This window comes from Coregonus lavaretus, assembly GCF_964263955.1.
Source record: "Coregonus lavaretus genome assembly, chromosome: 2".
Taxonomy (NCBI): domain Eukaryota; kingdom Metazoa; phylum Chordata; class Actinopteri; order Salmoniformes; family Salmonidae; genus Coregonus; species Coregonus lavaretus.
The window spans coordinates 78,086,436-78,158,524 of NC_139989.1; the positions used below are offsets into that span (position 1 = coordinate 78,086,436).

The following is a 72,089-nucleotide window of genomic DNA, read 5'->3' on the forward strand; positions in this document are numbered from 1 at the left end:
GTTGATGATATTGTTATGTGTATTCATATAGTTGATGATATTGTTATGTGTATTAATATAGTTGATGATATTGTTATGATATTAATATAGTTGATGATATTGTTATGTGTATTAATATAGTTGATGATATTGTTATGTGTAATAATATAGTTGATGATATTGTTATGTGTATTAATATAGTTGATGATATTGTTAAGTGTATTAATATAGTTGATGATATTGTTATGTGTATTCATATAGTTGATGATATTGTTATGTGTATTCATATAGTTGATGATATTGTTATGTGTATTAATATAGTTGATGATATTGTTATGATATTAATATAGTTGATGATATTGTTATGTGTATTAATATAGTTGATGATATTGTAATGTGTATTAATATAGTTGATGATATGTTTTGTGGACAGTGTTATAATAGGCCTACTCTCCTTAAAATGTTTTGGATATAAATTAGATGCATGGGGTGAATTCGTTCTGTTTCCATCTGTGTGCCCCCGGGTGATCACTCCTACACTATCTAGAGTCTAAAAGGGTTCTTTGGCTGTCCCCATAGGAGAACCCTTTGTAGAACCCTTTTTGGTACTAGGTAGAACCCTTTTGGGTTCCATGAAGAATCCTTTCCACAGAGGGTTCTACATGGAAGCCAGAAGGGTTTTACCTGGAACCCAAAAGCGTTCTCCTATGGGGACAGCCAGAGGACCCTTTTGGAACTCTTTTTTCTAAGAGTGTACTGTATCATAGGTCTATAGACTTGTCTTCTCAAAACAGGCTTAAAACACAACAAGCAACAACATTTTCTCTTTCTAATCTACTGTTAACTCTTTTCACTCAGGAAGGCATGTTGTGTGAAAGAGAGACAAATAAATACTGTGGAAAGACTAACAACAACTTACACTTCCTCAAAACAGGTTGTGTGTGTTCATTAGTGCCCACCGTAGCAAAATGTTTGGCAAAATAAACCGTTTAGGTCACGTTGTACAGCGTTTGGAGTAAATTGTTTATGCAACATTTTAAAACTGTTGGCTGCTGTGTAAACTAATGAACACAACCCAGGTTGTAGCCTACAACTCGGCTGTTGATGTCTGCCTGATGCTGTAACCTGAACTTAGCCTGAGGGGTGGACTATGATGCAAGCTAGATATACTGGTTTTCTAAAGTTAGCTAGCTTCAGTTATCTTCACATTCCAGCTCAGGCCTCATCCATAGGAATGTACAGAGTGCCAGTCATCAGGAAGGTGCTCTCAGCAGAATGGAAAATATATAATGACTTGACAGTTGAATCATACAAAATGGCGCTAACTGGACGTGGGCTAGTCAAATTCAATCAGTGGAGGTTGCTGAGGGGAGGACGGCTCATATTAATGATACCATTCCACCTATTCCGCTCCAGCCATTACCACAAGCCCGTCCTCCCCAATTAAGGTGCCACCAACCTCCTGTGAATTCAATATATTAATATTCATTCATCATAGTTCTACATCTTACATTATTATTTTATTTTTGTATTTTTTTCATACTTTTTTAAATTTATTTTTATTCATACTGGCCCCCTGTGGGAAACGAACCCCCAACCCTGGCGTTGCAAGCGCCATGCTCTACCAACTGAGCTACACGGGGCATTCATCATAGTTCTACATTTCACATTTCGTATGATAAATGTAATTGTATCATAGTTCTACTATAGTGTAGCGATCTGTGCAACTTTCTGGCGTGAGTTTACTGTGAACACTGAGGCTGTACCCACTTTAAGTTACAGTTTTAACAGAGACCAAGTAGGCTATTTGATCATAATGTAAAAAAGGCCTCCAATAACATTTAACATGGAAATAGCTGTTCTATCATTCAGCCTACAGTAGCAGCCAATGTGTGGTGTTCAATGTAAGCCTACATTCCATGAGACATTCCAAAAAACATGCAGAGCTTGACATTAACCTGTTTATCTACTTGTCCTTCACACAAGGAGGAGGTGACTGAAAATGTTGTTGTGTTTGATGCAAGAAACCACTTTACTAAATAAAATGCATCATTATTCCCATGTACTATGATGCAATTCCAACCAAGTAACCCAATTGGCGCCAATGGCGTGATGCGTAGGTTGTTTGCCTTTTTACAAGTGCAACCTGGGTTCACTTCCCTGCCCCGCTGTTTGCTACATTGGTGTCAGAAGTAGTATTGTGTCTGTGAGGCCATCAGATTGCATGGCCCGGATGTGTGAGGGGTCTGACTAGTCGAAGCACAAGACTTGCTTTTATAGGGGGCAGTGTGAGACAGGTTACAATTCCCATCGCAGCAATAGGGTTAACCTAGTTTTGGCCAGCGACCTGGGTTCACTGCCCTGCCCCGCTGTTTGCTACAATATTAATATCACAGGCTACCCGACGTCCGTTGAACAAAGAGACACAACAATATGAGTGAAAGGATTTTAGGATAATATCAGTAAGTGTTGATTTAAAGTTGTCTTCTGGGTTCAGCCTTCTAGCTTCCTTTATCAATTGGGTGAAATATAACAAATGACATGGTCTCAAAGTTTGGAGATAACCAGTCCCAGTTTAAATCGCCCATGATTTCCATTTCATTATTTCCCCAGAGCAGCAAGGGAATCTAGAGACTCAACCTTTGCAGAATCAGAATCACCTTTATTCGCCAACACATTTGCACATACATATGTAGGATCTTAATTTGAGCCAGTTTGCTACAGCAGGAAAATATTCCTGCAGCAACAGGAAATGTGAATTATAATTAATGGACATTTTTGTAGCGGTTGATACATTTTTAGTAAGGGAAACTCAAGTCTGCCATTTCTAAGTGGAAATTACAAACTTCAGAAGCCTTTTAAAACCTCAAATACACTACAAGTTTTACATTTACTGCGTTGAGGGAAAGTTATTCTGCAGTGGGGGGTGATCAAATTAAGATCCTACATCTGTACACGTAATTCTACATGGTGATTTTTTACATTTTAGTCATTTAGCAGACGCTCTTATCCAGAGCGACTTACATACATTGCGAGTGCATACATGTTTTTTTTTTACACTGGAATCGAACCCACAACCCTGGCGTTGCAAATGCCATGCTCTACCAACTGAGCTACATCCCTGCCGGCCATTCCCATAATAATTAAAATGTCCTGTTGCTGCAGGATTATTTTCCTGCTGTAGCAAACTGGCTAAAATTAAGATCCTACATCTGTAGCAATACACCTCTCTTTGATGTACATGGCTATATCAGGATTGACTTTTGACCATTTGACATCTTTTATTTACTGTTGTTTAGGCTGGTTGAATGAGTTGCCTATAAAAGCTACTTCATCTGCAAGAGAACAGGCGGCTGCACCAGCGACTGTAAGAAGTTATGTGATTTCCTCATATGAACGTGAAAGTAAGTGTGTAGCCTACACAGTTACACAATGGCTGTTGAAACTGTGGCACATATTTCTCGGTAACATTAGAAGTCGGATAAATGTGTTGATATGTAGGAAAGACGGGCACACCTTGGTAAGGCTAAACTACAAACTATTATAAGGTTAGGTCGACTTCAGACATTCAATAGTCAGAGTAGGTTTGAGCTATGATCACTTATCATGCTGACAAACCTGATAGTCTCCGTTTGAAATGGTGTGTAAAATACCATGCCTAGGCTACAAGCTCTGTCCTGCTACTGTTAGGTCTATAACGTTATGGGAACTGATCTGAACAGGTTTAGGCTGGTCATCTAGGATATGTAGGCTATAGCTGAGGTATAGACCTCCATCTGTATCAGGACTAGGCTCCTGCTACTGTTACTGTTATAACGTTATGGGAACTGATCTGAACAGGTTTAGGCTGGTCATCTAGGATATGTAGGCTATAGCTGAGGTATAGACTTCCATCTGTATCAGGACTAGGCTCCTGCTACTGTTACTGTTATAACGTTATGGGAACTGATCTGAACAGGTTTAGGCTGGTCATCTAGGATATAGCTGAGGTCAGTGGTGATTTTAGCATGTCAATCTTGGTGGGGCAAAACATAAATAAAGGGGGATGCATGCCAGCAAAGCCACTCCACAACACAACACTAAACAATACATTCATTGCACTATAACGGTGACAAACGGTGCCCACAAACTGTTAGGGCCTACATAAAGCAGAGTCCCAACAGCAGAGTCCCAACAGCAGAGTCCCGACAGCAGAGTCCCGACAGCAGAGTCCCAACAGCAGAGCCCCGACAGCAGAGCCCCGACAGCAGAGTCCCGACAGCAGAGTCCCAACAGCAGAGTCCCAACAGCTGCTCTATCATTTCTCTTCATTATTTCTCTTCATATTTTAAAAGGATTAAAAAGGATGTGCCTGTAGATTGTCGACCTGATTCATGATGATGACTGCTGGCTAAGATTTTGAAAGTATGATGTTGACCTGATCAGTCCAATCAAAGCTACTGTAGATATAATGTGATTTGACGTCATTTTATCTGTTGGCCAATGACCTTCTTGGATGGGCACTTCTAATGTAACTCTATGGCAGCACCGAAGGGGCTTGAATTTTCTAGCTCTACCCTTAGACTTGGCAGTGACGTAGTGTCCCCATGAGTGACAGAACACTGAGCCAATCACGAAGCAGCGCTCAGTATTTTCTTCTGGCTTGCCCCACCACCACAGAAAGCACTGAGCTAGGCTGAAACACCTGCATTTTGGAGCTGCCTTACTCAAGAAAAAAGAGACCATGCTTGTATGCAGCTATATTAACTCAATGATATATGTATATATTTTATTTAAAAAAAATTGCAAACTGATATGTGACACGTATTAATGCCAAAATAACATGCAAAACAGGAAAGGCCACCTGCCCTGAATGACGGGTCGCCACTGGCTGAGGTATAGACCTTGATCTGCTTTACACAACAACAAAAAAACTGTTATACATTATAACCTAGCCTACTTTAAATAATATAACATTTCTTAATGGTTGCAAAAAACCTTTCTGTATAGATCACTGATCCCCCCCAGATCAATCAGGCCTGTTTTAGCCCTTCTGTCTACATTCTCAGATATGTTTAGAAAAGAACAGATTCAAAAATAATAAATGGCCGACTTTTAATGAATACAAATAAGTGTGTGACATGGCCATGGAGAAGAGATGTCACAACTACATATTCATGTGATTGCATTAAATCACCTGACTGTTTCGATATGTCTGTTAGTAAATGTTTTGTAAGAGATAATTAATCAATGATAACAATTCACATTCAAGAATTACTGTGTTAACTACAACCAACATGTTGGATCTCTGTTTAGGGGTCAGTGGTCTAAAATGAGTCTCTCTGGGGAGAGAGAGGAGGGGGGCCCTGCCTCTGAAATGAGTCTCTCTGGGGAACATGACACCAAAGCTAAGAGGTGAGATGACAATTTTGTTTAAGAATTATTAAGAGTTTATTTCCTAAATGCTATTTCCACAATTTTTCACATGTGTTTTTTAATCAGAAATGGTTGCTTATGGGTACCTTCAATATTACTGTTCTCAGATGTTTAATTAATAGATTTTAGATTTTTATTGCAAAATGCTATATATCCATTGTTTAGCTGAAATTGAATGTTCGTATCCGGTATATTTGACTGTATTATCTGGTTGTCTCACCTAGCTATCTTAAGATGAATGCACTTACTGTAAATCGCTCTGGGTAAGAGCATCTGCTAAACAGGTGGGGCTCTGCCCTGAATGACAGGTCACCACTGCTCCAAAGCAATTACATGTTGCACAGGAACCACTGACTCGCTGCATGTTTCTATTATCAAGACACCTGCTGGTACCTCTTAACTGGTTAGGACAGCTCATGAGGTGTCCTAAATATCTGCCAACTAGGTGGGACACTTATGAATAAAGAGGCTTCATGCATAGCTTTAATTTATACCCATAAGAGTAGGACTAAAACGGCTTTATTCTCAGTACTTATACGACACATTTTCTACTCTGAGACGCTTTTTGGATATGGGCCCAGATCTCAAAACATTGTTTTAAAAAACGAATCATTTTGTTTTACATAATAAAAAATGAATATTACTAATGTACCCGACTTTAAAGACTTGGTTTAGTTTATTGTGTGGCTCTGCTCATGTCCGCATTCTGGAACTGTCTGCGTCCCCGTACAGAACTGTCCGCGTCCACGTACGGTTTGGCGCCAAGCATATTGTCCAGTTACGCGCAGAGTGGACTGAGGTGATGTTGGGGAATAACGATGGAGTTCGATACAGTGTTGAGACACCGACGTTTATTGTTCAATTTGCTTTTTTGCGTAATGGTCAGTGACAGTATGAGTGTAGCCAGATCCTTTTCACTCGCTATTCTTGTTTAATTGTGTGGTTCACCAGATTCGTCATCATCCTCGAGGGACAGACGAACGACCTGCTAGCTAGCCAAGCTAGTCGGTACAGCTAGCTAAGCTAGCTACTCTACCAGCAGCATCCTAGTTATCCTAGCTACCACTACATCATCACCGGCTGCCTGCATTTCTTGTGGACCGATGGAGTTCCCTGGTTGTTTCTGTTAGAAATTGCATAATTCAAATCTGGTATTGGAATAAGAGAAAACATAATCAAGAGATATTCAATCCAAGCTAAATTTATTATATGCAAAATGTATGTATGATAAGTATGATGGTTCGTATACGGGCTCACTGAAATACCACGCAGGGCAGACAGAGAACTGATCCATTGTTACAGGCTGTTCTTTAAATACCCTGACAGTTTTAGTTCCCGCCCTCTGCTGGGCCTATCAAGGTAGAGACTGAGCGTGGTTTAGACTTGCCCAACCTATCGCTGGCGCTCAGGCTGGTCCCAGCCCCTTGGCGCTCCACTGTTGCACACTGTTGCCAGGCATAAGTTGTTATCATAACAATCTGTAGAGTCAGCTCCCATAGACACCGTTCCACTGTACCCTAGGTACCTACATTCAAGGACGGTTCACAGATCACAAAGAGGCAGTGTAGTCTAGTATTTGGAGACACAAGTTCTTATCTCATTCTACCCCCTAACGTTCCTCACATGAATCACAGCTTGTTATGTGAAACAATTTATATCAGTACAGTACAAACCTTCTATGTTTAATCACCAATGCATTCCTTCTAAGCTATTCATCACATCCAGCTATGAGAAAACAAATCCCCACATTTCTTCCACCTGTTAAATACCGTGGAGGGCTTCTCCCTCTCTCGTTGACGGATGCTGGCCTACGCTCCCTCTGTCCGGTTCTCCTCTCTTCACTAGATGGACGGTAACTTTAGTGTTTAACCCTTCTGTGTCCAAGGACTGAACTTCTGAATATAATTTTCGGGGCGCCTCAAGTGACATTTTTTACAACATTTATTTCTGATAAAATGAGTTCATTGCATCTGCCATGGAGCCCGGTTTCATAATATTACCTTCTGTTCCTGGTTATGAAGTAATCTCGAAAAAACAGGCCTTATTTTAGGTCATTTTTCACCCTACCAGCTCCTATTAGTTCTATTGAGCTCCGTGACACCGACTCGCCTTCAGAACGTTCTATTCCCAGCCCATTGTTCTGCATCACAATGCCAGCTTCACTATTGTTATCAATGAGACCTGCCTGCGTTAACCCTGTAGGTTTACCTCAGGTAACTTATTATTAACACGGTTACGGCTACTTGGTGAGCGTTAACCCTGTAGGTTTACCTCAGGTAACTTATTATTAACAAGGTTACGGCTACTTGGTGAGCGCACTCACTGTTCACCTGATTACACATTGTGGTGAACCGTACTCCCAGCGATGGCTGGCGGATAGCCATCAAACATTAAACATTTTCTGATCATGGTTAACCATATTTGTTTTAAGAAAAAAGCGTACAATCTAAACAAAACGCATGTCCCTGTCCTCTTTTCCAAGATGTGGCCGATTTAAACAGCCAGAAGACATTTTTAATCAAGAAATAACAATTTTTTCGACGACTTGTTGTTTCTATATGGCTGCTGGGTAATTTGATATGCATCGACATCTTTGTTTGTAGGCATCAAATTGAGCGAATGCTGCGCAGGTTCACTGAGTTGCAAACCAAATGGGTATAATGGGGTGATTGTTGTCTAATCGGGTGGTCTAGCTAATGGATTTGTAGATCAGACGCAGTTGCTACCTCAGATTATGAGCCTAGCCAGTGTCATGAATGAGTTATGTAGTACCCACATACGGCCACAAGGAGGAGCAAGAGTGCCATAAACCCATACTGTTTTTTGCCATATAAACCCTAAACCTAACAATCAATCAAATGTATTTATAAAGCCTTTTTTACATCAGCAGATGTCACAAAGTGCTATACAGAAACTCTTACCATATGTTTAACCTATTTTAGCCTTAACCATAACCCTAATTCTAGGGTAGGGTAGCCTAGAACACTTTTAGAAACTATTTTCGTAACAATATTATCTTAGTAAATACAATTATAGTGCTAAATAGCATTTTGATTACTTTGTTAATCAACACCTGTCAAGCGTTTTGCAGTTTTTTTGTTGTTATTAGTTATTTTATGATATTTATTATTGCAAGGCAGAACGCTTGATAAATAATACACATTTGTTTTATTTTTCAAATGTGGTTTGAACTGGGTGACCTAGTAACCTCTATGTGAAAGTCCAGCAATTGGCGTGGGACAGGTGGGGCAGGTTTGAGACTGATCTAAGGAATTAACAAGAAAAATACACTTTATTCTCAGCTGCCTCACCAATGTCTGTACATTAATTAATAACTTTTAATTGCTAAATATTTCCAATAGATGGCAGCATAAGACCACGAAGCATCAGTTATAGGCTACAAGCAGCAATATGATTGACATAAAATAGGATGCAACCAAAGACTATATGTCCCATGATTATCTAAAATGGTCACTCATTACTTTAGACCTGTGTTGCTTTTGGAAGAGCAATTAAATAGTGACTGTAGCAGGTGTTGAACACCGAGTAAATAATCACTAGTCAGATGCGCTAACCTCAACCCTAGTATACATGTATTTTTAAATATCTTATATTGCGATTAAACAACCTCGGAATAGATAAGACAAGAGTGCGTCTTCCAGCCCGCCAATAAATTACATCATGCAACCCTCCCGGTTAGCAAATGTACCTCAACATGCCCCTCGCTTGTGCTAGAAGGCAGAGTGCTCGCTGCTGGTTGATGAATCTGACAATGAATGTACTAGGAAAATACGTTTTTCTCGACCAGAGGTGACTAAATTAATGTTCAGGCTTAATAATAATAATAATAATATGCCATTTAGCAGACGCTTTTATCCAAAGCGACATACAGTCATGCGTGCATACATTTTTGTGTATGGGTGGTCCCGGGGATCGAACCCACTACCCTGGCGTTACAAGCGCCGTGCTCTACCAGCTGAGCTACAAATTATACTTCATTATAGTAATGAAGTATAATTTCAAAACATGAGCATAAAAACAGCTAATAATAAACATGAATCATCATTATATTATTTCACAGTATTCTGTTAAATGCTTTTTCAGTCGTTCCTCTTGCGTTAGCAGTGTGGAAAGGGACAGTAAAAAGCGTGTGCAGGAGTTTTCCTGTGAGGGGGAGTGGTGGTGTATCCAGGGAGAAAACTAAACTGAGCTTCTGAAATGTCATTCGTGGTCTTATGCTGCCATCTATTGGACTTATTTAGTAACTGCAGTAGTATTGAACAAAGTATATCCTTACTAAAGTAGTAATTACTCAGAATTTCAAAATATGACATTTTCTAGTTCATTTTACCACTTACAACCATAACATTACAATTTATAGCATAACAAACAATGAAACTGACATAAACCAAAAACACCATACATTTAGATTTTGCCGGTTTTCCTACCTACAAAGCATGTAGAGGTCTGTAATTTTTATCATAATACACTTCAACTGTGAGAGACGGAATCTAAAACAAAAATCCAGAAAATCACATTATATGATTTTTAAGTAAATAGTTTGCATTTTATTGCATGACATACGTTTTTGATACATCAGAAAAGCAGAACTTAATATTTGGTACAGAAACTTTTGTTTGCAATTACAGAGATCATACGTTTCCTGTAGGTCTTGACCAGGTTTGCACACACTGCAGCAGGGATTTTGGCACACTCCTCTATACAGACCTTCTCCAGATCCTTCAGGTTTCGGGGCTGTCGCTGGGCAATACGGACTTACAGCTCCCTCCAAAGATCTTCTATTGGGTTCAGGTCTGGAGACTGGCTAGGCCACTCCAGGACCTTGAGATGCTTCTTAAGGAGCCACTCCTTAGTTGCCCTGGCTGTGTGTTTCGGGTCGTTGTCATGCTGGAAGACCCAGCCACGACCCATCTTCAATGCTCTTACTGAAGGAAGGAGGTTGTTGGCCAAGATCTCATGATACATGGCCCCATCCATCCTCCCCTCAGTACGGTGCAGTCGTCCTGTCCCCTTTGCAGAAAAGCATCCCCAAAGAATGATGTTTCCACCTCCATGCTTCACGGTTGGGATGGTGTTCTTGGGGTTGTACTCATCCTTCTTCTTCCTCCAAACACGGCGAGTGGAGTTTAGACCAAAAAGCTATATTTTTGTCTCATCAGACCACATGACCATCTCCCATTCCTCCTCTGGATCATCCAGATGGTCATTGGCAGACTTCAGACGGGCCTGGACATGCGCTGGCTTGAGCAGGGGGACCTTGTGTGCACTGAAGGATTTTAATCCATGACGGCGTAGTGTGTTACTAATTGTTTTCTTTGAGACTGTGGTTCCAGCTCTCTTCAGGTCATTGACCAGGTCCTGCCGTGTAGTTCTGGGCTGATCCCTCACCTTCCTCATGATCATTGATGCCCCACGAGGTGAGATCTTGCATGGAGCCCCAGACCGAGGGTGATTGACCATCATCTTGATCTTCTTCCATTTTCTAATAATTGCGCCAAGAGTTGTTGCCTTCTCACCAAGCTGCTTGCCTATTGTCCTGTAGCCCATCCCAGCCTTGTGCAGGTCTACAATTTTATCCCTGATGTCCATACACAGCTCTCTGGTCTTGGCCATTGTGGAGAGGTTGGAGTCTGTTTGATTGAGTGTGTGGACAGATGTCTTTTATACAGGTAACGAGTTCAAACAGGTGCAGTTAATACAGGTAATGAGTGGAGAACAGGAGGGCTTCTTAAAGAAAAACTAACAGGTCTGTGAGAGCCGGAATTCTTACTGGTTGGAAGGTGATCAAATACTTATGTCATGCAATAAAATGCAAATGAATTACTTAAAAATCATACAATGTGATTTTCTGGATTTTTGTGTACCTATGATAAAAATTACAGACCTCTACATGCTTTGTAAGTAGGAAAACCTGCTAAATCGGCAGTGTATCAAATACTTGTTCTCCCCACTGTATATATATATATATATATATATATATATATATATATATATAGTTAACTAAATGTATGGTGTTTTTGGTTTATGTCAGTTTCATTGTTTGTTATGCTATAAATTGTTATGTTATTGTTACTATTTATTTAGATGGGTGTCATTATCTGCCAAAGTAACACCACTGTAGATAAAGAAGAGCTCTCCAGTAGGTGAACCAAAACATTCAAAGGCCATTTTCTCAAAAGTGAGGTTACAAGTTTATCATCTTTCAAAGCAGAATTACTTTCCCATTGTTCCTCAACTGTAGTGTATGATATACCTTTTTCTAGCTGAGTCTCTACTTTTATCCAATGTAAAAAACACAATTTCAAATGTTGCTACATTTGAATGTGTAAAACCTAGCAGTACTACTTATTTCTCTGAGAGTGAGGCAGATCTATTATTACTGTGTAAAATCTAGCATTACTACTTATTTATCTGAGAGTGAGGCAGATATATATATATATATATTATTACTGTGTAAAACCTAGCAGTACTACTTATTTCTCTGCGAGTGAGGCAGATATGTAGCATTTTGCAAAAAAACATGATTATTTGTCTCTCTGAAATGAAACCATCAAGGGATAGATTTTAAACAAATACATGGCTGTCATTGAATAACCCCATACCATGATTAGATAGTGAAAAAACACCAATCTCTTTCATAATTTCTTGAAACAATAAAAGCTAATTGACGAACATTTCTGAAAATGAATTTATATCGTTTTGGAATGAAACTCTTCTTATGTTTCCCCATCTGAGCTCAGAGTAGATGAGAGACGTAATGTTTGTCTCTGTTATGTTGAAGCCCAATCAAGCAGGAGAGACCAGCCTCCCCTGTACCCAGCTGTGTGTCCATGAAGAGTGACCGGTCTATTGAACAACCTATACGGTTTAGAGAGGGAGACTTTTCTAGTGAACAAAGGTAAGAAGAACTCATGGGTCATGGTCAGTGAGTTAAACAACACTGTCTCTAGTCATTTCTCCTCTCCCATTTTCCCATTTCTTTTTGTTGTTTACATAATCCATAGACTAATCCTTTTTTCCATTTTCATAGTCCTAAAACTGTGTGTGTGTGTGTGTGTGTGTGTGTGTGAGTGTGTGTGCACTCCCTTGATGAGGAGATGTAATCTCTATCCTGATTGCCTAGTCACTTTTACCCCTACCTACATGTACATATTACCTCAATTACCTCAACTTCCTGGTACCCCTGCACATTGACTCGGTACTCCTTATAGCCACATTATTGTTATTTTATTATGTTACTATTTCCTTTTTTTATTTAGCGAATTTTTGTTACTTTTTAACTCTGCATTGTTGGGAAAGGGCTCTTAAGTAAGCATTTCACGGTAAAGTGTACCACTGTTGTATTCGGCGCATGTGAGAAATACAATTTGATTTGATTTGAAGCAAATGCGCAGAAATACGTCATTGGGTCTAATGGTCGTCTTGTGCCGAACTGCACATGTGCAGGCCGTCAAGTCAAAGTCACTCCTTCGATATAAAGTTGTTTTTGACCAACATGAAAATGTGTCAGTTTGTTAAACTACTTAAGACAGAACATTTTCAAAATGAACAACTAAGGAAGTGATTTTTATCTCTCATTGACTTCTCAAACCCCAAACCCTGGCCTGGTCTGCTTCATATGCGTTCCCAGAATACATTTTGTACATCAGCAGTTGTCACAAAGTGCTTATATAGAAACCCAGTCTAAAACCCCAAAGAGCAAGCAATGCAGATGTAGAAGCCCGGTGGCTAGGAAAAACTCCCTAGAAAGGCAGGAACCTAGGAAGAAACCTAGAGAGGAACCAGGCTCTGAGGGGTGGCCAGTCCTCTTCTGGCTGTGCTGGGGGGAGATTATAAGAGGATATGGCCATTAAGTACAGATCGTTCTTCAAGATTTTCAAATGTGCATAGATGACCAGCAGGGTCAAATAATAACCACTGTGGTTATAGAGGGTGCAACACGTCAGCACATCAGGAGTAAATGTCATTTGGCTTTTCATAGCCGAGCATTCAGAGGTCGAGACAGCAGGTGTGGTAGGGAGAGAGAAGGAGAGGGAGAGAGAGAGAGGGTCGAAACAGCAGGTTCGGGACAAGGTCACACGTCAGGTGAACAGGTCAGAGTTCCATATCCGCAGGCAGACCAGCAGAAACTGGATCAGCAGCATGACAAGGTATCACGTCCGGTGGAGCATGTATCGATACTGATAGGATCGAAAGAAGGGGACCGCTGCTCTCGGATCAGTTTTCTCTATTAAAATCATTCCTTAACATTATAATTATTTCACAATACTGACCACGGATCAGCTTCTAGAAATATATTACTACCTACGGCTGCAAATATTGAGGTAGTTTATTCTAATGCTTACCCAATAAACATGCACTAAATCACAGATTCAGAAAGCCAAACAAACCCACCCGTAGAGAGCGCAGGTGCCAAGACCAGAGTAGGCGCGTAAACAAGATGGCGTATTGAATAGAAATCGGCACAAAACACCTCAAGATAAAAACATAATATTCAAAATCAGTAAGTTAGACTAAATATTAGCATTTCATATATTCGCAGTTAATATAATTCAATCTGGATAATAACAGAAATAAGATCATAAGGCTAGAGAAATATATCGACAAATATTACTACAACAAGCAACACCCAAACATGACTGAAGACAAGCGTGGAGAGCCGATCCCCAAAAGAAAACGCGACTCATCGACAGATACAGATGATATATGCTTTTCACCACTAGGTATGGTAAGTGTGGAAAGCGACCTGTTGAAGTCGATAAATGACAAATTGGGCATATTAGAACTGGTCAGTAAAGACGTAAAAGAGTTGAAAGCGAGTCTTCAAATGAGTGACGAAAAAGCTTTGGTAATGGAGAAAGAAACCAAAGAAATAAAAGTGACAGTCTCTAAAATGGAAACGGACGTTAGGGAATTAAAAAAGGAGAACAATCTTCTGAGAGAAGCCTTACTAGACATCCAAACTAGATCGATGAGGGAAAATCTAGTACTTACGGGTATTCAGGAAAAGGAGGGAGAAATAACAGAGAATATTATGAAGGACTTCCTGCATACAGCGCTACAAATCCCACTCGAGGCTGTCGATAAAATCCAACTCGAACGTGTACATCGTTTCGGAAAAAGAGGACAGAAATATGAGCGCCCAATCGTTGCCAAATTTGCTTTTTTTAAGGACAAAGCTATGGTGAAAAGCCTGGGAAAAAGACTTGCTGGCACGAAAATAGGCATGAATGATCAGTTCCCGAAGGAGATTGTAGAAAGGCGCAAAGTTCTGTATCCAATCTTCAAGGAAAACAGATTAAAAGGGAAACGTGTTGCACTAGTGGTGGATAAATTATATATTGACAACCAAATGTTCAGAGACACAAAGACTACTCCATGGCTATTCTAAAAGTTGTAAAAGTTGTAATGGAGGAGTCAAATATTGGAGCACCTGATACTAGCAATGATAGGGATTGTAATATTAAATAATATTTATAGTAAGTATAGTATTTTATAAATGGATAAAACGATATAACAAGCAGAATAATACATCTTTATATACAAATAATTAGAACATGGATTTTTTGGCGGGAGGTTGTTGTTTTGGCGGATGGTTGTTGTGGTTGGTCCTGTGTTCTCTCTGGCGTCCTTTCCCCCTTGCAGCAGATGTGGATGCGGGTGCGTTTGCACGCTCGGCCCATTTCTTCCGCAGTCAACCATGTGGTGTGCATTTTTGTGTTTGAAAAGGTACGGCGTTAAGTGAGTGAGAGGGGAAATGGTTGCATATCCCAGAGCCGACCGGGGGTCTATGAACAGGGGTAGTGAGAGAGAGAGCTTTCAATTTTGTGTAGATGAGGGATATACATTTTTAAATATAGTATACATCTAATCTAATTATTCATTGTCCTATCATGATGGAAAGATCCCTAACCCTATAACCTGGACACCCACCTGAGCGACCCATACACCAAAGAGAAGTTCCCATCTATTTTATGGACCTGCTGTGAATATGCAGCCTAAATAGAGAAATAAATGCGGTCAGAGACCTACTTGAGCAGCACCGCCCCCTCAAGATTCTGAGCCTGCCTGGCAGGGTTGGTCCTACAAAGCCAGAGCCCCCTGATGGGAGAGCATTATATACAAGGAAATTCTCAAAGCTGCTAATGAGAACCTTGACGACCTTTTACCTAGCCGGTGGGGATTCCGGTGGGGTACGCCCACCCAGGTAGTGGCAGTGCTGGCAACACTGGCTGCAGTAACCCATGGGGAGGGGGTCACACTCGGACAATCAGAGAGGGGGTTTATCATTGTGGCCCAGGTGGCACAAAATAATCAAAGGTCTGACCGCATGGAGATGCTTGGGAAAATGGTTACAACAGGGGATCAGAGTGTTTGTGTCTCAGGTGAAGAGGGTGGATCTGATCTCCATCACCTAGGACTTGACATAGATTAAGTAGATTAATCAAATCTCACATTGTTGTCAATTTCTGCTCAATTTGCATGCTTTCTCAATCAGCTTTAACTGTATGTGCACTCGTAGATCAAGTTATTTCTCGAGTTGGGCTCTGGGATATAACAGCCGTTGAGTATCGGATTTTATGGTGGATTGTGGAGGAGGGGGGTTGAGTGTGTTGGAGTATGTGAGTATGTGCGTGTGTGCTGGTCTGGCATCTGTTGTGGGGGGGGTGGGGATGTTGGGGGGGGGGTATGGGATGGACCGCGGGAATTATTTGCTAGGATAATAATTGCTTGTCAATGAATTAAATGTAATACAATGGCAATCCTGGTTATATGTTAGAATCCTATGCGTGAACTGCCGACATTATTACGCATATTAATTGATAATGATGGAAAATAGGATATGCATAATAAATAAATAAATAATAGACATATATATATAGAGGTGAAAGCATTGGAAATGCTTTTGGCGGTTAACCTGCTTCTGTTTTGTGGGTGGCACTGTGTGCTGTTTTCGATGGATGGGTCCTGGCCTCTCGGGGCCTTAGGGATACGGAGGGACGTGGGGGGGATGCTGATCACTGGGATGACGGCTCAACTTGGGATGGGGAGGGGCTTTAGCGGGGGAATTAGTGGAGAACAATTGAAGGGTTACTCCGTAGCAATGCAAATATCACGGTACAGCTATATGGACACTCAATCATTACGCTATTTTTTATTGGTAAATTTACAAACATATATAATGATAAATAGACTTGAAACTTGTATCTCATTATGGTGTATGGTGAAATAAGTATAGCCAGTTATAATTGTAATGGCTTAGCTGATAATAACAAAAGAAGAACAATATTTACATGGCTCAAAGAGAAGGAATATAATATCTATTGTATACAGGAAACTCATTCAACAATTCGAGATGAAGTAGCGTGGAAAAAAGAATGGGGGGGGGGGAGTATACTTCTCCCATGGGCAAAGAAATTCAAAAGGGGTGATGATATTAATTAATAGTAATTTCGATCCGAATGTGCAAATTGTCCAAATAGATACGCAAGGTAGATGGATTATTTTAAATATGGTATTGGACCATAAACAGATATGGCTCATTAACCTTTACGGACCAAATAATGATGATCCACAATTCTTTGACAATATATATAATAAATTATCAAGCCTGCAAGCAACTCAAGACAATATTATTATGGTGGGGGATTATAATACTGTTTTAAATAGCTCAATGGACCGAAAAGGAAATCACACCACAAACAATCACCCACATGCTCTTAAGGAAATTGTGAATGTCATGGATACATTAGAACTAGTAGATATATGGAGGCTTAAATATGCTGATCTAGTGAGATATACATGGCGGAGACTGAATCAAGCTAGTCGTCTTGACTTCTTTCTTATCTCATTCTTGTTGGCACCAAAAGTAAAAAAAGTGTTGATAGGGGACAGAATGCGGTCGGACCATCATATAATAGGCATATACATTACTCTGACTGAATTTCCACGTGGGCGAGGATATTGGAAATTTAATCAAAGCCTATTAGATGATAATTTATTTATAATTAGAACAAAGGAATTTATAACTGACTTTTTCCAACATAACATAGGTACAGCGAATCCCCTTATTGTATGGGACACCTTTAAATGTGCCTTTAGAGGCCATGCAATTCAGTACTCATCTCTAAAACAAAAGCAATTTAGGTCAAAAGAGTTTATACTAAGAAAGGAAATAGAAATCTAACAGAACAGATAGATGGCAATAAAAACTGTAACATAGAGGCTCAGAATAAATTAGAGGAAAAACAAAAAGAAATGGAGAAACTTATTCAAGAAAGATCAAGTGTAATATATTATAAAAATAAAGCAAACTGGATGGAATATGGGGAAAAATGCACAAAATTCTTTTTTAATCATCAACATAGGAATGCTACCAAAAAGAACTTAATGAAACTGGTTACAATTGACGGAGTCACCCATAATTCACCTAATGATATTTTGAAGGAAGAAACAAAGTATTTTAAGCATATGTTTTCTTTTCAGTCGCCTCCATCTCCTCTAACTGAAGCTAATTGTAGAGATTTTTTTCCTATTGATAATGTCAAATTAACAGCCACACAGAAAGACTCATGTGAAGGTGAAATTACAGAGGAGGAACTTCTGGATGCAATTAAAGACTTTAAGTCCGGGAAAACTCCAGGGTTGGATGGCATACCAATCGAGGTATACCAAACCTTTTTTGATATACTAAGAGGACCGTTATTAGCATGTTTTAACCACTCCTATGTAAATGGTAGATTATCTGACACTCAAGAAGAAGGTCTGATCTCATTATTACTGAAACAGGATACAAGTGGAAAATATAAAGATCCAGTCCATTTACAAAATTGGAGGCCCCTTACACTTCAGTGTTGTGATGCAAAAATCCTAGCAAAATGTATAGCGCATAGAATTAAAAAGGTATTGTCGGATATTATTCATTCTAATCAGACAGGTTTTTTACATGGAAGATACATTGGAGATAATATAAGGCAAGTATTGGAAACAATAGAACACTATGGAAAATATGGGAAACCAGGCCTGCTATTCATAGCAGACTTCGAAAAGGCATTTGATAAAGTTCGACTGGAATTTATATATAAATGCCTGGAGCATTTCAATTTTGGAGAATCTCTTATAAAATGGGTCAAAATCATGTATAGTAACCCTAGGTGTAAAATAGTAAATAATGGCTATTTCTCAGAAAGTTTCAAACTGTCAAGAGGAGTGAAACAAGGTTGTCCACTATCGGCATATCTATTTATTGTGGCCATCGAGATGTTAGCTATTAAAATCAGATCCAATAATAATATCAGAGGATTAGAAATACAGGGCTTAAAAACAAAGGTGTCATTGTACGCAGATGATTCATGTTTTCTTTTAGATCCACAACTAGAATCCCTCCACAGCCTCATAGAGGATCTAGATACATTTTCTAACCTCTCTGGATTAAAACCAAATTATGACAAATGTACTATATTACGTATTGGATCACTAAAAAATACAATTTTTACATTACCATGTAGTTTACCAATAAAATGGTCTGATGGTGATGTGGATATACTCGGAATACATATCCCAAAGGAAATAAATGATCTCACTTCAATAAATGTTAATAGAAAGTTAGCAAAAATAGATAAGATCTTACTACCATGGAAAGGAAAATACCTGACAATTTGTGGAAAAATCACCCTGATTAACTCTTTAGTATTATCCCAGTTTACCTATTTGCTTATGGTCTTGCCTACGCCTAGCAAACAGTTTTTTAAATTATATGAGAAAAAAATATTCAATTTTATTTGGAACGGCAAGCCAGACAAAATTAAAAGAGCATATTTATATAATGAATATGAATTCGGAGGACAGAAATTATTAAATATTAAAGCATTAGACCTATCACTAAAATCTTCAGTCATCCAAAAGTTATACTTAAATCCGAACTGGTTCTCAAGCAAATTAGTAAGATTGTCTCACCCACTGTTCAAGAAAGGCCTTTTTCCCTTTATTCAGATTACAACCTCTCACTTTCAGTTATTTGAAAAGGAAATAATCTCCCAAATGTCACTATTTCTAAAACAAGCCATAGAAAGTTGGTTGCAATTTCAATTTAATCCTCCAGAAACGACAGAACAAATAATGCAACAAATATTGTGGTTAAATTCAAATATACTAATTGACAAAAAACCTTTATTTTTTGACAGAATGTTTAAAAAAGGTATAATCTTCGTAAATGATATCATCGGTAGGACTGGTGGAGTTATGTCGCACATGCAGCTAACAAAAACATATGGAAATGTCTGCTCTACCCAAAATTACAACCAAATAATTGCAGCCTTACCGCAAAAGTGGAAGAGGAAAGTTGAAGGGGGAGAAAGTAAGGAACTTGTCTGTCGGCCTTGCATTAAAGAACATAATTGGTTAAGGAAAACTGTGATAAATAAAAAAGTATATCAGTTTCACTTAAGGACCAAAGGATTGACAGCAGTCCCATATACAGTGGGGGAAAAAAGTATTTAGTCAGCCACCAATTGTGCAAGTTCTCCCACTTAAAAAGATGAGAGAGGCCTGTAATTTTCATCATAGGTACACGTCAACTATGACAGACAAATTAAGAAAAAAAAATCCAGAAAATCACACTGTAGGATTTTTAATGAATTTATTTGCAAATTATGGTGGAAAATAAGTATTTGGTCACCTACAAACAAGCAAGATTTCTGGCTCTCACAGACCTGTAACTTCTTCTTTAAGAGGCTCCTCTGTCCTCCACTCGTTACCTGTATTAATAGCACCTGTTTGAACTTGTTATCAGTATAAAAGACACCTGTCCACAACCTCAAACAGTCACACTCCAAACTCCACTATGGCCAAGACCAAAGAGCTGTCAAAGGACACCAAAAACTAAATTGTAGACCTGCACCAGGCTGGGAAGAATGAATCTGCAATAGGTGAGCAGCTTGGTTTGAAGAAATCAACTGTGGGAGCAATTATTAGGAAATGGAAGACATACAAGTCCACTGATAATCTCCCTCGATCTGGGGCTCCACGCAAGATCTCACCCCGTGGGGTCAAAATTATCACAAGAACGGTGAGCAAAAATCCCAGAACCACACAGGGGGACCTAGTGAATGACCTGCAGAGAGCTGGGACCAAAGTAACAAAGCCTACCATCAGTAACACACTACGCCGCCAGGGACTCAAATCCTGCAGTTCCAGATGTGTCCCCCTGCTTAAGCCAGTACATGTCCAGGCCCGTCTGAAGTTTGCTAGAGTGCATTTGGATGATCCAGAAGAGGATTGGGAGAATGTCATATGGTCAGATGAAACCAAAATAGAACTTTTTGGTAAAAACTCAACTCGTCGTGTTTGGAGGACAAAGAATGCTGAGTTGCATCCAAAGAACACCATACCTACTGTGAAGCATGGGGGTGTAAACATCATGCTTTGGGGCTGTTTTTCTGCAAAGGGACCAGGACGACTGATCCGTGTAAAGGAAAGAATGAATGGGGCCATGTATCGTGAGATTTTGAGTGAAAACCTCCTTCCATCAGCAAGGGCATTGAAGATGAAACGTGGCTGGGTCTTTCAGCATGACAATGATCCCAAACACACTGCCCGGGCAACGAAGGAGTGGCTTCGTAAGAAGCATTTCAAGGTCCTGGAGTGGCCTAGCCAGTCTCCAGATCTCAACCCCATAGAAAATATTTGAGGGAGTTGAAAGTCCGTGTTGCCCAGCGACAGCCCCAAAACATCACTGCTCTAGAGGAGATCTGCATGGAGGAATGGGCCAAAATAGTGTGTGAAAACCTTGTGAAGACTTACAGAAAACGTTTGACCTGTGTCATTGCCAACAAAGGGTATATAACAAAGTATTGAGAAACTTTTGTTATTGACCAAATACTTATTTTCCACCATAATTTGCAAATAAATTCATAAAAAATCCTACAATGTGATTTTCTGGATTTTTTTTCCTCATTTTGTCTGTCATAGTTGACGTGTACCTATGATAAAAATTAAAGGCCTCTCTCATCTTTTTAAGTGGGAGAACTTGCACAATTGGTGGCTGACTAAATACTTTTTTTCCCCACTGTAGATTGCAAAATAGTTGGGAAGAGATCTTTGACGTACCGATCCCATGGCATAGTGTTTATGAACTGACGCGCAAAACGACACCGGATTCAAAAATTAGAATCTTTCAATTTAAATTATTATATAAAATTCTTGCTACCAATAGAATGTTATTTATATGGGGGATACAATCTTCCCAGCTCTGCAGATTTTGCTGTGAAGAGATAGAATCATTAGATCATTTGTTTTGGTTCTGTCCATTTGTAGCTTGTTTTTGGACACAGGTCCAGGAATGGCTAAAGGATTGCAATATTTACCTGGAACTAACCTTGCAGATAGCATTACTGGGTGATCTGAAAAGTCATAGTCAATCAATCAATAATATAATAATACTTTTAGCAAAAATGTTTATTTTTAATTCACAATCTGTAGAAGCAATGAGAATAGAAAGGTTCAGAACTTTTGTAAAACATCACAGTATGGTTGAAATATATATGGCAAATAGAAATCCTATATGGATGGTGTTAAGAGATAGATGGGAGGTATTGAATAGAGTTGAAGGATGGGACTAATAACAAATAACAACAAATAATAACAAAGATAGCTAATAATGTAAGCATACTGTGTCCATAATAAGTATATAGGTTGTATGTTGGGAGCTTTTGGGAAAGAGCACAGTTAGAAGAAGTTCAGGAGCAAAAAAAATAATAAATATATATGTATATATATATATATATATATATATATATATATATATATATATATATATATATATATATATATATATATATATATATGTGTGTGTATATATATATATATATATATATGTGTGTATATATATATATATATATATATATATATATATATATATATAGATATAGATATAGAATTATTGTAAAATTAACTCTGTCCAGAAGGTGTAGATAGTAAGTATAGACCGGAAGTAGAGGCCTGGGCGTTGTTGTTCACTAATTTACTCCAAGTAGGGAAAGGATGGTGGGGTTGAAAAGTAAAAAGGGGAATATATATATAAAAAATAAAAAAAACATGGGGGATTGGAAGTGATGCAGACAATTACATTGATAGAAGATACAATCTATCTGCAATATTAAGCTGATCCATCCCCCCCCCCAAAAAATAAAAAAATAAATAAAAAAATAAAATCACAGATTCGGCACATCATTGGGCACATGTTAGGCTACACATCATGAAATATATTGAGACAAATTACAGACAGTAGCCTACAAGTAGCAAAATATAACTAAATATATTGAACATTGAATATATTTCAATATGATTGAAATAGGCCTATAGCCTACTGTTTATATTGTAATGCAGTCATCTCGGATTTCATTTGAACCAAATTTGTGTACTTCCCTTGTTTGAATCAATTGCAAAGACATTTGCAACTTTGTATTTGTAGTCAACTTTGTTCTGAATTTATCTGCGGTCACAAAGAGACGGATAAACCATGTGATTCTTTGTTTAGCGGAGATCTTCTGTGTATAAAGTGACGCGGGAGGGCAAAAATGCATCTACCGACGCACTTGGCTGTTCTACAAGTGGTCTGAGGCAGGTGTTAGAATATGAGCATTTTCAAGTGCAACGTTACTAACGATGGTTTTGGGAAACAGCTCAGAGATTTTACAATGCTCCTACGAAGGATCTATCAATAAACTAGATCGATTCTAATGATGAACTTAGCCTTAAGATGCTTTTGTGAGACCCTGGATAAGAACATCTGCTAAATGACGAAAATGTAAATATTTTACGTACAGATCTCATATTACTGTATTGAATTTTGTACATTTGTACATTTGTACAGATGTTTATTAAAAATGTAGTTATTTGTTACATTTGACTGTGTAAAACCTAGCAGTACTACTTATTTCTCTGAGAGTGAGGCAGATAAATATTATTACTGAGTAAAACCTAGTAGTACTACTTATTTCTCTGAGAGTGAGACAGATATATAGCATTTGGCAAAGAAAACTACATTATTTGTCTCTCTGAAATAAACCATCAAGCGATTTTAAACAATGAGAGAAATAATGTTTGTCTCTGTTGTGTTGAAGTCCAATCAAGCAGGAGAGACCAGCCTCCCCTGTACCCAGCTGTGTGTCCATGAAGAGTGACCGGTCTATTGAACAACCTATACGGTTTAGAGAGGGAGACTTTTCTACTGAACAAAGGTAAGAAGAACTCATGGGTCATGGTCAGTGAGTTAAACAACACTGTCTCTAGTCATTTCTCCTCTCCCATTTTACCACTTCCTTTTGTTGTTTTCATAATCCATAGGCTAATCTTTTTTTCAATTTTCATAGTCCTAAAACAATATTAAACTAACACAACATTCCCTCCCTGTGTGTGAGTGTGTGAGTGTGTGTGTGTGAGTGTGTGTGTGTGTGTGTGTGTGTGTGTGTGTGTGTGTGTGTGTGTGTGTGTGTGTGAGTGTGTGTGCACTCAATGGATGAGGAGATGTAATCTCTATCCTGATTGCCTAGTCACTTTTACCCCTACCTACATGTACATATTACCTCAATTACCTCAACTTCCTGGTACCCCTGCACATTGACTCGGTACTCCTTATAGCTATATTATTGTTATTTTATTATGTTACTATTTCCTTTTTTTATTTAGCGAATTTTTGTTACTTTTTAACTATGCGTTGTTGGGAAAGGGCTCTTAAGTAAGCATTTCACGGTAAAGTGTACCACTGTTGTATTCGGCGCATTTGAGAAATACAATTTGATTTGATTTGAAGCAAATGCGCAGAAATACGTCATTGGGTCTAATGGTCGTCTTGTGCCGAACTGCACATGTGCAGGCCGTCAAATCAAAGTCACTCCTTCGATATAAAGTTTTTTTTGACCAACATGAAAATGTGTCAGTTTGTTAAACTACTTAAGACAGAACATTTTCAAAATGAACAACTAAGGAAGTCATTTTTACCTCTCATTGACTTCTCAAACCCCAAACCCTGGCCTGGTTTGCTTCATATGCGTTCCCAGAATATATTTTGTACATCAGCAGTTGTCACCAAGTGCTTATATAGAAACCCAGTCTAAAACCCCAAAGAGCAAGCAATGCAGATGCAGAAGCACGGTGGCTAGGAAAAACTCCCTAGAAAGGCAGGAACCTAGGAAGAAACCTAGAGAGGAACCAGGCTCTGAGGGGTGGCCAGTCCTCTTATGGCTGCGCTGGGAGGAGATTATAAGAGGATATGGCCATTATGTACAGATCGTTCTTCAAGATTTTCAAATGTGCATAGATGACCAGCAGGGTCAAATAATAATCACTGTGGTTATAGAGGGTGCAACACGTCAGCACCTCAGGAGTAAATGTCATTTGGCTTTTCATAGCCGAGCATTCAGAGGTCGAGACAGCAGGTGTGGTAGGGAGAGAAGGAGAGGGAGAGAGAGAGAGGGTCGAAACAGCAGGTTCGGGACAAGGTCACACGTCAGGTGAACAGGTCAGAGTTCCATATCCGCAGGCAGACCAGCAGAAACTGGATCAGTCACGTCCGGTGGAGCATGTATCGATACTGATAGGATCGAAAGAAGGGGACCGCTGCTCTCGGATCAGTTTTCTCCATTAAAATCATTCCTTAACATTATAATTATTTCACAATGCTGACCGCGGATCAGCTTCTAGAAAGATATTACTACCTACGGCTGCAAATATTGAGGTAGTTTATTCTAATGCTTACCCAATAAAAATGCACTAAATCACAGATTTGGCACATCATTGGGCACATGTTAGGCTACACATCATGAAATATGTTGAGACAAATTACAGACCGTAGTCTACAAGTAGCAAAATAAAACTAAATATATTGAACATTGAATATATTTCAATATGATTGAAATAGGACTATAGCCTACTGTTTATATTGTAATGTAGTCATCTCGGTTTTCATTTGAACCAAATTTGTGTACTTCCCTTGTTTGAATCAATTGCAAAGACACTTGCAAATTTGTATTTGTAGTCAACTTTGTTCTGAATTTATCGGTGGTCAAAAAGAGATGGATAAACCATGTGATTTTATGTTTAGCGGAGATCTTCTGTGTATAAAGTGACGCGAGAGGGCAAAAAAGCATCTAACGACGCACTTGGCTGTTCTACAAGTGGTCTGAGGCAGGTGTTAGAATATGAGCACTTTCAAGTGCAACGTTAATAACGATGGTTTTGGGAAACAGCTCAGAGATTTTACAATGCTCCTACGAAGGATCTATCAATAAACTAGATAGATTCTAATGATGAACTTAGCCTTAAGATGCTTTTGTGAGACCCTGGATAAGAACATCTGCTAAATGACGAAAGTGTAAATGTTTTACATACAGATCTCATATTACTGTATTGAATTTTGTACATTTGTACAGATGTTTATTAAAAATGTAGTTATTTGTTACATTTGACTGTGTAAAACCTAGCAGTACTACTTATTTCTCTGAGAGTGAGGCAGATATATTATTACTGTGTAAAACCTCGTAGTACTACTTATTTCTCTGAGAGTGAGACAGATATATAGCATGTTGTATACATCTGGCCCTTCATTGGACACTGTGTTAACAAACCTCCAAACGAGCTTCAATGCCATACAACACTCCTTCAGTAGCCTCCAACTGCTCTTAAACACTAGTAAAACTAAATGCATGCTCTTCAACCGAACGCTGCTTGCACCCGCCCACCCGACTAGAATCACTACTCTTGACGGGTCTGACCTAGAGTATGTGGACAACTACAAATATCTAGGTGTCTGGTTAGACTGTAAACTCTCCTTCCAGACTCACATTAAGAATCTCCAATCCAAAGTTAAATCTAGAATCGGTTTCCTATTTCGCAAAAAAGCCTCCTTCACTCATGCACTCATAGACTACAGACCGTAGTCTACAAGTAGCAAAATAAAACTAAATATATTGAACATTGAATATATTTCAATATGATTGAAATAGGACTATAGCCTACTGTTTATATTGTAATGTAGTCATCTCGGTTTTCATTTGAACCAAATTTGTGTACTTCCCTTGTTTGAATCAATTGCAAAGACACTTGCAAATTTGTATTTGTAGTCAACTTTGTTTTGAATTTATCGGTGGTCAAAAAGAGATGGATAAACCATGTGATTTTATGTTTAGCGGAGATCTTCTGTGTATAAAGTGACACGAGAGGGCAAAAAAGCATCTAACGACGCACTTGGCTGTTCTACAAGTGGTCTGAGGCAGGTGTTAGAATATGAGCACTTTCAAGTGCAACGTTAATAACGATGGTTTTGGGAAACAGCTCAGAGATTTTACAATGCTCCTACGAAGGATCTATCAATAAACTAGATAGATTCTAATGATGAACTTACCCTTAAGATGCTTTTGTGAGACCCTGGATAAGAACATCTGCTAAATGACGAAAATGTAAATGTTTTACGTACAGATTTCATATTACTGTATTGAATTTTGTACATTTGTACAGATGTTTATTCAAAATGTAGTTATTTGTTACATTTGACTGTGTAAAACCTAGCAGTACTACTTATTTCTCTGAGAGTGAGGCAGATATATATGTTATTACTGTGTAAAACCTAGTAGCACTACTTATTTCTCTGAGAGTGAGACAGATACATAGCATTTGGCAAAGAAAACTACATTATTTGTCTCTCTGAAATAAACCATCAAGCGATTTTAAACAATGAGAGAAATAATGTTTGTCTCTGTTGTGTTGAAGTCCAATCAAGCAGGAGAGACCAACCTCCCCTGTACCCAGCTGTGTGTCCATGAAGAGTGACCAGTCTATGGATCAACCTATGAAGTTTAGAGATGGAGACTTTTCCACTGAACAAAGGTAAGAAGAACTCATGGGTCATGGTCAGTGAGTTAAACAACACTGTCTCTAGTCATTTCTCCTCTCCCATTTTACCACTTCTTTTTGTTGTTTTCATAATCCATAGGCTAATCCTTTTTTCCATTTTCATAGTCCTAAAACAATATTAAACTAACACAACATTCCCTCCCTGTGTGTGAGTGTGTGAGTGTGTGTGTGTGAGTGAGTGAGTGAGTGTGTGTGTGTGTGTGTGTGTGTGTGTGTGTGTGTGTGTGTGTGTGTGTGTGAGTGTGTGTGCACTCCCTGGATGAGGAGATGTAATCTCTATCCTGATTGCCTAGTCACTTTTACCCCTACCTACATGTACATAATACCTCAATTACCTCAACTTCCTGGTACCCTGCACATTGACTCGGTACTCCTTATAGCCACATTATTGTTATTTTATTATGTTACTATTTCCTTTTTTTATTTAGCGAATTTTTGTTACTTTTTAACTCTGCATTGTTGGGAAAGGGCTCTTAAGTAAGCATTTCACGGTAAAGTGTACCACTGTTGTATTCGGCGCATGTGAGAAATACAATTTGATTTGATTTGAAGCTCATGCGCAGAAATACGTCATTGGGTCTAATGGTCGTCTTGTGCCGAACTGCACATGTGCAGGCCGTCAAATCAAAGTCACTCCTTCGATATAAAGTTGTTTTTGACCAACATGAAAATGTGTCAGTTTGTTAAACTACTTAAGACAGAACATTTTCAAAATGAACAACTAAGGAAGTGATTTTTATCTCTCATTGACTTCTCAAACCCCAAACCCTGGCCTGGTCTGCTTCATATAAGTTCCCAGAAGAATTTTTTTACATCAGCAGTTGTCACCAAGTGCTTATATAGAAACCCAGTCTAAAACCCCAAAGAGCAAGCAATGCAGATGCAGAAGCACGGTGGCTAGGAAAAACTCCCTAGAAAGGCAGGAACCTAGGAAGAAACCTAGAGAGGAACCAGGCTCTGAGGGGTGGCCAGTCCTCTTCTGGCTGTGCTGGGGGGAGATTATAACAGTACATGGCCATTAAGTACAGATCGTTCTTCAAGATTTTCAAATGTTCATAGATGACCAGCAGGGTCAAATAATAATCACTGTGGTTATAGAGGGTGCAACACGTTAGCATCTCAGGAGCAGTGGCGGCTCCTGAAAAGATTCTCAGGGGGGGCAATTTTTCTGATGATTTAGGTGACCTACACACATTTTAAAAAAGATATGTCCAGCAACAACATGAAGACAGGGGCAGCATATAAGTCAATACCAGAAGCATTTATTGACTGATCTCAAAAGTGTTGGCTTACAAAAGCAAATAAGTTATCACAGTAAAAATAATCAAGGGTGTTCTTTCACATTCCTCAACACTGCTTAAACAATATGCATTTCCATAAAACACCTCATCTAATTGTGCCACAAAGTTGACAAATCCAAGAAAAATACCAGGGTTGGTGGAGACCTCAGTTTCATCTTTGCCTCGCAAAGCTAACTCAAACACTCTGCAAAACTTCACACACTGGAATAGCCGGCTGAGGATGTGGCGGTTCTTGCTAACCTCATCGTTGTGGCGGCAGACAGCTAGCCTGTATCCCTCATCCAGTTGAGTGGCAATGTTCACTCTCCCCAAAGCAGACAATCTCAAACAGCTATCCATGTGGGTCTTTGACAGCTCATGTTTCTTAATCTTTTCTGAAAGATGGTGCATGTCCGTTACACCAGTCGCTGTCCAAGCGGTGCTGTCTGCCGTGCCGCCTTCAGGGTGAAAGAGTAAGCAGGGGTAGCAGAAGACTGCATTAGCTACATCGCAGCCTGCTAGCCAGGTTTTTCGTTCGTACCAATTTTTGGAAAATCCTGGGGTGTAGGACTTTCCCCCTTTAGTAGAAACCTGTTGAATTATTAAATTTGGTCTGGGAGGTCCTAATTGTTTCGTTGCCAATTTATCTTGATTTGTTCACCGACAAAAAGGAACTTCTTTCAAAGAGACAATCGAGTTGCACTGAACGCTAGCCATCTTGACAGTAGTACGTGAATTGATTGACGCTGCTACCCGCTCTTTTCTTAGTTACGTTCATGGTTATGTTACGTATGACGAAAGCGCGTAAGTGCAAGCCCTCCCGGAACCCATAGAGATTGTATTGAAAGCTCTGATATTTGAAAAAAAAAAGATTTTACATGAGAGTCTAAGAGAGACTTCTGGGGCGATTTTCAACCTGACTGAAATCGCCCCAAAAGGGGCGGGGCCATTTGAAGCACGACTTTAGCCTGATTGGACATTTAGTGGCAGATCAGACGTCTAGATTAGAACACTGATAACTACTGTTGCCGTGATATAATTGATTAGAAAAAAAATCCTTTCCTTTTCCCGTTTGGCAGTGCGTCGCCCATATCGCCCTAATGAACACACCGCCCCTGCTCAGGAGTAAATGTCATTTGGCTTTTCATAGCCGAGCATTCAGAGGTCGAGACAGCAGGTGTGGTAGAGAGAGAGAAGGAGAGGGAGAGAGAGAGAGGGTCAAAACAGCAGGTTCGGGACAAGGTCACACGTCCGGTGAACAGGTCAGAGTTCCATATCCGCAGGCAGACCAGCAGAAACTGGATCAGTCACGTCCGGTGGAGCATGTATCGATACTGATAGGATCGAAAGAAGGGGACCGCTGCTCTCGGATCAGTTTTCTCCATTAAAATCATTCCTTAACATTATAATTATTTCACAATACTGACCACGGAACAGCTTCTAGAAAGATATTACTACCTACGGCTGCAAATATTGAGGTAGTTTATTCTAATGCTTACACAATAAAAATTCACCTAATCACAGATTTGGCACATCATTGCGCACATGTTAGGCTACACATCATGAAATATATTGAGACAAGTTACAGTTTAGCCTATAAGTAGAAAAATAGAACTCAATTGATTGAACAGGAAATGTATTTCAATATGATTGAAATAGGCCTATAGCCTTTTTTAATGCAGTCATCTCGGTTTTCATTTGAAGCATCATTTTATAAATCGCTTGTTTGTATCAATTGCAAAGACATTTGGAACTTTGTATTAGTAGTCAACTTTGTTCTGAATTTATTGGCATCACAGAGAAACGGATAAACCATGTGATTCTATGCTTAGGGGAGATCTTCTGTGTTTAAAGTGATGCAGGAGGACAAAAAAAGTTTCTAATGATTCACATAGTCTTTCTACGAGTGGTCTGAGGCAGGCGTTAGAGTATGAGCGTTTTCAAGTGCAACGTCAATAACAATGTTTTTTTTTTAACCAGCTCAGAGATTTTACAATGTTCCCACGAATGTTCTATCAATAAACTTAGCCTTAAGATGCTTTTGTGAGACTGGGCCCTGTATAAGAACATCTGCTAAATGACTAAAATTTAAATGTTTTACGTAAAGATCTCATATTACTGTATTGAATTTTGTACATTAGTACAGATGTTTGTTAAAAATGTAGTTATTTGTTACATTTGACTTTGTAAAACCTAGCAGTACTACTTATTTCTCTGAGAGTGAGGCAGATATATATGTTATTACTGTGTAAAACCTAGTAGTACTACTTATTTCTCTGAGAATGAAACAGATATATAGCATTTGGCAAAGAAAACTGCATTATTTGTCTGTCTGAAATAAACCATCAAGTGATTTTAAACAAATACATGTCTGTTATTGAACAACCCCCTGCCATGATTAGATAGTGAGAAACACAACCATTTATTTGATAATTTCTTTAAACAATAGAAGCTAATTTACGAACATTTGTGAAAATGGATATATAGCGTTTTGGAATGAAACTCTTCTTATGTTTCCCCATCTGAGCTCAGAGTAGATGAGAGACGTAATGTTTGTCTCTGTTGTGTTGAAGCCCAATCAAGCAGGAGAGACCAGCCTCCCCTGTACCCAGCTGTGTGTCCATGAAGAGTGACCAGTCTATGGATCCACCTATATCCTTTAGAGAGGGAGACTTTTCTAGTGAACAAAGGTAGGAAGAACTCATGGGTCATGGTCAGTGAGTTAAACAACACTGTCTCTAGTCATTTCTCCTCTACCATTTTACCACTTCTTTTTGTTGTTTTCATAATCCATAGGCTAATCCTTTTTTCCATTTTCATAGTCCTAAAACAATATTAAACTAACACAACATTCCCTCCCTGTGTGTGAGTGTGTGAGTGTGTGTGTGTGAGTGAGTGAGTGAGTGTGTGTGTGTGTGTGTGTGTGTGTGTGTGTGTGTGAGTGTGTGTGCACTCCCTGGATGAGGAGATGTAATCTCTATCCTGATTGCCTAGTCACTTTTACCCCTACCTACATGTACATAATACCTCAATTACCTCAACTTCCTGAAAACATAGTCCATAGTCCTGAAACAATATTAAACTAACACAACATTCCCTCCCTGTGTGTGTGTGTGTGTGTGTGTGTGTGTGTGTGTGTTTGTGTGTGTGTGTAGTCACTTTTACCCCTACCTACATGTACATATTATCTCAATTACCTCAACTTCCTGGTACCCCTGCACATTGACTCGGTACTCCTTATAGGCTCATTATTATTATTTTATTATGTAACAATTTCCTTTTTTTATTTAGCTAATTTATGTCACTTTTTAACTCTGCATTGTTGGGAAAGGACTCGTAAGTAAGCATTTCACGGTAAAGTTTGCCACTGTTGTATTCGGCGCATGTGAGAAATACAATTTGATTTGATTTGAAGCTCATGCGCAGAAATACGTCATTGGGTCTAATGGTCGTCTTGTGCCGAACTGCACATGTGCAGGCCGTCAAATCAAAGGCACTCCTTCGATATAAAGTTGTTTTTGACTAACATGAAAATGTGTCAGTTTGTTAAACTACTTAAGACAGAACATTTTCAAAATTAACAACTAAGGAAGTCATTTTTACCTCTCATTGACTTCCAAACCCCAAACCCTGGCCTGGTCTGCTTCATATGAATTCCCAGAATATATTTTTTACATCAGCAGTTGTCACAAAGTGCTTATATAGAAACCCAGTCTAAAACCCCAAAGAGCAAGCAATGCAGATGTAGAAGCACGGTGGCTAGGAAAAACTCCCTAGAAAGGCAGGAACCTAGGAAGAAACCTAGAGAGGAACCAGGCTCTGAGGGGTGGCCAGTCCTCTTCTGGCTGTGCTTGGTGGAGATTATAAGAGTACATGGCCATTAAGGCCAAATCGTTCTTCAAGATTTTTAAATGTTCATGACCAGCAGCGTCAAATAATAATCACTGTGGTTATAGAGGGTGCAACACGTCAGCACCTCAGGAGTAAATGTCAGTTGGCTGTTCATAGCCAAGCATTCAGAGGTCAAGACAGCATGTGTTGTAGAGAGAGAGAAGGAGAGGAGAGAGAGAGAGAGAGAGAGAGAGAGAGAGAGAGAGAGAGAGAGAGAGAGAGAGAGAGAGAGTCGAAACAGCAGGTTCGGGACAAGGTCGCATGTCCGGTGAACAGGTCAGAGTTCCAGATCCGCAGGCAGACCAGTAGAAACTGGATCAGCAGCATGACAAGGTATCACGTCCGGTGGAGCATGTGTCGATACTGATAGGATCGAAAGAAAGGGAGCGCTGCTCTCGGATCAGCTTTCTCCATTAAAATCTTTCCTTATAATTATAATTATTTCACAATGCTGACCATGGATCAGCTTCTAGAAAGATATTACTACCTACGGCTGCAAATATTGAGGTAGTTTATTCTAATGTTTACACAATAACAATGCACTAAATCACAGATTTGGCACATCATTGCGCACATGTTAGGCTACACATCATGAAATATATTGAGACAAATTAGAGACAGTAGCCTACAAGTAGCAACATATACAGTGGGGAGAACAAGTATTTGATACACTGCCGATTTTGCAGGTTTTCCTTCTTACAAAGCATTTAGAGGTCTGTAATTTTTTATCATAGGTACACTTCAACTGTGAGAGACGGAATCTAAAACAAAAATCCAGAAAATCACATTGTATGTATGATTTTTAAGTAATTAATTAGCATTTTATTGCATGACATAAGTATTTGATCACATACCAACCAGTAAGAATTCCGGCTCTCACAGACCTGTTAGTTTTTCTTTAAGAAGCCCTCCTGTTCTCCACTCATTAATTGTATTAACTGCACCTGTTTGAACTCGTTACCTGTATAAAAGACACCTGTCCACACACTGAATCAAACAGACTCCAACCTCTCCATAATGGCCAAGACCAGAGAGCTGTGTAAGGACATCAGGGATAAAATTGTAGACCTGCACAAGGCTGGGATGGGCTACAGGACAATAGGCAAGCAGCTTGGTGAGAAGGCAACAACTGTTGGCGCAATTATTAGAAAATGGAAGAAGTTCAAGATGACGGTCAACCACCCTCGGTCTGGGGCTCCATGCAAGATCTCACCTCGTGGGGCATCAATGATCATGAGGAAGGTGAGGGATCAGCCCAGAACTACACGGCAGGACCTGGTCAATGACCTGAAGAGAGCTGGGACCACAGTCTCAAAGAAAACTATTAGTAACACACTACGCCGTCATGGATTAAAATCCTGCAGCGCACGAAAGGTCCCCCTGCTCAAGCCTGCGCATGTCCAGGCCCGTCTGAAGTTTGCCAATGACCATCTGGATGATCCAGAGGAGGAATGGGAGAAGGTCATGTGGTCTGATGAGACAAAAATATAGCTCTTTGGTCTAAACGCCACTCACCGTGTTTGGAGGAAGAAGAAGGATGAGTACAACCCCAAGAACACCATACCAACCTGTGAAGCATGGAGGTGGAAACATCATTCTTTGGGGATGCTTTTCTGCAAAGGGGACAGGACGACTGCACCGTATTGAGGGGAGTATAGATGGGGCCATGTATCGCGAGATCTTGGCCAACAACCTCCTTCCCTCAGTAAGAGCATTGAAGATGGGTCGTGGTTGGGTCTTCCAGCATGACAACGACCCGAAACACACAGCCAGGGCAACTAGGGAGTGGCACCGTAAGAAGCATCACAAGGTCCTGGAGTGGCCTAGCCAGTCTCCAGACCTGAACCTAATAGAACATCTTTGGAGGGAGCAGAAAGTCCGTATTGCCCAGCGACAGCCCCGAAACCTGAAGGATCTGGAGAAGGTCTGTATGGAGGAGTGGGCCAAAATCCCTGCTGCAGTGTGTGCAAAGCTGGTCAAGACCTACGGGAAACGTATGATCTCTGTAATTGCAAACAAAGGTTTCTGTACCAAATATTAACTTCTGCTTTTCTGATGCATCAAATACTTACGTCATGCAATAAAATGCAAATTAATTACTTAAAAATCATACAATGTGATTTTCTGGATTTTTGTTATAGATTCCGTCTTTCACAGTTGAAGTGTACCTATGATAAAAAGTACAGACCTCTACATGCTTTGTAAGTAGGAAAACCTGCAAAATCGGCAGTGTATCAAATACTTGTTCTCCCCACTGTAACTAAATATATTGAACATTGAATATATTTCAATATGATTGAAATAGGCCTATAGCCTACTGTTTATATTTTAATGCAGTCATCTCGGTTTTCATTTGAAGCAAATGTTTATACGTCCCTTGTTTGCATCAATTACAAAGACATTGGCAACTTTGTATTTGTAGTCAACTTTGTTCTGAATTTATCAGCATAACAAAGACACGGATAAACCATGTGATTCTATGTTTAGCGGAGATCTTCTGTGTATAAAGTGACGCGGGAGGGCAAAAAAGCATCTATCGACACACTTGGCTGTTCTACAAGTGGTCTGAGGCAGGTGTTATAATATGAGCGTTTTCAAGTGCAACGTTAATAACGATGGTTTTGGGAAACAGCTCAGAGATTTAACAATGCTCCTACGAAGGTTCTAATGATGAACTTGGCCTTAAGATGCTTTTGGGATACCAGGCACTGGACAAAAACATCTGCTAAATGTTAAATGACTAAATGACAAAAAAAATTAATGTAAATGTTTTACATACAGATCTCATATTACTGTATTTATTATTATTTTTTAAATATATTTAAATATTGATGTCATAAGTGTATCATTTCTACAGTTCTTTATTAAAAATGTAGTTATTTGTTACATTTAACTGTGTAAAATCTATTAGTACTACTTATTTCTCTGAGAGTGAGGCAGATATATAGCATTTTGCACAAAAAAAACATTTGTCTCTCTAAAATGAAGCCATTAATTGATCGATTTTAAAGAAACACATGTCTGTTATTGAACAACACCATGCCATGATTAGCTAGTGAAAAAACACAACCATTTATTTGATAATTTCTTTAAACAATAGAAGCTAATTGACGAACATTTCTGAAAATGGATATATAGCGTTTTGGAATGAAACTCTTCCTCTGTTTCCACATCTGAGCTCAGAGTAGATGAGAGATGTAATGTTTGTCTCTGTTGTGTTGAAGTCCAATCAAGCAGGAGAGACCAGCCTCCCCTGTACCCAGCTGTGTGTCCATGAAGAGTGACCAGTCTATGGAACCTCCTATGAAGTTTAGAGAGGGAGACTTTTCTACTGAACAAAGGTAAGAAGAACTCATGGGTCATGGTCAGTGAGTTAAACAACACTGTCTTTAGTCATTTCTCCTCTCCCATTTTCCCATTTATTTTGGTTGTTTTCATAATCCATAGGCTAATCCTTTTTTCAATTTTCATAGTCCTGAAACAATATTAAACTAACACAACATTCCCTTTGAGTGTGTGTGTGTGTGTGTGTGTGTGTGTGTGTGTGTGTGTTTGTGTGTGTGTGTGTGTGCACTCCCTGGATAAGGAGATGTAATATCATGTTTTGTCCACAGAAACCACCAGGAGAGATCAGAGTCAGAGATTCTCAGTGGTCAGTCTTCCCAGAGTCATCAAACAGACCTGGCCTCCATATTCAGTGTATGTGGTCCTGTCATGTACATTTGTTTTTGTTTACCTCAAGTAAAGTTGACCTGTCAATCATTCATTAATGTGTTAATGAGAAAGCATTTAGTCTCTTGCATAACTTATTTACTTGATTTATTTCAGTTGCTTGAAGAGAATATTATAACATTTGTGAAGAACGAGCTGAAGATGTTCAAGAGGATTCTTAGTCCAGAACTCCCAGAAGGCTTTGAGAGTCAGAAGCAGGATAAGGAAGTGGTGGATGCTGAAGATGAGAAGCAGGAGAGCAGTGCCAGAGAGGGGGCTCTGAAGATCACACTGCACGTCCTGAGGAAAATGAACCAGAAGGAGCTTGCTGACACACTGGAGAAAAGTAAGAGCTGTCTGCCTCATGTTGAATGCTGTTTTAGAACATTTAAAAGCTAAAGTAGCTGTGTAACTAAATGATATTGTAGCAGCCTTAACACAACACCTAGTGACCTCATCAAGTAGCAGCAGGGATGTGTTGGAGAAAGAGAGAGAGAGAAGAGAGAGAGAGAGAGAGAGAGAGAGAGAGTGTGTGTGTGTGTGTGTGTGTGTGTGTGTGAGAGAGAGAGAGAGAGAGAGAGAGAGAGAGAGAGAGAGAGAGAGAGAGAGAGAGAGAGAGAGAGAGAGAGAGAGAACATGAATAATACCAATAATAATTTAAAAAGTTATAACAGTCCTAGAATACTGTAGGCATTAAAACAGACGTAATATTAATATCCTCTGTGTTATTTCTAGATTCAGATGAGCTTGCTGTGATTTGCCAACGTGAACTCAAATCTAATCTAAAGAAGAGGTTTCAATGTGTATTTGAGGGGATCGCTAAACAAGGAAACCCAACACTTCTCAATAAGATCTACACAGAGCTCTACATCACAGAGGGTGGAACAGGAGAGGTCAATAATGAACATGAGCTGAGACAGATTGAGACAACAACCAGGAAACAAGCAAGACCAGAGACTGCAATCAAATGTAACGACATCTTCAAACCCTTAACTGGACAAGACAAACCTATCAGAACTGTATTGACAAAGGGAGTCGCTGGCATTGGAAAAACAGTCTCTGTGCAGAAGTTCATTCTGGACTGGGCTGAAGGAAAAGCAAATCAGGATGTCCAATTTGTATTTTCATTCCCTTTTCGGGAGCTGAATTTGATGAAAATTGAAAAACACACTTTGATTAAACTTCTCAATCACTTCTCAATGGAAACCAAAGAATCAAGAATCTCCAACTACGACAAGTACAAAGTTCTGTTCATCTTTGATGGTCTGGATGAGTGCCGACTGCCCCTAGACTTCCAGAAGAACACGATCTGTTGTGACGTCACAGAATCAACCTCAGTGGATGTTCTGCTGACAAATCTCATCAAGGGACATCTGCTTCCCTCTGCTCTCCTCTGGATAACTACCCGACCTGCAGCAGCCAATAAGATCCCTTCAGGGTGTGTTGACCAGGTGACAGAGGTACGAGGGTTCAATGACCCACAGAAGGAGGAGTACTTCAGGAAGCGATTCAGTGATCAGGACCTGGCCAGCAGAATCATCTCACACATAAAGACATCAAGGAGCCTCCACATCATGTGCCACATTCCAGTCTTCTGTTGGATTTCTGCAACAGTCCTTGAACACATGCTGAAACATAAGAGAGAAGAGATGCCCAAGACTCTGACTGAGATGTACTTACACCTTGTGGTGTTTCATACCAAACAGAAGAATGAAAAGTATCTTGGGAAAGAAGAGACAGGTCCACACTGGAATAAAGAGAGCATTCTGTCACTGGGAAAACTGGCTTTTCAACAGCTTGTGAATGGCAATCTGATTTTCTATGAAGAAGACCTGAAAGAGGCTGGCATTGATGTCAATGAAGCCTCAGTGTACTCAGGATTGTGCACACAACTCTTTAAAGAGGAATGTGGGCTGTACCAGGACAAGGTGTACTGCTTCGTGCATCTGAGCATTCAGGAGTTTCTGGCTGCTGTATATGTGTTTCTCTCATTCATCAACAACAACGAGAATCTAATGGCTGAACCTCAAGTTACTGAAGTTACTGTCTACAAGAGTGCTGTGGATAAAGCCTTACAAAGTGAGACAGGAAACCTGGACCTGTTCCTCCGCTTCCTTCTGGGCCTCTCACTGGAGTCCAATCAGAAGCACTTACGAGGTCTACTGGCAAAGACAAGAAGCAGCTCACAGAGCCATGAAGAAACAGTCAGGTATATCAAGAAGAAGATCAGGGAGAATCCCTCTCCAGAGAAGTGCATCAATATGTTCCACTGTCTGAATGAACTGAATGACCATTCTCTAGTGGAAGAGATCCAAAGCTACCTGAGATCAGGAAGTCTCTCAGAAGAAGAACTGTCACCTGCACAGTGGTCAGCTCTGGTCTTTGTGTTGCTGACTTCAGAAAAGGAGCTGGATGTGTTTGACCTGAAGAAATACTCCAGATCAGAGGAAGGTCTTCTGAGGCTGCTGCCAGTGGTCAAAGCCTCCAGAGCTGCTCTGTGAGTACATAAAATGACATTTAAGTACTAATCATCAGGAAGAAATATTCAGTTTAGAGTAAAATATGTATTATAATATGTATATAATATATAATATTACATTCAAAAAACCAATGCATTGATGTTCACATTAGTTTAACAATATGACCATACATTTCTAGGAGACAGGAGATGAATCTATATGTTGTTTAAGAGAATAAACCAAATGCACCTGCCATTGTCCTTCTACACTACTGGTGTTAAATTAACAGTTTGTGAAATCATGATGATCTCTCTGTCAGGCTGTCAGGCTGTGGACTCACAGAGGAAGGCTGTGCTTCTCTGGTCTCAGCTCTGAAGTCAAACCCCTCACACCTGAGAGAGCTGGATCTGAGTAACAATGACCTGAAGGATTCAGGAGTGAAGCTGCTCTCTGCTGGATTGGGGAATCCCCACTGTAAACTGGAGACTCTGAGGTCAGTATTCCTGTAGTTGGTCAACAAGTGATAACTGTTCACCAGATCCACATGTGTTTACCAGGCACACATAGTCCACACCATATGTGTTTGGACAGTGAAGCTTACAGTTTAAAATGTGGCGCTATGCTCCAGCATTTTGGATTTGAGATATAATGTTTCATATTAGGCAACAGTACAGAATGTCATTTTTTATTTGAGGGTATTCATACATATCTGTGTTACTGTTTAGAAATGAAAGCACTTTATGTATCTAGTTCTCCCATTTGAAAAATACATAATAATTTGGACATATTCACTTATATTGTATTAAAGTAGTCATAAGTTTAGTATTTGGTCCCATATTCCTTACCTGCAGTGATTACATCAAGCTTGTGATTCTACAATCTTGTTGAATGCATTTGCAGTTTGTTTTGGTTCACACACACTGGACACACACACTGGACACACACAAACACACACTTGACACACACTGGACACACACGCACACACATTTGACACACACACACACTGGACACTCACAAAGCCTGGACACACACACATACACACACTGGATGCACACACACACACACTGGACACTCACAAAGCCTGGACACACACACATACACACACTGGATGCACACACACACACACACTGGACACACACACACACACACTAGACACACACACATGCTGGACACACTCACACTGGACACAGGCACACACTGGACACACAAACACACACACTAGGATTAATTTAGTCAAAAGTTTAGTATTTGGTACCATATTCCTTGCCTGTAGTGATTACATCAGTCGTGTGATTCTACAAACTTGTTGAATACATTTGCAGTTTGTTTTAGTTGTGTTTTGGATTATGTTTTTCCCAATAGAAACTGAATGGTGAATAATGTCCTGTCATGTTGGAGTCACTTCACTTGTATTGTCAGTAAGAATAGAAGATGTTTCTGAACACTTCTACATTCATGTGGATGCTACCATGATTATGAATAATCAAGAATGAATCGTGAATGATGATGAATGAGAAAGTTACAGAGGAACAAGGATCATACCCCCTCTGTTATTGGTAATGGTGGGAGGTTAGCATGTTTTGTTGTAGCCTCTGTAACTTTCTCATTCATTATTATTCATGATTCATTCATGATTTTTCTTAATCATGGCATCATCAGGATTAATTTAGTAGTGTTTAGAAACATATTAATTACTCACTTAGACAGAAAATTACTCCAGTCATCATCCACCATTCAGTTACTATCGGGCAAAACATAACCCAAAACACAACCAAAACAAACTGCAAATGCAACCAACAAGTTTACAACCAAATACTCACCTTTTGACTACTTTAATGCATTATAAGTGAATTGGTCAGAATACTTATGACTTCTACAAATAGGGGGACTAGATACATAAAGTGCTTTCATTTCTAAATGGTGAAACAAGATACAGTGAGGGAAAAAAGTATTTGATCCCCTGCTGATTTTGTACGTTTGCCCACTGACTAAGACATGATCAGTCTATAATTTTAATGGTAGGTTCATTTGAACAGTGAGAGACAGAATAACAACAAAAAAATCCAGAAAAACGTATGTCAAAAATGTTATAAATTGATTTGCATTTTAATGAGGGAAATAAGTATTTGACCCCCTCTCAATCAGAAAGATTTCTGGCTCCCAGGTGTCTTTTATACAGGTAACGAGCTGAGATTAGGAGCACACTCTTAAAGGGAGTTCTCCTAATCTCAGTTTGTTACCTGTATAAAAGACACCTGTCCACAGGAGCAATCAATCAATCAGATTCCAAACTCTCCACCATGGCCAAGACCAAAGAGCTCTCCAAGGATGTCAGGGACAAGATTGTAGACCTACACAAGGCTGGAATGGGCTACAAGACCATCGCCAAGCAGTTTGGTGAGAAGGTGACAACAGTTGGTGCGATTATTCGCAAATGGAAGAAACACAGAAGAACTGTCAATCTCCCTCGGCCTGGGGCTCCATGCAAGATCTCACCTTGTGGAGTTGCAATGATCATGAGAACAGTGAGGAATCAGCCCAGAACTACACGGGAGGATCTTGTCAATGATCTCAAGGCAGCTGGGACCATAGTCACCAAGAAAACAATTGGTAACACACTACACCGTGAAGGACTGAAATCCTGCAGCGCCCGCAAGGTCTCCCTGCTCAAGAAAGCACATATACAGGGCCGTCTGAAGTTTGCCAATGAACATCTGAATGATTCAGAGGAGAACTGGGTGAAAGTGTTGTGGTCAGATGAGACCAAAATCGAGCTCTTTGCCATCAACTCAACTCGCCGTGGAGGAATGGTGCCTATGACCCCAAGAACACCATCCCCACCATCAAACATGGAGGTGGAAACATTATGCTAAGGGCACAGGACAACTTCACCGCATCAAAGGGACGATGGACGGGGCCATGTACCGTCAAATCTTGGGTGAGAACCTCCCTCAGCCAGGGCATTGAAAATGGGTCGTGGATGGGTATTCCAGCATGACAATGACCCAAAACACACGGCCAAGGCAACAAAGGAGTGGCTCAAGAAGAAGCACATTAAGGTCCTGGAGTGGCCTAGCCAGTCTCCAGACCTTAATCTCATAGAAAATATGTGGAGGGAGCTCAAGGTTCGAGTTGCCAAACATCAGCCTCGAAACCTTAATGACTTGGAGAAGATCTGCAAAGAGGAGTGGGACAAAATCCCTCCTGAGATGTGTTCAAACCTGGTGGCCAACTACAAGAAACATCTGACCTCTGTGTTTGCCAACAAGGGTTTTGCCACCAAGTACTAAGTCATGTTTTGCAGAGGGGTCAAATACTTATTTCCCTCATTAAAATGCAAATCAACTTATAACATTTTTGATATGCATTTTTCTGGATTTTTTTGTTGTTATTCTGTCTCTCACTGTTCAAATAAACCTACCATTAAAATTATAGACTGATCATGTCTTTGTCAGTGGGCAAACGTACAAAATCAGCAGGGAATCAAATACTTTTTTCCCTCACTGTATGTATGAAAATACCTTCAAATATAAAGTGACATTATATACTGTCATCTCATATGACACATTTGATCTCAAATCCAAAATGCTGGCGTATAGAGCCACATTTAAAATGTTAGCCTCACTGTCAAAATAGATATGGTGTGGACTGTATACTCAATACAATCTAAATCTGATACCTCACTGTCTGTCTTTTGACTGATACTGCTTTTTAAACTGCTCTGGTCAGTCTACTCAAATATTCGTACTATACATTTTTCTCCCTACACACAATATTATGATTTTTTCAAATAATGATATATATATGGCAGGTTTCAGGACACTGGTATAAATGAAAATGTTGAAAAAATATACTGCCACTATTTTCACCACCAAAGAATAACAGTGTGGTTTTAATATGATTTGACTCTTTGCAGGCTGTCAGGCTGTCAAGTCACAGATGAAGGCTGTGCTTCTCTGGTCTCAGCTCTGAAGTCAAACCCCTCACACCTGAGAGAGCTGGATCTGAGTAACAATGACCTGAAGGATTCAGGAGTGAAGCTGCTCTCTGCTGGACTGGGGAATCCCCACTGTAAACTGGAGACTCTGAGGTCAGTATTCCTGTAGTTGGTCAACAAGTGATAACTGTTCACCAGATCCACATGTGTTTACCAGGCACACATAGTCCACACCATATGTGTTTGGACAGTGAAGCTTACAGTTTTAAATTTGGCGCTATGCTCCAGCATTTTGGATTTGAGATAGAATGTTTCATATGAGGTGACAGTACAGAATGTCACCTTTTATTTGAGGTTTTTCATACATATCTGTTTTACTGTTTAGAAATGAAATCACTTTATGTATCTAGTTCTCCCATTTGAAGAAGTCGTAATAATTTGGACATATTCACTTATATTGTATTAAAGTAGTCATAAGTTTAGTATTTGGTCCCATATTCCTTACCTGCAGTGATTACATCAAGCTTGTGAATCTACAAACTTGTTGAATACATTTGCAGTTTGTCTTGGTTGTGTTTTGGATTATGTTTTTCCAATAGAAACTGAATGGTGAATAATGTCCTGTCATTTTGGAGTCACTTCACTTGTATTGTCAGTAAGAATAGAAGATGTTTCTGAACACTTCTACATTCATGTGGATGCTACCATGATTATGAATAATCATGAATGAATCGTGAATGATGATGAATGAGAAAGTTACAGAGGAACAGGGATCATACCCCCTCTGTTATTGGTAATGGTGAGAGGTTAGCATGTTTTGTTGTAGCCTCTGTAAATTTCTCACTCATCATTTTTCATGACTGATTCATGATTTGTGTTAATCATGGCATCATCAGGATTAATTTAGTAGTGTTTAGAAACATGTTATCTACTCACTTAGACAGAAAATTACTCCAGTCATCATCCACCATTCAGTTACTATTGGGCAAAACATAACCCAAAACACAACCAAAACAAACTGCAAATGCAACCAACGAGTTTGGGACCAAATACTCAACTTTGACTACTTTAATACACTATAAGTGAATTGGTCAGAATACTTATGACTTCTTCAAATAGGGGGACTAGATACATAAAGAGCTTTCATTTCTAAACGGTGAAACAGATATGTATTAAAATATCCTCAAATAAAAGGTGACATTATATACTGTCACCTCATATGAAACATTTGATCTCAAACCCAAAATGCTGGAGTACAGAGCCACATTTAAAATGTTAGCTTCACTGTCAAACTAGATATGGTGTGGACTGTATACTCAATACAATCTAAATCTGATACCTCCCTGTCTGTCTTTTGACTGATACTGCTTTTTAAACTGCTCTGGTCAGTCTACTCAAATATTCGTACTATACATTTTTCTATCTACAAGCAATACTTTGATAATTTGTCATTTCTAATAATGAAACATTTTTCTCTCTACACACAATATTATGATTTTTTCTAATAATGATATATATATGGCAGGTTTCAGGACACTGGTATAAATGAAAATGTATAAAAAATATACTGCCACTATTTTCACCACCAAAGAATAGCAGTGTGGTTTTAATATGATTTGACTCTTTGCAGGCTGTCAGGCTGTCTAGTCACAGAGGAAGGCTGTGCTTCTCTGGTCTCAGCTCTGAAGTCAAACCCCTCACACCTGAGAGAGCTGGACCTGAGCTACAATCACCCAGGAGACTCCGGAGTCAGACTGCTCTCTGCTGGACTGGAGGATCCACACTGCAGACTGGAGAAACTCAAGTATGTAGAGGGTTTATGTCAATGTTCATATCAGACATGTTGGAGTTATCAGGCTAGTTAAGACAAACATTCTGACCACCACTTGGACTAAGTTATATAAAGACTGTGTGTGTGTGTGTGTGTGTGTGTGTGTGTGGTGTGTGTGTGTGTGTGTGTGTGTGTGGTGTGTGTGTGTGTGTGTCTCTAGTTTGTGTGTGTGTGTGGTGTGTGTGTGTGTGTGTGGTGTGTGTCCAGTGTGTGTGTGTGTGTCCAGTGTGTGTGTGGGTCCAGTGTGTGTGTGTGTCCAGTGTGTGTGTGTGTCCAGTGTGAGTGTGTGTGTGTCCAGTGTGTGTCCAGTGTGTGTCCAGTGTGTTTGTGTGTGTGTGGGTCCAGTGTGTGTGTGTGTGTGTCCAGTTTGTGTGTCCAGTGTGTGTCCAGTGTGTGTATGTGTGTGTGTGATACACACACACACACTGGACAAACACACACACACTGGACACACACACACACACAAACACACTGGACATATACACACACTTGACTCACACACACACACTGGACACACACACACACACTGGTCCCACACACTCACACTGGACACACACACACACACACACACACACACACACACACACACACACACAAACACACACACACTGGACAAACACACACACACTGGACACACACACTCACACTAGACACACACACACACACACACACACACACACACACACACACTGGACACACACACAATCACACTGAACACACACACACACACTCACTAACACTGGACACACACACACACATACACACAAACACACACACACTGGACACACACACACACTGGACACACACACACACACACTGGACACACAAACACTCACACACTGAACACACACCCACACACACACTGGACGCACACACACACACTGGACACACACACTCACACTAGACACACACACACACACTGGACATACACACACACACTGGACACACACACAAACACACTGGACACACACACACAATCACACACTGGACAGACAAACACACACACACACTGAACACACACACAAACACACACACTGGACACACACACACACACACACACACACGCACCCCCCCCCCCCCCCCCACACACACACACACACACACACTGGACACACACAAGTTATATGCTGACTGTGTGTGTGTGTGTGTGTGTGTGTGTGTGTCCAATGTGTGTGTGTGTGTGTGTGTCCAATGTGTGTGTGTGTGTGTCCAATGTGTGTGTGTCTGTGTGTGTGCAGTGTGTGTGTGTGTCCGGTGTGTGTGTGTGTGTTTGTCCTGTGTGTGTGTGTGTGTCTGTGTGTGTCCAGTGTGTGTGTGTGTGTCGTGTGTGTGTGTGTTTGTCCAGTGTGTGTGTGTTTGTGTGACACATACACACACACTGGACAAACACACACACACACACACACACACTGGACACACACACACACACACACACACACACACACTGGACACACACACACACACACACACGCACACACACTGGACACAAACCGGACACACTGGACACACACAAACACACAGACTTACTCACACTGGACACACACACACACAAACACACACACACTGTAAACACACACACTGGACACATACACACAAAGGACACAAACACACATACTTACTCACACTGGACACACAGACACACACACACACACACACACACACACACACTGGACACACAAACACAAACACTGGACACACACACACACAGGACACACACTGGACACACACAGGACACACACACACACACACACTGGACACACACACACACACACTCACACTGGACACACACACACACTGGACACAAACACACACACACAATGGAGACACACACACTGAACACACACACACTGAACAGACACACACACACTGGACACACACACACTGGACACACACACACACTGGACACACACTGGATAAACACACCCACACACTGGACACACACACACAATGGACACACACACACACTCTGGACACACACACACACACTGGACACAGACACACACACTGAACACACACACACTGTACACACACACACACAAACAGAGGACACACACACACTGGACACACACTGGACACACACTGACACACTGGACACACACACTGGACACACACACACACTGGACACACACAAACACATACTGAACACACACACACACTGGACACACACACTGACACACACTGGACACACAAACACACTTGATACACAAACACTGTACACACACACACACACACACACACACACACACACACACACACACTGAACAAACACACTGAACACACACACACACCGGACAAACACACACACACACACACACACACACACACACACACACACACACACACACACACACACACACACACACACACACAGGACACACACACACACTGATCACACACACACACACTGGACACACACTGGACAAACACACCAACACACTGGACACACACACACTCTGGGCACACACACACACTGGACACATACACACACACTGAACACACACACACACTGGACACACACACACAGAGGACACACACACACTTGACACACACACACACACACACACACACACACACACACTGGACAAACACACACACACACACACACAGGACACACACTCATACACACTGGACACACACACACAGGACATACACATACACACTGGACACACACACACCTGAAACACACACACACTGGACACACACACAGGACACACACACACACTGGACACACACACACACACCTGACACACACACACACACACACAGGACACACACATACACCTGACACACACACACACACACACAGGACACACACACAGGACGGACACACACACACACACACTGAAAACACACACTGGTCACACACACTCACACACACTTGACACACACACACACACACACTGGACACACACACTCACACACACTGGACACACACACCCACACACACACACACTGGACACACACACACTGGACACACACACACACTGGACACACACACTCACACACACTGGACACACACACACACACACACACTGGACACACACACACATACGCTGGACACACACACACTGGACACACACACACACTCACACTGGACACACACACACACACACACACTGGACACACACACACACTAGACACACACACTCACACACACTGGACACACACAAAAACACACACACACTGGACACACACACACACACACTGGACACACACACACACTGGACACACACACTCACACACACTGGACACACACACACACGACACACACACACACACACACACACACACACACACACACACACACACACACACACACTCACACACACTGGACACACACACACACACTGGACACACACACTCACACACACTGGACACACACACACACACACTGGTCACACACACATACACACTTACACACACTCAAACAAATTGGACACACACAAACACACACACACACACAGGACATACACATACACAATGGACACACACACACCTGACACACACACAAACACACAGGAAACACACACACTGGACACACACACTGACACACACTGGACACACAAACACACTTGATACACAAACACTGTACACACACACACACACACACACACACACACACTGAACAAACACACTGAACACACACACACACCGGACAAACACACACACACACACACACACACACACACACACACACACACACACACACAGGACACACACACACACTGATCACACACACACACACTGGACACACACTGGACAAACACACCCACACACTGGACACACACACACTCTGGACATACACACACACTGGACACATACACACACACTGAACACACACACACACTGGACACACACACACAGAGGACACACACACACTGGACACACACACACACACACACACACACACACACACACACACACTGGACAAACACACACACACACACACACACACACAGGACACACACTCATACACACTGGACACACACACACAGGACATACACATACACACTGGACACACACACACCTGAAACACACACACTGGACACACACACAGGACACACACACACACTGGACACACACACACACACCTGACACACACACACACACACAGGACACACACATACACCTGACACACACACACACACACACAGGACACACACACAGGACGGACACACACACACACACACACTGAAAACACACACTGGTCACACACACTCACACACACTTGACACACACACACACACACTGGACACACACACTCACACACACTGGACACACACACCCACACACACACACACTGGACACACACACACACTGGACACACACACACACTGGACACACACACTCACACACACTGGACACACACACACACACACACACACTGGACACACACACACATACGCTGGACACACACACACTGGACACACACACACACACACTCACACTGGACACACACACACACACACACTGGACACACACACACACTAGACACACACACTCACACACACTGGACACACACAAAAACACACACACACTGGACACACACACACACACTGGACACACACACACACTGGACACACACACTCACACACACTGGACACACACACACACAACACACACACACACACACACACACACACACAAACTCACACACACTGGACACACACACACACACTGGACACACACACTCACACACACTGGACACACACACACACACTGGTCACACACACATACACACTTACACACACTCAAACAAATTGGACACACACAAACACACACACACACACAGGACATACACATACACAATGGACACACACACACCTGACACACACACAAACACACAGGAAACACACACACTGGACACACACACACACTGGACACACACACACACACTGGACACACACGCACACCTGACACACACACACACACAGGACACACACACACACACATACACACACACACACTCACACACACTGGACACACACACACACACACACTGGACACACACACTGGACACACACACTCACACACACTGGACACACACACACACACTGGACACACACACATACACACTTACACACACTCACACACACTGGACGCACACACAAACACTGGACACACACACACACTCACACACACTGGACACACACACTGGACACACAAACATACGCTGGACACACACACACCGGACACACACACACACACACACACTCACACTGTACCCACACACATACACACTGGACACACACACACGACCCACACACATACACACTGGACACACACACCTGACACACACACACACACATGACACACACACTGGACACACACACACACACACACTGGACACACACACACACACCTGACACACACACACACACACACACACAGGACACACACACTGGACACACTCACACATACACTAGACACACACACACACTGAACACATACACACACACTGGACACACACACACACACTGAACACACACACACTGAACACACACTGGACACACACACACACACTGAACACATACACACACACACTGGACACACTCACACACACACTGGACACACACACAAAAACACACACACTGGACACACACACACACACAAACACACTGGACACACATCCACACACACACACTGGACACACACACACACTGAACACACACACACTGAACACACATACATACACTAGACACACACACACACACTGAACACATACACACACACACTGGACACACACACACACAATGGAGACACACACATACTGGACACACACAAACACACACGCTGGACACACACACTGGACATGCACACACACACACACACTGGACACACACACACACTGGACACACACACACACTGGACATACACACACACACACAGGACACACACACTGGACACACACACACACACACTGGACACACACACACTGGACACATTTCCATGTGTTGGAGTTTGATGAAAGGAAATCCCATATAGCCTACTGGACAGGACTTTGCTATGGCATCTTCTGTTTGGGTGTCTCAGGTCAGGTCTGAGCCATGATCAGAATGTGTCTCTGTGTCTATTTCCAGCCCTGCCATTTCTACCTGTCCTGATCTAGTGTTTCACCCCTGACCTCCTCACACCGTCTCACTGTCCATGTCTGCTTTTAGCTCCCACCTCTACTTCACTGTGTTATAATGGACCTTATGCTTGTTATGTCACCTCTGGAACCAGTTATCAAACATACTTACCTTTCTGACCCTATCCCATGGCCCTACTTTCTACAACTGAACATTTAAATTCCTCTATGAGTTTTGTTTATTGTCCATTTACTTATATATGTATTTGTTGTATATTGGGGTTGTGCTGCAGAGCATCATGGGGGTTTGTATATGTTGAGATGATCACGTTCCAGATAAATGGTTGAACTGATTCCTGTCTCCTGTCTCATCATTATTGAATTGTTATACAGACGTGGTTATGAAACCCACGAGACATAACAAAAGATTGGTGATGAGTAAGTCTGAATCTACAGGAACTATTCTGTCTGGAAGAAGTGGGGTTTTACAACTGTTTAAAACTGTTTTTTTTCTGTGGTACAGAATAGGCTAATGTTAGCACAGTGTATTGCTAGCAGAGGCAGGTACATAGTCCAGCTAGCTAAGAAAGAGAGTTAGCATCGTCATGGACGGCAGAAAAGGACTGGAGACGGATGTCGGAGCGGGAAAACAACTTGATTAAAAAGGGAGGAATATACAGTGATTAAAGGAAATGACATTTATTCAACTGTGAAGACTAACGTTGGAATTAAAACTGCTAAAAGAGTGAATTTGAGGAGGAAACGTCAGTGAGTGAAGTGAATGAAGATCATGTGACTGAGGAAAATATTGCTGTGGTTGAGGACAATATTGAAGTGAGTGACAATCAGGAGCCTATTGAGAAATTAAAAATGGCTGGAATTGTTGGAAACATTGGACAGTTTGATTAAAGTATTGAGCAGTGGAGCTCATATACAGAACAGTTTTAATATTTTGTTCTTGCAAATGACATTGATGAGGACAACATTGTGCTTACATGTTTTAGTGTAATGGGGCCAAAGACATTTAATTTACTAGGCAGCCTGCTACAGCCAGACTGAACAGGTAATAAGACGTGTGGGGATATTGTGGAGATACTTCAGTAGAATTTACCTGGTCCTGACTTCAATTAAACTCTTTCTGGGAAACCGCCCCTCAGTCTCTCATCTACTCTGAGCTCAGATGGGGAAACATGAGAAGAGTTTCATTCCAAAATGCTGTATATCACTTTTCAGAAATGTTGGTATATTAGCATTTATTGTTTAAAGAAATTATGAAAGAGATTGGTGCATTTTTTCACTCTCTAATCATGGTATTGTTTAAAATCTATCACTTGATGGTTTCATTTCAGATAGACAAATAATCATGTTTTTTTGTGCAAAATGCTACATATCTGCATAACTCTCAGAGAAATAAGTAGTACTGCTAGGTTTTACACAGTCAAATGTAAAAATAACAACATTTAAAATAAAGAACTGTACAAATATAATATTTGTGAAATCAATATTTTTTTTCTTCTTTTTTTTTGACAGTAATATGATATTTGTATTTAAAACCTTACATTTGACATTTTAGTCATTTAGCAGATGGTCTCATCCAGGATCCAGTTTCCCAAAAGCATCTTAAGGCTAAGTTCATCGTTAGGAGCATCATTAAATCTCGGAGAAGTTCCCCAAAACCATTGTTATTAACGTTACACTTGAAAACGCTTGTAATCTAACGCCTGCCTCAGACCATTCATACTCGTAGAACAGCTAAATATCAGGGGTTAAAGCAAAAAAAAATCCTTATGTCGATCTCAGATTGATTGTCTTGTGCTAAATTAATCTCCCCTTTCACGTAAACAAGTCATGACCGACATGCTTTTAGGAAAAGAGGATCATTTTTGTAAATGTATTAAACTGCAAATTTGACCAATTCCAGTCCCCTTGCTCAGGGTTCCCAGGGTCCTCCTGGGGAAACTTCTTGAGAAGCTCAGCTCTAAGAAGCTCAGATCTGGTGACAAGAAAAAGGTCGTTCTACTCTAGAATGAATGAAAATACAATGATGCTGACACCATCTAAAATATAATTTCCACCTCCATGAATGAGCCCAATAAGATATTGGTAAAGATGATGTTAAATGATTTTAACATATTGGACCATATAGCCTGTATGCATGGTCTGTTATCAGATGTTAAATGATTTTAACATATTGAACCATATATCCTGTATGCATGGTCTGTTATCAGATGTTAAATGATTTTAACATATTGAACCATATATCCTGTATGCATGGTCTATTATCAGATGTTAAATGATTTTAACATATTGAACCATATATCCTATATTCATGGTCTATTATCAGATGTGCTATTAGCAATAAGCATGATCACCTGTAGCCCAACGGATGCAGCATAGTGGATGCAGCATATTATTATTCACTCAGAATTGTTGTTGGGGGGGTTTCTATTACAAAGTGTGTAATTGCCCTTTTAAGATGCCGTTGCCCCTTTAAGAGCTCTGTTGCAAATGTTCCTAAGCCATGCTTGATACTCCGGTTGTAACTGCATTTTTAAAACAATGCTTTAGCGTGATTGTAGGAGTATAGAAATAAATGTTTTATCAATGGAAAGCTTGGATCCCCCTCTTTTTTTAACAAAGGTCAAAACTGCTTTCAAAAGTGTTTTCCCCGTGATTGCATTCCCCGTGCCCAAGAACTCTAAGATAACCTGCCTAAATGACTACCGACCCGTAGCACTGACGTCTGTAGCCATGAAGTGCTTTGAAAGACTGGTCATGGCTCACATCAACAGCATAATCCCAGAAACCCTAGACCCACTCCAATTTGCATACCGCCCCAACAGATCCACAGATGATGCAATCTCTATCACACTCCACACTGCCATTTCTCACCTGGACAAGAGGAACACCTACGTGAGAATGCTATTCATTTACTACAGCTCAGCATTCAACACCATAGTGCCCTCTAAGCTCATCACTAAGCTAAGGATCCTGGGACTAAACACCTCCCTCTGCAACTGGATCCTGGACTTTCTGACGGGCCGCCCCCAGGTGGTAAGGGTAGGTAACAACACATCTGCCACACTGATCCTCAACACGGGGGCCCCTCAGGGGTGCGTGCTCAGTCCCCTCCTGTACTCTCTGTTCACCCATGACTGCATGGCCAGGCACGACTCCAACACCATCATTAAGTTTGCCGACAACACAACAGTGGTAGGCCTGATCACCGACAACGATGAGACAGCCTATAGGGAGGAGGTCAGAGATCTGGCCGTGTGGTGCCAGGACAACAACCTCTCCCTCAACGTGACCAAGACAAAGGAGATGATTGTGGACTACAGGAAAAAAAAGAGGACCGAGCACGCCCCCATTCTCATCGACGGGGCTGTAGTGGAACAGGTTGAGAGCTTCAAGTTCCTTGGTGTCCACATCACCAACGAACTATCATGGTCCAAACACACCAAGACAGTCGTGAAGAGGGCACGACAAAGCCTATTCCCCCTCAGGAGACTAAAAAGATTTGGCATGGGTCCTCAGATCCTCAAAAAATTATACAGCTGCACCATCGAGAGCATCCTGACTGGTTGCATCACCACCTGGTATGGCAACTGCTTGGCCTCTGACCGCAAGGCACGACAGAGGGTAGTGCGTACAGCCCAGTACATCACTGGGGCCAAGCTTCCTGCCATCCAGGACCTCTATACCAGGCGGTGTCAGAGGAAGGCCCTCAAAATTGTCAAAGACTCCAGCCACCCTAGTCATAGACTGTTCTCTCTGCTACCGCACGGCAAGCGGTACCGGAGTGCCAAGTCTAGGTCCAAAAGACTTCTCAACAGCTTCTACCCCCAAGCCATAAGACTCCTGAACAGCTAATCATGGCTACCCGGACTATTAGCACGGCCCCCCCACCCCATCCTTTTTACGCTGCTGCTACTCTGTCAAGTATTTATGCATAGTCACTTTAACTCTACCCACATGTACATATTACCTCAACTACCTCAACTAGCCGGTGCCCCCGCACATTGACTCTGCAACGGTACCCCCCTGTATATATAGCCTCCCTACTGTCACTTTATTTTACTTCTGCTCTTTTTTTCTCAACACTTTTTTGTTGTTGTTTTATTCTTACTTTTTTGTTTAAAATAAATGCACTGTTGGTTAAGGGCTGTAAGTAAGCATTTCACTGTAATGTCTGCACCTGTTGTATTCGGCGCATGTGACCAATACAATTTGATTTGATTTGATTTGAAGAGTTGTTGTCCGTTGACTGCTTGAATAAATGGCCCTACAAAGGCAAAGAGCATCAACTAGAAAACAGTCCAACTGAAGACAAAAAAGGCTTTAAAGTTGTTTTTGCTGTCCAGCCAAATATGTCGTAGGTAGATAAGTGTAAATGCACTGATGTATCATCTTATTATGACCACTGATCTGACCTATGACCCCTAAAATGCTGATACTGCACTCTGCCTTTGTATGACCTTAAACATCTGTATGGGTCATGCAAAAGCAAAGTGCAGTATAAAAAAAATCTAAATGTGTTGATCCAGCTTTCTTGTTGTTATTAATGGTGTTGTGTAGTTGTGTTTTCATGTTTTGAATGTTGTATTGTAGCAACCCTCAAGCTTTTTTTTATCCATAAGGTAAGAACTATTTCATCACGGAGAATGTTTATCCTTATGTGACTTTGTATTAATATCAATGCTGTCCTTTTCTTTATGTTAGCGAGCGTTTCAATATTTTGTTTGTTATCTTTCTTACCATTATCTGGGTATTTGCATTTCAATGCGAGTTAAACCATAATGTTTCTGCGTGATTGTGCCGTGTTTATTCTGGTGATAACTGGATCACCCGCTGTCTCATGGAGTGTATGAGGGTGAGTGTCATGGTCGGGATGGCCTGAACTCAGAGCCTGATAGAATACCAAGGAAAACCGTAGTAACTGCAGTAGAACATGGTGGAACAAAGCCAGATGGCAGTAACCTCACTTACTGCTGTTTCCTTGGTTTTTACTTGGATTGTGTAGTTAAAGCAAATGTAACCCTCCATTTTCTCTGAAATAGAAGATAATTGAACCAGGACACTTTGTCACAAGATATAACAGATACTATGAAGTCTGATTTAGGTCTGAACTCATCTTTGACCAAATGTGTAGCAGCAGTTTGCAATTGTACAGCAGAATAGCTGTGTACATAATCCTAATACCTCTTCATGGACTACATTTGAACACTTGAACAGTGTCTTCTTTTAGGGCGTGAACTGGTATGGTATGATTACCTAGTGGGGACAGTAACTGAAAGGTTGCTGGTTCAAATACCTGAGCCGTCAAGGTAAAAATCTGTCTGTGCCCTTAAGCAAGGCACTTACACCTGATTTGCTCCAGGGGGCGCCGTACTACTATGGCCCTGTAAAACAACACATTTCAGTGCATCTATCCGGTGTCTGTGACAATACATTTACAAATATTGTATTTATTTATTACAACAGTTAATTTAACAATGCTGGTTATAAATCTTGTTGACATTCATCCAAGGACACCTTGACTTGCATTACACTCTCACTCCAGAAAAATATTCTCATGAAATCATATGACTTATAGTTATAGAAAAGGATTCCTGTGAACGCGGCCTGCTACAAGCAGGAAACAAGTTATGGATGCGTGATCTATCTTGGCATCTTTTTGGGGTAAACACATTGGAACATTCCAACATTCATCTTTAAGGACATGAACTGGCAGAACAGGTTTCAGCAAAGTATGGAGTCATTGTTTTCAGGAAGGTGTATCCATGGCGATAGGAGGGACAGGAGGCAGACTAGAGTAGGCCTAACCCTCACCAATATTTCTGTTGATGGAGAGAGACACCAGACAAGACACAGAGACAGCAACAGAAGAATAGGATATGATGGAGAGAGACACCAGACAAGACACAGAGACAGCAACAGAAGAATAGGATATGATTGAGAGAGACACCAGACAAGACACAGAGACAGCAACAGAAGAATAGGATATGATGGAGAGAGACACCAGACAAGACACAGGGACAGCAACAGAATAATAGGATATGATGGAGAGAGACACCAGACAAGACACAGGGACAGCAACAGAAGAATAGGATATGATGGAGAGAGATACCAGACAAGACACCGAGACAGCAACAGAAGAACAGGATATGATGGAGAGAGACACCAGACAAGACACAGAGACAGCAACAGAATAATAGGATATGATGGAGAGAGACACCAGACAAGACACAGAGACAGCAACAGAAGAATAGGATATGATGGAGAGAGACACCAGACAAGACACAGGGACAGCAACAGAAGAATAGGATATGATGGAGAGAGACACCAGACAAGACACAGGGACAGCAACAGAAGAATAGGATATGATGGAGAGAGATACCAGACAAGACACAGAGACAGCAACAGAAGAACAGGATATGATGGAGAGAGACACCAGACAATACACAGAGACAGCAACAGAATAATAGGATATGATGGAGAGAGACACCAGACAAGACACAGAGACAGCAACAGAAGAATATGATATGATGGAGAGAGTCATCAGACAAGACATAGAGACAGCAACAGAAGAATAGGATATAATGGAGAGAGACACCAGACAAGATGAAAGACATCAATAGACGACACAGAGAAAGTGATGGAGAGAGACAGAGGAGGGGAGAACACACAGTAGACTATCACTAAAAGCTGATATAGGGATTCTAATTACTGCACTGTGTGTGTGTGTGTGTGTGTGTGAGAGAGAGAGAGAGAGAGAGAGAGAGAGAGAGAGAGAGAGAGAGAGAGAGAGAGAGAGAGAGAGAGAGAGAGAGAGAGAGAGAGAGAGAGAGAGAGAGAGAGAGAGAGAGAGAGAGAGAGAGAGAGAGAGAGAGAGAGAGAGAGAGAGAGAGAGAGAGAGAGAGAGAGAGAGAGAGAGAGAGAGAGAGAGAGAGAGAGAGAGAGAGAGAGAGAGACAGAGAAAGAGAGAGAGAGAGAGAGAGAAAGTGGGTGTTTAGGTACTGTGGGATTCTTTCATCAGTTTGGCTCATTGGACAGGAGTCTATGTTTGAAGATGTTGAGAGGTTTTTGGCAATACACTGTTTATGTATTCATGGATTTAGCTGTTGAAATTCCTTCCTGGACCCCCGTACTGCTATGGGCTAAGCCACCAATGTCTTCAAATCCTAGGGGAGAGAGGAGCTGCTATCCCTGGGGAGAGAGGAGCTGTTACCCCTGGGGAGAGAGAGGAGCTGTTACCCCTGGGGAGAGAGGAGCTGTTACCCCTGGGGAGAGAGGAGCTGCTACCCCTGGGGAGAGAGGAGCTGATACCCCTGGGGAGAGAGGAGCTGCTACCCCTGGGGAGAGAGGAGCTGCAACGAAGAGAGACTGCGACCCTGCTCGGGAAGAGCTTAACGATTGGTGATTGTTGGGGCACGTTTGGCAGGAGCTTCAGTGATGAAGACTGCTGAACTTGCTGATGTTTCACAATGTGCCATGGCCGTCTCAGTCACCAGGTCTCAACCCAATTGAACACTTATGGGAGATTCTGGAGAGGCGCCTGAAACAACGTTTTCCACCACCATCAACAAAACACCAAATGATGGAATTTCTTGTGGAAGAATGATGTCACATCCCTCCAATAGAGTTCCAGACACTTGTAGAATGTTTGCCAAGGCACATTGTAAGAGCTATAACGAGACAGGGAGTGGGAGAGAGAACAGGTAGAACCTGATATGGAAATGAGCAGAACAAACTAAAGGAACTTTCCATGACCAAATGATCATTCCAGACTCTACTTCTATTGAGAGACATATAAAAGGTAAGACGACGATTGTTATGATATTAATATAGTTGATGATATTGTTATGTGTATTCATATAGTTGATGATATTGTTATGTGTATTAATATAGTTGATGATATTGTTATGTGTATTCATATAGTTGATGATATTGTTATGTGTATTCATATAGTTGATGATATTGTTATGTGTATTCATATAGTGGATGATATTGTTATGTGTATTCATATAGTTGATGATATGTTTTGTAGACAGTGTTATAATAGGCCTACTCTCCTTAAAATGTTTTGGATATAAATTAGATGCGGGATGTGAATTAGTTCTGTTTCCATCTGTGTGCCCCAGGGTGATCGCTCCTACACTATCTAGAATCTAAAAGGGTTCTTTGGCTGTCCCCATAGGATAACCCTTTGTAGAACCCTTTTTGGTCCTAGGTAGAACCCTTTTGGGTTCCATGAAGAATCCTTTCCACAGAGGGTTCTACATGGAAGCCAGAAGGGTTCTACCTGGAACCCAAAAGCGTTCTCCTGTGGGGACAGCCAGAGGACCCTTTTGGAACTATTTTTTCTAAGAGTGTACTGTATCATGGGTCTATAGACTTGTCTTCTCAAAACAGGCTTAAAACACAACAAGCAACAACATTTTCTCTTTCTAATCTACTGTTAACTCTTTTCACTCAGGAAGGTATGTTGTGTGAAAGAGAGACAAATAAATATTGTGGAAAGACTAACAACAACTTACACTTCCTCAAAACAGGTTGTGTGTGTTCATTAGTGCCCACCGTAGCAAAACGTTTGGCAACAGAAACCGTTTAGGTCACGTTGTACAGCGTTTGGAATAAACTGTTTATGCAACATTTTAAAACTGTTGTCTGTGGAGTAAACTAATGAACACTACCCAGGTTGTAGCCTACAACCTGGCTGTTGATGTCTGCCTGATGCTGTAACCTGAACTTAGCCTGAGGGGTGTACTATGATGCAAGCTAGATATACTGGTTTTCTAAAGTTAGCTTCAGTTAGCTTCACATTCCAGCTCAGGCCTCATCCATAGGAATGTACAGAGTGCCAGTCATCAGGAAGGTGCTCTCAGAACGGACAATATATAATGACTTGACAGTTTAATCATACAAAATGGCGCTAACTGGACGTGGACAAGTCAAATTCAATCAGTGGAGGTTGCTGAGGGGAGGACGGCTCATATTAATGATACCATTCCACCTATTCCGCTCCAGCCATTACCACAAGCCCGTCCTCCCCAATTAAGGTGCCACCAACCTCCTGTGAATTCAATACATCAATATTCATTCGTCATAGTTCTACATTTCACATTTCGTATGATATATGTAATTGTATCATAGTTCTACTATAGTGTAGCGATCTGTGCATCTTCCGGCGTGAGTTTACTGTGAACACTGAGGCTGTACCCACTTTAAGTTACAGTTTTAACAGAGACCAAGTAGGCTATTTGATCATAATGTAAAAAAGGCCTCCAATAACATTTAACATGGAAATAGCTGTTCTATCATTCAGCCTACAGTAGCAGCCAATGTGTGGTGTTCAATGTAAGCCTACATTCCATGAGACATTCCAAAAAACATGCAGAGCTTGACATTAACCTGTTTATCTACTTGTCCTTCACACGGAGGAGGTGACTGAAAATGTTGTTGTGTTTGATGCAAGAAACCACTTTACTAAATAAAATGCATCATTATTCCCATGTACTAAGATGCAATTCCAACCAAGTAACCCAATTGGTGCCAATGGCGCCATGCGTAGGTTGTTTGCCTTTTTACAAGTGCAACCTGGGTTCACTGCCCTGCCCCACTGTTTGCTACAATATTAATATCACAGACTACCCGACGTCCGTTGAACAAAGAGACACAACAATATGAGTGAAAGGATTTTAGGATAATATCAGTAAGTGTTGATTTAAAGTTGTCTTCTGGGTTCAGCCTTCTAGCTGCCTTTATCAATTGGGTGAAATATAATAAATGACATGGTCTCAAAGTTTGGAGATAATCAGTCCCAGTTTAAATCGCCCATGATTTCCATGTCATTATTTCCCCAGAGCAGCAAGGGAATCTAGAGACTCAACCTTTGCAGAATCAGAATCACCTTTATTCGCCAAGTACATTTGCATGTACATATGTAGGATCTTAATTTGAGCCAGTTTGCTACAGCAGGAAAATATTCCTGCAGCAACAGTAAATGTGATTTATAATTAATGGACATTTTTGTATCGGTTGATACATTTTTAGTAAGGGAAACTCAAGTCTGCCATTTCTAAGTGGAAATTACAAACTTCAGAAGCCTTTTAAAACCTCAAATACACTACAAGTTTTACATTTACTGCGTTGAGGGAAAGTTATTCTGCAGTGGGCGGTGATCAAATTAAGATCCTACATCTGTACACAAAATTCTACATGGTGATTTTTAAAATTTTAGTCATTTAGCAGACGCTCTTATCCAGAGCAACTTACATTGCGAGCGCATACATTTTTATTTTTTATACTGGAATCGAACCCACAACCCTGGCGTTGCAAATGCCATGCTCTACCAACTGAGCTACATCCCTGCCGGCCATTCCCATAATAATTCAAATGTCCTGTTGCTGCAGGATTATTTTCCTGCTGTAGCAAACTGGCTAAAATTAAGATCCTACATCTGTAGCAATACACCTCTCTTTGATGTACATGGCTATATCAGGATTGACTTTTGACCATTTGACATCTTTTATTTACTGTTGTTTAGGCTGGTTGAATGAGTCGCCTATAAAAGCTACTTCATCTGCAAGAGAACAGGCGGCTGCACCAGCGACTGTAAGAAGTTATGTGATTTCCTCATATGAACGTGAAAGTAAGTGTGTAGCCTACGCAGTTACACAATGGCTGTTGAAACTGTGGCACATATTTCTCTGTAACATTAGAAGTTGGATAAATGTGTTGATATGTAGGAAAGACGGGCAGACTCTCGTAGGTCTAGGCTAAACTACAAACTATTATAAGGTTAGGTCGACGTCAGACATTCAATAGTCAGAGTAGGTTTGAGCTATGATCACAGAGAGTCCCAACAGCAGAGTCCCAACAGCAGAGTCCCAACAGCAGAGTCCCAACAGCAGAGTCCCAACAGCAGAGTCCCAACAGCAGAGTCCCAACAGCAGAGTCCCAACAGCAGAGTCCCAGCAGCAGAGTCCCAACAGCAGAGTCCCAGCAGCAGAGTCCCGACAGCAGAGTCCCAACAGCAGAGTCCCGACAGCAGAGTCCCGACAGCAGAGTCCCGACAGCAGAGTCCCGACAGCAGAGTCCCAACAGCAGAGTCCCAACAGCAGAGTCCCAACAGTAGAGTCCCAACAGCAGAGTCCCGACAGCAGAGTCCCAACAGCAGAGTCCCAACAGCAGAGTCCCAACAGCTGTCCTATCAGCAGAGTCCCAACAGCAGAGTCCCGACAGCAGAGTCCCAACAGCAGAGTCCCAACAGCAGAGTCCCAACAGCAGAGTCCCAACAGCAGAGTCCCGACAGCAGAGTCCCAACAGCAGAGTCCCAACAGCAGAGTCCCAACAGCAGAGTCCCGACAGCAGAGTCCCAACAGCAGAGTCCCAACAGCAGAGTCCCAACAGCTGTCCTATCAGCAGAGTCCCAACAGCAGAGTCCCGACAGCAGAGTCCCAACAGCAGAGTCCCAACAGCAGAGTCCCAACAGCAGAGTCCCAACAGCAGAGTCCCAACAGCAGAGTCCCAACAGCAGAGTCCCAACAGCAGAGTCCCAACAGCTGTCCTATCATTTCTCTTCATTATTTCTCTTCATATGACAAGGATTAAAAAGGATTTGCCTGTAGATTGTCGACCTGATTCGTGATGATGACTGCTGGCTAAGATTTTGAAAGTATGATGTTGACATGATCAGTCCAATCAAAGCTACTGTAGATATAATGTGATTTGACGTCATTTTATCTGTGGCCAATGAACTTCTTGGATGGGCACTTCTTTTTAATGTAACTCTGTAGCACCGAAAACGTAGTGCCCCCATGAGTGGCAGAACACTGAGCCAATCACGGCGCAGCGCTCCGTATTTTCTTCTGGCTTGCCCCACCACCACAGAAAGCACTGAGCTAGGCTGAAACACCTGCATTTTCTTCTGGCTTGCCCCACCACCACAGAAAGCACTGAGCTAGGCTGAAACACCTGCATTTTGGAGCTGCCTTACTCAAGAAAACAAAAAAGAGACCATGTTTTTTTGCCGCTTTATTAACTCAATGATATATATATATTTAAATGTTTTGCAAACTGATATGTGACACGTATTAATGCCAAAATAACATGCAAAACAGGAAAGGCCACCTGCCCTGAATGACGGGTCGCTGGTTGAGAGAATGCCAAGAGTGTGGAAAGCTGTCATCAAGGCAAAGGGTGGCTATTTGAAGAATCTCAAATATAAAATATATTTTGATTTCTTTAACACTTTTTTGGTTACTAAATTATTCTATATGTGTTATTTCATAGTGTTGATGTCTTCACTATTATTCTACAATGTAGAAAATAGTAAAAATAAAGACAAACCCTTGAATGAGTATGTGTTCTAAAACTTTTGACCGGTAGTGTATATATTTTTTACATTGTTAGCAAACTGATATGTGACATGTATTAATGCCACAATAACATGCAAAACAGGAAAGGCCACCTGCCCTGAATGACAGGTCGCCACTTGCTGAGGTATAGACCTTGATCTGCTTTACACAACAACAAAAAAACTGTTATACATTATAACCTAGCCTACTTTAAATAAAAAAAAATATCTTAATTGTTGCAAAAAACCTTTCTGTATAGATCACTGATCCCCCCCCCCGATCAATCAAGCCTGTTTTAGCCCTTCTGTCTACATTCTCAGATACGTTTAGAAAAGAACAGATTCAAAAATAATAAATGGCCGACTTTTAATGAATACAAATAAGTGTGTGACATGGCCATGGTGAAGAGATGTCACTACTACATATTCATGTGATTGCATTAAATCACCTGACTGTTTCGATATGTCTGTTAGTAAATGTTTTGTAAGAGATAATTAATAAATGATAACAATTCACATTCAAGAATTACTGTGTTAACTACAACCAACATGTTGGATCTCTGTTTAGGGGTCAGTGGTCTAAAATGAGTCTCTCTGGGGAGAGAGAGGAGGGGGGCCCTGCCTCTAAAATGAGTCTCTCTGGGGAACATGACACCAAAGCTAAGAGGTGAGATGACAATTTTGTTTAAGAATTATTAAGAGTTTATTTCCTAAATGCTATTTCCACAATTTTTCACAAGTGTTTTTTAATCAGAAATGGTTGCTTATGGGTACCTTCAATATTTCTGTTCTCAGATGTTTAATTAATAGATTTTAGATGTATATAATTATTATTATTTTTATTGCAAAACGCTATATATCCATTGTTTAGCTGAAATTGAATGTTCGTATCCTGTATATTTGACTGTATTATTTGGTTGTCTCACCTAGCTATCTTAAGATGAATGCACTTACTGTAAATCGCTCTGGGTAAGAGCATCTGCTAAACAGGTGGGGCTCTGCCCTGAATGACAGGTCACCACTGCTCCAAAGCAATTACATGTTGCACAGGAACCACTGACTCGCTGCATGTTTCTATTATCAAGACACCTGCTGGTACCTCTTAACTGGTTAGGACAGCTCATGAGGTGTCCTAAATATCTGCCAACTAGGTGGGACACTTATGAATAAAGAGGCTTCATGCATAGCTTTAATTTATACCCATAAGAGTAGGACTAAAATGGCTTTATTCTCAGCACTTATACGACACATTTTCTACTCTGAGACGCTTTTTGGATATGGGCCCAGATCTCAAAACATTGTTTTAAAAAACGAATCATTTTGTTTTACATAATAAAAAATGAATATTACTAATGTAAGCCACTGTAAAGACTTGGTTTTGTTTATTGTGTGGCTCTGCTCATGTCCGCGTTCTGAAACTGTCCGCGTCCACGTACAGAACTGTCCGCGTCCACGTACGGTTTGGCGCCAAGCATATTGTCCAGTTACGCGCTGAGTGGGCTGAGGTGATGTTGGGGAACAACGACAGAGTTCGTTACAGTGTTGAGACGCCGAAGTTTATTGTTCAATTTGCTTTTTTGCGTAATGGTCAGTGACAGTATGAGTGTAGCCAGATCCTTTTCACTCGCTATCCTTGTTTCATCTTGTGGTTCACCGGATTCGTCATCATCCTCGAGGGACAGACGAACGACCTGCTAGTTAGCCAAGCTAGTCGGTACAGCTAGCTAAGCTAGCTACTCTACCAGCAGCATCCTAGTTATCCTAGCTACCACTACATCATCACCGGCTGCCTGCTTTTCTTGTGGACCGATGGAGCTCCCGGGTTGTTTCTTCCACCTGTTAAATACGGTGGAGGGCTTCTCCCTCTCTCGTTGACGGATGCTGGCTACCTACCATCCCTCTGTCCGGTTCTCCTCTCTTCACTAGATGGACGGTAACTTTAGTGTTTAACCCCTCTGTGTCCAAGGACTGAACTTTTTAATATTATTTTTGGGCCGCATCAAGTGACATTTTTTACAACGTTTATTTCGGATAAAATTAGTTCATTGCATCCGCCATGGAGCCCAGTTTCATAATATTACCTTCTGTCCCTGGTTATGAAGTAATCTCGAAACAACAGGCCTTATGTTTGGGCATTTTTCACCCTGCCAGCTCCTATTAGTTCTATTGAGCTCCGTGACACCGACTCGCCTTCAGAACGTTCTATTCCCAGCCCATTGTTCTGCGTCACAATGCCAGCTTCACTATTGTTATCAATGAGACCTGCCTGCATTAACCCTGTAGGTTTACCTCAGGTAACTGATTATTAACAAGGTTACGGCTACTTGGTGAGCGTTAACCCTGTAGGTTTACCTCAGGTAACTTATTATTAACAAGGTTACAGCTACTTGGTGAGCGTTAACCCTGTAGGTTTACCTCAGGTAACTTATTATTACCAAGGTTACGGCTACTTGGTGAGCGTTAACCCTGTTGGTTTACCTCAGGTAACTTATTATTAACAAGGTTACAGCTACTTGGTGAGCGTTAACCCTGTAGGTTTACCTCAGGTAACTTATTATTACCAAGGTTATGGCTACTTGGTGAGCGTTAACCCTGTAGGTTTACCTCAGGTAACTTATTATTAACAAGGTTACGGCTACTTGGTGAGCGTTAACCCTGTTGGTTTACCTCAGGTAACTTATTATTACCAAGGTTACAGCTACTTGGTGAGCGTTAACCCTGTAGGTTTACCTCAGGTAACTTATTATTAACAAGGTTACGGCTACTTGGTGAGCGTTAACCCTGTAGGTTTACCTCAGGTAACTTATTATTAACAAGGTTACTGCTACTTGGTGAGCGTTAACCCTGTAGGTTTACCTCAGGTAACTTATTATTACCAAGGTTACAGCTACTTGGTGAGCGTTAACCCTGTAGGTTTACCTCAGGTAACTTATTATTAACAAGGTTACGGCTACTTGGTGAGCGCGCACACTGTTCACCTGAGAACATGTTGTGGTCACCAATAGTGAGGTGAGACACAGTTTTAGAGGCGATGGCTGGCGGATAGCCATCAAACATTAAACATTTTCTGGTCATGGTTAACCATATTTGTTTTAAGAAAAAAGTGTACAATCTAAACAAAACGCATGTCCCTGTCCTCTTTTTCAAGATGTGGGCGATTTAAACAGCCAGAATACATTTTTTAATTAAGAAATAACCTTTTCTTTGAGGACTTGTTGTTTCTAAAAGGCTGCTGTGTAAATTGATAATTTGATATGCATCGAAGTCTTCGTTCGTAGACATCAAATTGAGCGAATGCTGCGCAGGTTCACTGAGTTACAAACCAAATGGGTATAATGGGGTGATTGTTGTTGCCTCCCCTGTACATTTCTGAAAATGGATATATAGCGTTTTAGAATGAAACTCTTCTTATGTTTCCCCATCTGAGCTCAGAGTAGATGAGAGACGTAATGTTTGTCTCTGTGTTGAAGCCCAATCAAGCAGGAGAGACCAGCCTCCCCTGTACCCAGCTGTGTGTCCATGAAGAGTGACTGGTCTATGCATCGTCCTATACAGTTTAGAGAGGGAGACTTTTCTAGTGAACAAAGGTAAGAAGAACTCATGGGTCATGGTCAGTGAGTTAAACAACACTGTCTCTAGTCATTTCTCCTCTCCCATTTTCCCATTTCTTTTTGTTGTTTTCATAATCCATAGGCTAATCCTTTTTTCCATTTTCATAGTCCTGAAACAATATTAAACAAACACAACATTCCCTGTGTGTGTGTGTGTGTGTGTGTGTGTGTGTGTGTCTGTCAGTGAGTGTGTGTGTGTGTGTCAGTGAGTGTGTGCACTCCCTGGATGAGGAGATGTAATCTCTATCCTGATTGCCTAGTCATTTTACCCCTACGTACATGTACATATTTCCTAAATTACCTCAACTACCTTATTGTTATTTTATTATGTTACTATTTCCTTTTTTATTTAGATAATTTTGGTGACTTTTTAACTCTGCATTGTTGGGAAAGGGCTCGTAAGTAAGCATTTCACGGTAAAGTGTACCACTGTTGTATTCGGCGCATGTGAGAAATACAATTTGATTTCATTTGAAGCTCATGCGCAGAAATACATCATTGGGTCTAATGGTCGTCTTGTGCTGAACTGCACATGTGCAGGCCGTCAAATCAAAAGCACTCCTTCCATATAAGGTTGTTTATGACTAACATGAAAATGTGTCAGTTTGTTAAACTACTTAAGACAGAACATTTTCAAAATTAACAACTAAGGAAGTCATTTTTATCTCTCATTGCTGGGGGGAGATTATAAGAGGATATGGCCATTAAGTTCAGATCGTTCTTCAAGATGTTCAAATGTTCATAGATGACCAGCAGGGTCAAATAATAATCACTGTGGTTATAGAGGGTGCAACACGTCAGCACCTCAGGAGTAAATGTCAGTTGGCTTTTCATAGCCGAGCATTCAGAGGTCGAGACAGCAGGTGTGGTAGAGAGAGAGAGAGAGGGTCGAAACAGCAGGTTCGGGACAAGGTCGCACGTCCGGTGAACAGGTCAGAGTTCCAGATCCGCAGGCAGACCAGTAGAAACTGGATCAGCAGCACCGCAAGGTATCACGTCCGGTGGAGCATGTATCGATACTGATAGGATCGAATGAAAGGGAGCGCTGCTCTCGGATCAGTTTTCTCCATTCAAATCTTTCCTTAACATTATAATTATTTCACAATACTGACCACGGATCAGCTTCTAGAAAGATATTACTACCTACGGCTACAAAAATTGAGGTAGTTTATTCTAATGCTTACACAATAAAAATGTACTAAATCACAGATTCGGCACATCATTGGGCACATGTTAGGCTACACATCATTTTATTTAATTTTTTTATTTCACCTTTATTTAACCAGGTAAGCCAGTTGAGAACAAGTTCTCATTTACAACTGCGACCTGGCCAAGATAAAGCAAAGCAGTGCGATAAAAACAACACAGAGTTACATATGGGGTAAAAAAACAAAGTCAAAAATACAACAGAAAATATATATACAGTGTGTGCAAATGTAGCAAGTTATGGAGGTAAGGCAATAAATAGGCTATAGTGCAAAATAATTACAATAGTATTAACACTGGAATGCTAGATGTGCAAGAGATTATGTGCAAATAGAGATACTGGGGTGCAAAAGAGCAAAATAAATAACAATATAGGGATGAGGTAGTTGGGTGGGCTAATTTCAGATGGGCTGTGTACAGGTGCAGTGATCGGTAAGGTGCTCTGACAACTGATGCTTAAAGTTAGTGAGGGAGATAAGAGTCTCCAGCTTCAGAGATTTGTGCAATTCGTTCCAGTCATTGGCAGCAGAGAACTGGAAGGAATGGCGGCCAAAGGAGGTGTTGGCTTTGGGAATGACCAGTGAGATATACCTGCTGGAGCGCAGACTACGGGTGGGTGCTGCTATGGTGACCAATGAGCTAAGATAAGGCGGGGATTTGCCTAGCAGTGATTTATTGATGGCCTGGAGCTAGTGGGTTTGACGACGAACATGTAGTGAGGACCAGCCAACAAGAGCGTACAGGTCACAGTGGTGGGTAGTGTATGGGGCTTTGGAGACAAAACGGATGGCACTGTGATAGACTACATCCAATTTGATGAGTAGAGTGTTGGAGGCTATTTTGTAAATGACATCGCCGAAGTCAAGGATCGGTAGGATAGTCAGTTTTACGAGGGCATGTTTGGCAGCATGAGTGAAGGAGGCTTTGTTGCGAAATAGGAAGCCGATTCTAGATTTAACTTTGGATTGGAGATTCTTTATGTGAGTCTGGAAGGAGAGTTTACAGTCTAACCAGACACCTAGGTATTTGTAGTTGTCCACATACTCTAGGTCAGACCCGTCGAGAGTTGTGATTCTAGTCGGGTGGGCGGGTGCCAGCAGCGTTCGATTGAAAAGCATGCATTTAGTTTTACTAGTGTTTAAGAGCAGTTGGAGGCTACTGAAGGAGTGTTGTATGGCATTGAAGCTCGTTTGGAGGTTTGTTAACACAGTGTCCAATGAAGGGCCAGATGTATACAAAATGGTGTCGTCTGCGTAGAGGTGGATCTGAGAGTCACCAGCAGCAAGAGCGACATCATTGATATACACAGAGAAAAGTGTCGGCCCAAGAATTGAACCCTGTGGCACCCCCATAGAGACTGCCATAGGTCCAGACAACAGGCCCTCCGATTTGACACACTGAACTCTATCTGAGAAGTAGTTGGTGAACCAGGCGAGGCAGTCATTTGAGAAACCAAGGCTATTTAGTCTGCCAATAAGAATGCGGTGGTTGACAGAGTCGAAAGCCTTGGCCAGGTCGATGAAGACGGCTGCACAGTACTGTCTATTATCAATCGCGGTTATAATATCGTTTAGGACCTTGAGCGTGGCTGAAGTGCACCCATGACCAGCTCGGAAACCGGATTGCATAGCGGAGAAGGTACGGTGGTATTCGAAATGGTCGGTGATCTGTTTGTTAACTTGGCTTTCAAATACTTTCGAAAGGCAGGGCAGGATGGATATAGGTCTGTAGCAGTTTGGATCTAGAGTGTAACCCCCTTTGAAGAGGGGGATGACCGCGGCAGCTTTCCAATCTCTGGGGATCTCAGACGTTATGAAAGAGAGGTTGAACAGACTAGTAATAGGGGTTGCGACAATTTCGGCGGCTAGTTTTAGAAAGAAAGGGTCCAGATTGTCTAGCCCAGCTGATTTGTAGGGGTCCAGATTTTGCAGCTCTTTCAAAGCGTCAGCTGTCTGAATTTGTGTGAAGGAGAAGTGGGGGGGGGCATGGGCAAGTTGCAGCGGAGGGTGCAGAGTTGGTGGCCGGGGTAGTGGTAGCCAGATGGAAAGCATGGCCAGCTGTAGCAAAATGCTTGTTGAAATTCTCGATTATTGTAGATTTATCGGTGGTGATAGTGTTTCCTAGCCTCAGGGCAGTGGGCAACTGGGAGGAAGTGCTCTTATTCTCCATGGAATTTACAGTGTCCCAAAACTTTTTGGAGTTAGTGCTACAGGATGCAAATTTCTGTTTGAAAAAGTTAGCCTTTGCTTTCCTGACTGCTTGTGTATATTGGTTCCTAACTTCCCTGAAAAGTTGCATATCGCGGGGGCTATTTGATGCTAATACAGTACGCCACAGGATGTTTTTGTGCTGGTCAAGGGCAGTCAAGTCTGAGGAGAACCAGGGGCTATATCGGTTCTTAGTTCTGTATTTTTTGAATGGGGCATGTTTATTTAAGATTGAGAGGAAATCACTTTTAAGGAACAACCAGGCATCCTCTACTGACGGAATGAGATCTATATCCATCCAGGATACCTGGGCCAGGTCAATTAGGAAGGCTTTCTCACTAGTGTTTTAGGGAGCGTTTGACAGTGATGAGGGGTGGTCGTTTGACCGCGGACCCGTTACGGACGCAGGCAATAAGGCAGTGATCGCTGAGATCCTGGTTGAAGACAGCTGAGGTGTATTTAGAGGGTATGTTAGTCAGGATGATATCTATGAGGGTACCCATGTTTACGGATTTAGGGTTGTACCTGGTAGGTTCGTTGATAATTTGCGTGAGGTTGAGGGCATCTAGTTTGGATTGTAGGATGGCCGGGGTATTAAGCATATCCCAATTTAGGTCACCAAGCAGTACGAACTCTGAGGATAAATGGGGGGCAATCAATTCACATATGGTGTCCAGGGCACAGCTGGGGGCTGAGGGGGGTCTGTAGCAAGCGGCAACAGTGAGAGACTTATTTCTGGAAAGGTGGATTTTTAGAAGTAGAAGCTCAAACTGTTTGGGCACAGACCTGGATAGTATGATAGAGCTCTGCAGGCTATCTCTACAGTAGATTGCAACTCCACCCCCTTTGGCAGTTCTATCTAGACGGAAAATGTTATAGTTGGGGATGGAAATTTCAGAATTTTTGGTGGCCTTCCTGAGCCAGGATTCAGACACTGCTAGAACATCAGGGTTGGCGGAGTGTGCTAACGCAGTGAATAACTCAAACTTAGGAAGTAGACTTCTGATATTTACGTGCAAGAAACCAAGACTTTTGCGATTACAGAAGTCAGCAAATGATAGCGCCTGGGGAGTAGGAGTGATACTGAGGGCTGCAGGGCCTGGGTTAGCCTCTACATCACCAGAGGAACAGAGGAGGACTAGAATAAGGATACGGCTAAAGGCTTTAAGAACTGGTCTTCTAGTGCGTTGGGTACATAGAATAAAGGGGGCAGATTTCCGGGTGTTGTAGAAAAGATTCAGGGCATTATGTACAGACAAGGATATGGAAGGATATGAGTACAGCGGAGCTAAACCTAAGCGTTGGGTAACAATGAAAGAGATAGTATCACTAGAGGCACCAATTGAGTCAGTCTCCGCGTGTATGGGGGGTGGGACAAAGGAGCTATCTAAGGCAGGTTTAGCTGGGCTGGGGGATCTACAGTGAAATAGTACAATTAGAAATAACCCAAACAACAATAAGCTAACCATGTTTGGGCTGAGGCTAAACATAAACAGGATGTAGTACCGTAAAAAGGAACAGTCCAGCAGACATCAGCTGTATAGCTGAGTTATCAGAAGGTCCGGTGAACAGCAATAGGATAGTTTGGAGGCTGCTAAAGCACTAGCGAGTAAGAGGCCACGGCTAGCGTGTGCTAGCGGGCCGGGGCTAGCAGATGGAATCTTCGTGGTCGACGTCGTAACCACATCAGACGATTTCGTCGGCAGACCAGTCGTGTAGGATCGGCGGGGCTCCATGTCAACACTAGGTGGTCCCGTCCGGTTGACAGAGAGGTAGATAGCCGGGAGATGGGCCTAGCTCAGGATGATTAGCCAGACCACAGCGTCCGTTTTATTACAGCTAGCTGGTAGCGATGAATCCGGAGTTAAAGGTCCAGTGATTCAGTGATTCCGGCGGAAAACTGATGTGTTCTGGGTCGATAACGCGCTGTGCAGACTGGCCGAATATCCGGTGATTAATATCCAGTGATTAAATTAATCCCGCAGAAGAAAAAAAATCCAATGTTCTGCGTGAAATACCGCTAACTGTGGCTAATAGCAAGTAGCTAGTTAGCTGGCTAGCTAGTTTCAACTGGAGATTCTAGATAGAAGGTAAGTCAATAATAGAATCCGTTCCACATTGAGTGAGGCGGGTTGCAGGAAAGTATATTTTGTAGAAGGATGAAAAGTCTGATAGGGAAATATGTACGAAAAATACAAAAA

The 72,089-nt window shown here is 41.3% G+C and overlaps 3 protein-coding genes across 5 annotated transcripts in view; all 3 read left to right on the forward strand.

The window, feature by feature from the left end:
* Positions 1 to 5,278: 5,278 nt before the first annotated feature.
* LOC311140664 (uncharacterized protein) lies at positions 5,279 to 31,298 on the forward strand (the record flags this gene model as incomplete). Its single annotated transcript, XM_084175831.1, has 4 exons — positions 5,279 to 5,373; positions 12,197 to 12,313; positions 23,538 to 23,654; positions 31,178 to 31,298. Exons 1-4 carry the CDS (start codon positions 5,291 to 5,293, stop codon positions 31,296 to 31,298), a joined length of 438 nt encoding a protein of 145 aa, XP_084031957.1. The 5' UTR covers positions 5,279 to 5,290.
* A 4,085-nt stretch (positions 31,299 to 35,383) lies between these two features.
* LOC311141609 (NLR family CARD domain-containing protein 3-like) lies at positions 35,384 to 38,769 on the forward strand. 3 transcript variants are annotated; one of them, XM_084176985.1, is made up of 3 exons: positions 35,384 to 35,836; positions 36,389 to 36,552; positions 36,942 to 38,769. In XM_084176985.1, the coding sequence occupies exons 1-3, from the start codon at positions 35,769 to 35,771 to the stop codon at positions 38,705 to 38,707; spliced, it is 1,998 nt and encodes a 665-aa protein (XP_084033111.1). In that variant the 5' UTR covers positions 35,384 to 35,768; the 3' UTR covers positions 38,708 to 38,769. The 3 variants fall into 3 exon arrangements, with proteins under 3 accessions (XP_084033111.1, XP_084033112.1, XP_084033113.1); XM_084176986.1 differs by having other exon boundaries at positions 36,948 to 38,769; XM_084176987.1 differs by lacking the exon at positions 35,384 to 35,836 and adding an exon at positions 36,038 to 36,194 and having other exon boundaries at positions 36,324 to 36,552.
* Positions 38,770 to 44,223: 5,454 nt separating this feature from the next.
* Positions 44,224 to 72,089, forward strand: part of LOC311141994 (stonustoxin subunit beta-like) — a 43,686-nt gene continuing 15,820 nt past the window's right edge. Inside the window, exon 1 of the mRNA XM_084177541.1 lies at positions 44,224 to 44,406. The gene's annotated coding sequence lies outside the window, so the exon portion shown is untranslated. The remainder of the gene's footprint in view (positions 44,407 to 72,089) is intronic.

Bases quoted from the DNA above. Each gene is read 5' to 3' on its own strand.
- LOC311141609 (XM_084176985.1), top strand. From the start codon at position 35,769: ATGAAGAGTGACCAGTCTATGGAACCTCCTATGAAGTTTAGAGAGGGA. The intron at 35,837-36,388 runs GTAAGAAGAACT...GAGGATTCTTAG, and splicing joins GACTTTTCTACTGAACAAAG to TCCAGAACTCCCAGAAGGCT. The intron at 36,553-36,941 runs GTAAGAGCTGTC...TGTTATTTCTAG, and splicing joins TGCTGACACACTGGAGAAAA to ATTCAGATGAGCTTGCTGTG.